Source organism: Vigna umbellata, chromosome 3 (assembly GCF_029865625.1).
Source record: "Vigna umbellata cultivar VRB3 chromosome 3, Vumbellata_1.0, whole genome shotgun sequence".
NCBI classification, from domain to species: domain Eukaryota; kingdom Viridiplantae; phylum Streptophyta; class Magnoliopsida; order Fabales; family Fabaceae; genus Vigna; species Vigna umbellata.
In genome coordinates this window covers 21,211,949-21,280,216 of record NC_142167.1, presented here as the reverse complement: position 1 = coordinate 21,280,216, position 68,268 = coordinate 21,211,949, and the positions used below count along the sequence as shown (strand labels likewise).

Genomic DNA, 68,268 nt, shown 5'->3' with positions numbered 1-68,268 from the left:
AACAGTTGGAAAAGACAACAAATGTTTATTTAAAGACACGTGGATTTTCATTTTAGATGTTTCACGGGATGCAAGGGGCGAGTGAAGAAAAAGAAAGAAGTGGCTAACTTTTTTATGTTTGAATATATTTTCTGCAGGTAAAAGGTTAGGGAAAGTTGCAGCATTATTCCCAGTGATGTATCTTTCAGGAGGCACATGCGTCATGCTTATCATCACCGGTGGTGGGACCCTGAAACTGTTATTCAAGACACTTTGCGAGAATGATAATGGAAACACTTGCAATGCCCACGCGCTTACCGGAGCAGAGTGGTTCTTGGTCTTTACCTGTGCCGCCATTCTCATTGCACAGTTGCCAAACCTCAACTCCATGGCCATGGTTTCTCTCGTCGGAGCCGTTACCGCCATCTCTTATTGCACCCTCTTCTGGGTTCTCTCCGTTAAGAAGGGTAGGCCGAACAACGTATCTTATACCTCGACCCTGTCGGAAGAATCCACTGCGGTGGCTAAGATCAGCGACGTTCTCAATGCTATTGGAATCATCTTGCTAGCCTACAGAGGTCATAATGTTTTGCTCGAGATACAGGCAAGTTTTCCAATTTCTCAAAACACTTCAATAAGAATGCATGCCATGCACAGCATAAGCTATAACAGCGGTGTTTTGGATTTTGGTTCTGCAGGGGACGCTGCCTTCAGATTTCGATAGAACATCCAAAGAACCAATGCGCAGAGGAGTGAGCATGTCATATGTTCTGATCTCCATGTGCGTCTTTCCTCTTGCAATTGCCGGATTCTGGGCCTATGGAAGCCAGGCAAGACTACCAGAAACCGACCAATATTTCCAGATTACGCAGGTTGTTTTATTCGACTGATTAACTGATCAATTAACTTCCATGTTTCAGATAAACGACGGTGGATTGTTGTATTCGTTCCCGCAACTTCACAGGAAGCAGATAACGAAATTCTCTATGGGAGCAATATACGTTCTGGTGATAATACATTGTTTGAGCAGCTACCAAATCTATGCGATGCCGGTTTTCGACAACCTTGAGATAAGATTGACGAGCATAACGAATGAGAAATGTTCGGGATTGGCGAGAACATGCATACGATTATTTTTCGGGGGATTGACGTTTTTCATATCTGTCGCGTTCCCATTCCTTCCATCCCTATCAGTACTGCTTGGAAGCATGACCCTGGTGCCGATCACGTATTCATACCCCTGTTTCATGTTTCTATCACTGAAGAAGCCTCGACCAAGAGGTTTTGTATGGTGCTTCAACGCTGCGCTCGGGTGCTTGGGTTTGCTTCTGAGTGCTCTTCTCTTAGCTGCAGCTGCAAGAACTCTGTCTCACAAAGGCTTGAATGCTAACTTTTTCAGACCATAACAGTACTGTTCTCCATTAGCGACCAGCAGAAGCTAGAAGCTGCTTACCAACTAATTACCATTAATTTATTTTCAACCCTAAATATAATCATAGTTTAGTCCCTCTAATATCTTCTGCTACACGAAAGTGTTATGCTACGTGGATATTTTTGTTATTTTATATAATTATGTATATTATTCTCTTATTTTAAAACTTTATTTATCTTTTTATCTAGAGGAGATGGTAAGTTGTGTAAAAGAAAAAAGAGAGTAAGTCTTCGAAATGTGAATAGTGTATTGTCGAAAATAAAATCAATTAAAAATTTAAAAAAATTGTAACTAATTATCATAAGGAAAGTTAGCGGAAAGCGAAACAATTAGAAAGATTTAATTAATGTATTTAGTCACATTCATGATATAGTAATGAATCTGTTCATGTACAAGGATTCTAAGAAAGAGAAATAGTTGATTTCGATGAAATAAAAAATAAAATAAAAACAAAGAAAAGATAGGTAAGTTAGGAAGTGAGCATATATACGAATATATGTAATAAATTTTTAAATGTATTAAGCTATTTTATTTTATTAGTTAATTTATTAAAATTATTTAATTAAGATAAATTTATAGTTAAAGACATATGATAAATTTTAATTTGATATATAAAAAATGGACTTCAAACTTAATTTTATCTCACAAATAAAAGAGTTATGGTTCTCAAAGTATATACATATTGTTTATGTTTCCTTTCTTTTTTTATTGGAAGAGAAAAAGTGTATATATATATATATATAATACTCTACAATTGAAAGATTAGAGATTTTTTTATCTTCGTTGTTATTCCTAATGATAAATCCATGTACATATTCGAATATCACTCTATAGATATTTGAAATTGTTCATAATACACAAGAGAATTTGATTGTTTATTAATTATTAATTTGTTTTGTGTACATAATCTAATTATGGGTATCATATTATATCTATGACTAAGTTTTGTTTTCAAATTGAAATGATCCTGAATATTCGTTTTTTTTTCCAACTTTTAGAAACCCTAATTATTATATTTAGGGGTTTTTACGTTTTGGAGGCAATTTGAAATTGTATTGAATTGGATGATGTTTTCCCTATATGCAACTGTGAATTGTTTTATCGTTGCAAATTGAAAAGCATTTCCCTCTGTTTCGTGCTTGATTGATCTTTTTCAATTCCAATTGAATTTGGAATTTGGAATTGTTTTGGAATTCAAATTCCAAGAGAATTTGAAATTTGCAAATCCTTTCAAATCTATTTAATCATTTCCTCCAAATTCATCGAACAAAAGGGATAAACTTATATTTGAGATACAATTTTTATAATATTATATTTGATACCTTAAAACACAGTAAAAGGCTCCGTAGGCGCACGAAAGAGATGAGAAACCACCCTTTCCTTTATCTTTTTAGCCTTTTTCATGGGTGTCTGGGAAAATGCATAACCTCCTTTTTTTCTCTCACTTTGATGCTTTTTATAAGTGGTATTTTTTTTTTCTTTTAACCTGAGGTCTCCTTTAATGGTGCATTCTCTGTCTTTTTCTCTTCTTTTTTTTTTTTGTGGGAAGGTTGTTGGGTGTTAGGGGGGCTCCATTACCACGAGTCATTCTAGAAGAGAAAAAGACGAAGACAGAAAACAGCACGTTTTATAGAAAAAATTATGTAAGAGTTTATTTTGAATTACATTACTAATTCAAAATAAAACGGGAAAGAATTCTCAACTCACATTATATTATTATATCACTTTAGATATCGTCCCAAAACATATAAGTATTGAATAAAAGTATGAGAGTTGTTCTTTCCACCACCACCAACCGCTCCCTGCACCACATCATACCTAATTTGTCCTTCTATAAAAGGGATGTCAACATCCGTTAACGTGACATCCGTTTACATATTTTATATTTTAGTTTATTATTTTTATTAAAAGAAAAAACTTCAACAGATGTGACCATCTGTTTAATAGATTTTTAAAAAGTATTTTATTTATTATTTAAATAATAATATATAAATTAAATTAATAATAATTATTTTATTAAATAAAATAAAATTCATTTATAAATATTTAAATAATAATTTTAAAAAAATTGAATAATATTTATATATTAATTTAAAATATAAAAGATTAAAAAATTAAAAACTTAAAAAAAAACTAATTCAACATCGGATATCATCCGTTTAGTAGATATATGACAAAATATTTTAATTATTATTTAAATAATAATACATAAATTAAAATTAATAATAATTACTATCATGAAATAAAATAAAATTAATTTATAAATAATTAAGTAATAATTTTAAAATAATTAAATAATATTTATATATTAATTTAAAATAAAAAAAAAATAAAAAACTAAAAATTAAAAAAAAATTCAACTATGTCGCCACATCCGTTTTAATATATTTATAAAAAATATTTATTTATTATTTAAATAATAATATATAAATTAAATTAATAATAATTATTTTATTAAATAAAATAAAATTAATTTATAAATAATTAAATAATAATTTTAAAAAAATTAAATAAAATTTATATATTAATTCAAAATATAAAAAATTAAAAAACTAAAAAACTAAAAACTAAAAAAAAAAGTCAAAAGATGTTGTCACATCCGTTTTAATATATTTATAAAAAATATTTTAATTATTATTTAAATAATAATACATAAATTAATTAATAATAATTATTTTATTAAATAAAATAAAATTAATTTATAAATAATTAAGTAATAATTTTAAAAAAATTACATAATATTTATATATTAATTTAAAATACAATAAATTAAAAAACTAAAAGTTAAAAAGAAACTCAACGGATCCGTTTTTCTTCAACCAATGCGTTGACATGTTGAAGAAAAGAGGTGGGGTGTAGAATATTTTAAAATATAAAGAATAGTTTTGGAATTTAAAAAAAATGTGGTGGTGCAAGGAGCAAAGTGGAGAGATGTAGGGAGTAACCCTCTAAAAGTATTGAGAGGGTTACTCCCTACACCACCCCGCTTTGCTTCCTGCACCACCACATTTTTTTTAAATTCCACAACTATCCTTTATATTTTAAAATATCCTACACCCCACCCCTTTTCTTCAACGGATGTCAACATCCGTTGAAGAAAAAATTCTTCCACGGACGTGCTACATCCGTTAACGGATGTGGCGACATCCGTTGCCTTTTTTTGTTTTTTAGCTTTTAGTTTTTTATTTTTTTTGTTTTAAATTAATATATAAATATTATTTAATTATTTTAAAATTATTACTTAATTATTTATAAATTAATTTTATTTTATTTAATTAAATAATTATTATTAATTTTGATTTATGTATTATTATTTAAATAATAATTAAAAAATTTATTATAAATATATTAAAACGGATGTGCCACATCCGTTATCGGATGTGGCGACATCCGTTGCTTTTTTTGTTTTCTAGTTTAGTTTTTTTATTTTTTTTGTTTTAAATTAATATATAAATATAATTTAATTATTTTAAAATTATTACTTAATTTTTTATAAATTAATTTTATTTTATTTAATAAAATAATTATTATTACTTTTAATTTATGTATTATTATTTAAATAATAATTAAAAAATTTGTTATAAATATATTAAAACGGATGTGCCACATCCGTCCGTTGCCTTTTTTTATTTTTTAGTTTTTAGTTTTTTAATTTTGGGTTAAATATGTTTTTAGTCCCTAAACTATTGACCGTTTTTGGTTTTCGTCCATCTTCCAAAGTAAGGTACAATTTGGTCCTTAATCTTTAAAAAACGTTCGTTTTAGTCGAAAAAACGAACATTTTGAGGACTAAAACAAGGACTAAAAACAAAATTTTGAGGACTAAAACGAACGTTTTTCTAAAGAATGAGGACCAAATTGTACCTTACTTTGGAAGAGGGACGAAAACCAGAAACGACCAATAGTTTAGGACTAAAAACATATTTAACCCTTTAATTTTTTATATTTTAAATTAATATATAAATATTATTTAAAAATTATTATTTAATTATTTATAAATTAATTTTATTTTATTTAATAAAATAATAATAATTATTTTAATTTATATATTATTATTTAAATAATAAATAAAAAAACTTTTTAAAAATCTTTTTAAATAAAAATAATAAACTAAAATATAAAATATGTAAATTGATGTTACGGATGTCAACATCCGTTGAAGGTAAAACGAATGTTGACATCCGTTTTATAGAAGGGCAAATAAGGTATGGGGAGGTGCAGGGAGCGGTTGGTGGTGGTGGAGGGAGCAACTCTCAAGTATTGAAGAGGTATATATGTTCTTCGTAACATGGACCAAGCTAATTTGTTATGTTGGGCCCAAGGCCCATAGTTTTGTCCTGTTAATATATAAGTTTTTCCCGACGATACTTTTAGAATTGGACATGAAAATAGTTTTACACACTTTCAGTTTTACAATTTTTGTTTTTTTATAATATGCTTTTAGCTATGAACACAAATTATAATTTTGATAAATTATCAGATGTGATGAGCAACCAAAATATGTTTTAGTTGAAGTATCGATCCCTTTTTTTCGACAAATAAAGAAAAGAAGAAAAAGTTGGCAAAGAAAATAATATAATAACTAGTAATATTTGTTTATCTTATCCTCATTATTGAAATGTTTACTTTCACACGTTATTCATCCAATTTCAAGATATTCGAAGTTAACAGATAAAGTCAAATAAGAAAATTAAACTCAAATAATTGCATTGTTGCAAAGAACAATTTAAATAAGAAAATAGACATTGGAATATGCGATTTCGATCATGCTTTACATAATCAAACGAGTTAGATAATCAAATCAACTTAGCTTAAAAATTTCCATCTGTTCTTACTTCCTACAAACCTATCTGATTTCACCGTTGCAATTATTTTTTCTCCAAACATTCTGGACAACCCAAAACTATATGATTTCAAGGAAAATAAAATACAGAACTTGTCGTACATACTGATATCAATAACAACTTTACGTTATCAAATATCATAAGTAAAATGTACTGTTGTGTGTCATGAGGTATTCAATATTTTGTTTCATTTTTTATTGTAGCATATATTTGAAAAAAGAAACCTTAAAATATTAAACTTTTTCAGTGTTACAAAATTCATGGTTGACAAATCAAAGAGTCTATATCATACAGCAAAGGATACGTTTCCTAGCTCAGTCTTATACTCTTTTACATGTATGGTTAAATATGTTTTTGCATTTCAGGTACATGATCTCTAAAAATATTTAAACATATGTTAACAAAAATAATGTAATTTTTTTTTTTACTTTACTCCATCACCTATGGTGTGTATAGAATATTAATTTTATAATAGTTTTGCTTATTTTAAAAAAATAATGTACGAGACAGTAGCTGGATTAAATAGACAAGTTAGGGTTTATGGCAGCTAGAATTGCGCAGGACCAGGAAACGAAAAGTCAGGAAAATGGAGACATTACATTAATATTAATATGGGCGTTCAGATATTTACGGAGAGAAAGGGACAAGTTGGTTCTTCTACAACATGGGTAACACAAAACAAAAAATAAGGAGCCAAAAATGTACGAAGATGAACCTTTAACATATCACTTGTAGACACATGAATCGGTTAAATTCAGAGGTTTTCCAAGTTTGTTGCCATGCAATGTCACAGAACATCTCACTCTTCGATAGAATTTAGACTTCACCAACCTCCCCAATATGAAAGCCCTTGATCTCACCGTAAACGTCAGATTCAGCGGCAATGCAACACTCTCCAAATGCTCCTTAGTGTTTCCCAGAACCGACACGCCGCCATACAGAGGAATCTGGTGTCCAAACACCACCACCGTCAACTTTCGGTCACTCTTTCTAGACTGGTAGAACTTACGCATCTGTTATACCCAATTTACACACAAGTAGAATAAATTATACAGATAATCATGTAGAATTAAAGGTTATTTTATCACGAGTAAAAGAACAACGGCATGTGGTAGAGATTAACGTTGAAGCGTGTCGGGTGGAAATACCCGGGATGAATGTCTGTGGGGATCCGGAAATCTAATTGTGATCCAAAAATGTTGCAATGCAATAATTACTGTGAAGTCACGTGAGAGGTACGGTGACTTCTGGGCATTTGCAAAGAGCAATAAAGCCTCTGTGCGTATTGAATAATAGTCATAAAAAGAATCATCCCTTTTATTACTAAAAAATTCTGTTTTGTGGGTCCCCACAAGTAGGATGATGTGGGAAGCTTAGGGTTATAGCAGCTTTCGTACGCTGCCCTATAAAGACGACCAATCAAATTCAACTTCCCCTGTAAGGCTGTTCCCACAATCACACACCCCCATGCATTTGCAGGCCACCCTTCAACGTAACCATTACCATTTCTCTCTCTCTCTCACATCCTTTTTCTACCCTTAATGCATCAAACTAACTAAAAGGTCAAATCAACGCTAATGCATCACTTTTTGCTTAATTTAAAATTTTAAGCACAGAAAGAGAAACCTGGCCAGAGCCTATTGCGAGTTGGTAATAGCTAAGCTCAAGAGGCGTTGAAGTGACGTGAACACCGAAGAAAGTCGCAGGATTTCTGTACACAATTCTGACCGTTGAGTTCAGCGACAACATATCGGTTGGTACGCCACTTCCGTCGTTCCCCGACTGAACATTCAAATTCTCGAACACCATGCTCTGTTCCACAACACAACGTTTCCTTAGGCTTCGTTCGTTACCCACATAAAACAAATACTACCATCACAGACATAACAAGAAAATAGATCGAGGAATCAAATCAGAAGCAGGCCCCACCGTCGCTACATTCTTAGAAATTAATCATTGCACCGTGCTACCCGATACAGAACAAAGCTACAATATCGTGTTTGAGCGAGTCACGCAGACATACATGGTAATAAATAAAAATTATATCAGTTATTAAATTGTAATGAAACCGAGTCGGGGGAAGACCGACTCGGGCGGTTTCCCGCGAGTGAACTCGCAAAATGTTACCTTGACGATGAGTCTGGGCTTGTAGCTCTTGCTTGCGCCCCAGAGGATGACGGCGAAGAGTGTGAAAAGCATGAGAAAGAGGAGGAAGAAACAGAAGTAGAGGCGAAGGTTGCGGGAGGAGCGGTCGAGGTCGTCGCCGTCATCGGCGTCGTCGTCGGGATCGGCGTCGTGCTGGGGGTGGGGGTGGAGCTTCTTCCAGTTGGATGAAAAGTTGCGAGGGTTTTTGAGGGAGGCGGAGAAGCGAGAAGTGGAGGATTCTCGAGAGTGGTGAATGGGGGAAGAGAGGTAGTAGTGGAAATGGTGGTGTGGGGAACCCATGGGGCTTGAACCGTAGGACATTTTCTCAACATCGTGGTTCGAAGGGCTCTGGACATAGTACAGTGGCCGCCGGGGAGGGGAGCGCGCCGGCGACGATTGCTCCATGCTGTTGCTCGTTATCTCCGAGTCCGATTTCGTGTGCATTCTTCCTCCCATCTTCTTCTCTCTCTCTGCCACTGCAGACGACTACCATCCAAGCTTTTAGTTTTTATACAAGAATAAAATTATTTAATTCATCTGCGGTATTAACTCCGTATTATTAAAATAATAAATTAAATTAATTTAAAATTATTTAAATTTATTTTATATTTTTCATCAAACTCATTACAAAAATTTTACTCTCTTTCGGTCTAAATAATTCAACTTTTTACTTTTTTCAATTTCTTTCTTTTGTTTTTAACTCTTCTTCAATTAAAAAAAACATTTACAGATTTTCTTTTACAACAATGCCAGAGTATAGCATTCATTAACAATACATACATTTTTTAACAAAAAACCAATTGTGTCTTATATTCAGTACTGTAATACGTAGACCGTTGCTACCTCGGTGGTGAGTGTTTTGTTTTCGTCCCGTTGGCTTACTGTTTACGCAAAAATTAGGTTCGTCAGCGACAATGGAAGGATCAAACATGGTTGAAAAGTGAAGAAAGGGTTATTTGAAGTTTGAATAGTTGAGAGATAAGAATGGTTGTGGGGCCATTCTCTTGAATGTTTTGAATTTCATGCATTAAATAACATCACGAAGTCTAACTGCCGGGTTCTGGTTTTTGGCCGGCATTGTGGTGTGTTGGAATTCTGGCACAACTTGGTACCACGCGGTTTCTATCACCTATTTTATTGAAAATTCCAAGCCCTAAATTTTTTAGACAGATGAAAAAACGATCGTGTACAATTAAGCCTTTTATTTACTCAAACTGTTCTTTTTGGTTGTCGTGCTTCTCCTTCACTGACTGAGATAAACCCATTGTTTATTCAGCTCAGAAGCTTTGTCCCAGTTGTTTCTTTTCAAGTGTTATGGGTCTAAGTAAACTCTTCTCTTTGTAACAGTTTTTAAATTTTAAATTTGAGTGGAAAGTTTTTTTTTTTTATTTCACAATTGTTAGTGTTCAGTTAAATTGAAAAGTTACGTGAAGAACTTATTCTGAGTCGACAAGTGTCCGACAATATCAATATTAAAAGTATAATAACCTATCACTATATAATAATAATAATGTATTTACAATTTTAAAATGTATTTTTTTATTAACATTCATTTAATTACAACTTAATCAATAATAATTTAGTTTAAATTTAACATAATTATCTTTAAAGCTAATTCCGGTTTAGTTTAATCATTTCACTTTTTAACCATTTTTCATCAAAACATAAACTAATTAAAGATCTTAAATATGATTGATTGTGCTCTGAATTCAAGTGTGAGTTTAACTTCTATATTGGATAGAAATGAAAAAGTAAAAATTATATAAAGATGAAAGATTCATTAACTCATTATCTTAATGTTTTGAATAGAAGGTGGTGTCAATCTCTTATATGATTGAGCTCAAATCTCAATTAGTATTGTATCTCTTCAGTGAACTCCCTTCCTCTTACCCCGTTAAGATGAAAGATAATATAAAGGACTACTTGTGGTCGTGGTTGGTTGAAAATACTTATTCTGAAGAGGGAATATACCTATATGGAAGGAACTCACCCTTGAGGATAAGTCTAAATAGATCGTTAAAAATTCAAATATAAATCTAACTCCCACATTGGATAGAAATGAAAAATAAAACACGAATTCCTCCCATTTAGACCCAACACAACACAGATTAAACATAAAGTAATCAAAGATCTTAAATGTTTTAAAAATTAATAAAAAAAATACCATGTTTTTACGGAAGTTACCACTAACCATACTTTTACAGAAGTTACCCCAAAACAACGTTTATGATTGGTTTGTATGAAGCATCAAAGTACAAGGGGTATTAGGTGTGAGAAAACGACCATGGCAACCATACTTCCAATTGAGCTTTCAAGCTCTTCGCTGCAGCAAAATATCTCTGCATCCAAAAGGAAATTCAGCTCAAAAACATCACATCACTTTCTCTAAATGCATAACCATCCATTATATACCCTCTTAACTCTTTTCTATCTTCTTCTGCATCCATGTGTAATGATTATTTTAGACTCTTGTTTTGGAATGGCACACTGCTTCTTTTAGCACCTAATGTCTAACTAAAAATATATTTTTTTTATTATTAACCATTGTTTTCAAATAGTAAGCCTTTCTTCCTGTTTATAATTAATATTTACATTGCATAACATTCTCATTTATAATAACAGTAATCACCACGTTTGAAATCTATTTTATCCTCAGTATCATCAACAATCAGAACGGCAACATATTGATAATAAGATTATATCTGTATGGAAAAAATAATAGTATTCTTATAGCATAATAACAATGATAATAAAAATCATATCAGCCGTAATAAAAATATTGACCTACTTATTATTCACTTATTAATAACAATAATATGACAAGTAATTTTTAAGTAAAAATATATTATTATTTTTAAATAATTAATGTATTGGATTTTGTAGTTAAACATTAATTACGTACTGTTATTAATATTTGAAGTGTTAAACTTGTATGGACCGTATACATGAGAACTTTAAAATGATATCTTTTTTTTTACAATGATTTTAAAATAATGATATTTAATTATTTCAATAATAAAATATTATAATATACATAGTTTTGCTACAAATAATATAATTATTTTAAATTGTATATGTTTTTTAGAAATAATTTGTTTAGATCTTTACCTTCTTTCTATTTATATGTTTGAAGATTGAAGAAGACTCTACTTTATTGATAATTTAATTCATTTGTTCAACCAAGTAAGTTTTTCCTTTGTCTATTTTAGAATCAGTTTAAGGTTTGGTATGCATGTAAGGTAATTTGCTTTTTGCATGTAGTTTCTAAAGAACATTTGTCCAAATAACATCATTAAGGCATGATCATATTGTCGATCTGAATAATTCTTGTACAAATTTTGTCCATTTTAGTGTTCGAGGGTGTTTGTCATTGAAGGACCTGTGTTACTCCTAAACACACAAAGAAAACTAGTTTTAAATTTAATTCTTATAAAAAATTCATAAATTGTAATACATTTATGATGAAATTAGCTAATGAATGTGTTTAGAGTGATAATTATACATGTCTGAAAAAATTGATTGAACTTGGTTGAACCGTGATGATGGTCTAAATGAGAAAAGTGAATTGTATATTGAATTTGATATCTGAGTTGTGAAGTTGAGTAATAAATATATGGAATAGTATTCTAGTTTGTAATGAGTCCATTTTGATTTAACTAGCTGAATTAATGAATTTAGTTAAAAATTATATATGTAATTGCAGGATTAATTAATTGTGTTTATAAAATGGCACTGATGAGTGTTAGTCAATTTAGTATTGTATGATTTATTTAAAGATATGTGATTTTGATTTAATTGGTATCAAAGAGCGTTGATATTGTGAAATGTGAGTTTTTTTTTTTTGTTTATAGGATAATTTCATGAGACCATTAATCAACCATATTTGGCACTTCATAAGCTAGGAGTTTGATATATTAAAATATTACGAAGTTTATTAAAAGGAAAATAACTCATGTCAAATTGTTTAATTAAAACTCAATTGGACAATGGTCATCAACTTGGTCGATCCTAGTGATACTTTAGTATTGTTGGGCACAACCAATACACTGAACTCATTGACTTGTTGCCATTGAGCACCACATTTGTACAATTGGTTTACCCTACTTACCGTCCTGAGGAGCTTTCGTAAAATTGAGATTCGCGCTTCCTTAATCGTTAGATTAAGCTGAAATTTTGACAGTTGATCCTACACACATAAATCTTTATTTTGACTATTGGAATATTTTATTAAAGTTAGTTAGAATAACGCTATTTACAGTTATGATGTACTTAATGTAAATATTGCATGTAAAAAGATTTGGCTAATATAATAGAAAATAAATTATAAAATACTACATATGTAGATTGAAATAAACAATAAGTGATTTATCTCACTAGATGAGTTTGAATTGAAATAAATGCCATATGTAATAATGATGTGATGATTTAAAATTTTATGAGAATGTGATGAATGAAATAAGTGTAATAAAATATATTTATAATTAAACATTTAAATGAACAACATGATATATACATCAATATGTTTCTGAGACTAGGTTTATTTGGTGGATCACAGATGGAATCCTTATATATATGTATAACGCTTGATTTGAATTCATAACACTAATTGAGTGGTTACACAAATCTTGACGAGTAACATATAATATTAAGGTTAATATTAATAAAAATACTTTTAATAGAAATTCAATTGGACAAACCAAGAATTAATGTTAATATTAGTAAAAATACATTTAATAGAAATTCGATTATATGAATTAAGAAATTCAATTGGACAAACCAATAATAAAAGATTTTTGAAAAGTGATAACCAATAATAAATAGATTAGTTATCAGGTTTAAGAAAAATGAACTGTGATTAATGTAACTCTAATAAAAAATTAATAGAAAAATTTATAAACAAAAATCTAAATATGATTGTTTAAATAAATATGTTATCGCATTTAATGTTTTTCTGATCTATCAAATACCGATATCAAATATGCAATTATCTTCCAAAGATATTTACATCTATTCAAAATTTAACAACACTCGACCACCATAGCAAAAGAACCATAGCAAAACAGTATTGTTCTACAGCGAGGAAATTTTGTATACAATTTAATTCAGATTTTTCTAGCCGTTCAGTTGAATTGGGCACAAAACAATTATCAACGCAACGCACTCCCCCAAAATGTGTAACAGTGCTGATCATAGTCATAACAAAAAAATAATAATTACGGGCTATCTTGATGCGAAACAACGACAGCAGACCCATTACTACTGGGCTGGGCCTGGTTGTTTGTTTCCTCAAAAGTTTTGACAAGGTCAGGGTCCACATTCTCCTGGGGCTCCCAAGTGGGCTCCTCTAAATCGGCCCATTTAACTAAAAACTCCGGCGTCCCTTCATCAGCGATTCTTTTCGCGAGCACCGCCTCGGCCACGGCGTATTCAAGGCCAGCCTCGTAGTCTCTTACAAGATCCTCCGCCACAAACTTCGCCTTCACCCACTCATTCGCACCACCGTCCTTCCACCGCACAAGGTACTCCAAATTCTCTCCTTTCCCTCTCCGTTCAAGAATCTCCTCCACCTCTGCGTACTCGAACACAGCCCCTTCCAAAACCCTAACCACTCCCTCAAGCCCAATCCTGCGCCCGAACTGCAACGGATTCCCCTTCGGCGTCGCCTTCAGAATCTCCCGCGCCAGATCCAACGCCGTTCTTCCACGGTCATCCGCCACCTCAGGATCCGCGCCCAGATCCAGCAGCACCTTCGCAACACCGGGCCTCACGTACCCCGCCGCCATGTGCAGCGCAGCGAGACCGCCGCTGCGGTCGCGGTGGTCCAGGTTCGCGCCAGCTTCCGCCAGCAGTTTCACGCAAGGTTCCGAGCCAAGTCCCGCTACGAAGAGGAGCGCGGTACGACCTTCGGCGTCCACAGCATCGACATCGCGGCCGTCGCCGGATTCGAGGAGGTTCCTCAGCGCGGGCTCATCGGCCTTCTTCGCGGCGGTCCACCACGGGGTTTCGTACTCGGCGACGACGTCTTTGGCTATAAAGTCTGCGGGAACCCAAGACGGCTCGTGGCCGTCTTTCCACTCGATGAGGTACTCCATTCCGGCGGCGGCGTCGAGGGCTCTGCTGCCGATGATGCCTTTGACTTCACCATAGGACTCGTCTTCGGTGTCTTTGGAAGCTGCTTGTTGTTGGTTTTGGAGTGCGGCGGTGACGAGGCGGAAGCGCGTGGGGTTTTGGCGGATGGGAAGAAATGGTTGTTGTTTAAGGAAGTGTTTGGGGTTTGAAGAGAATTTAGTTTTGAAGTGGGAATGAGAAGCTGGTTTGGGGACGAAAATAGCTTCCATTAATAATCTGGTGTAATGGTTTTGCTATGGTGTGTTTGGAAGGGATGAAGATGAACATGTGGCAGTGGGAGTGACAGTGGCGGAGTGAAATGGGGACTTACTGGATAAGGAACCACATCCATGTTTTGGCTGCCATTGGATTTCAACAAATCATAACTGCCAAACTGGACTATCTTTTCTTTTTCTTTTCCTGCGCAATTTTTTCTTCTAATTTATTTTACACCATTGCTGCCAATAAATTCAAAAAAACTCCAGCCACAAATTTTTGTGGTTCCTCATGTTTCTCCAACGTACTTCAGAAAATTTTGTCTCTTTACTTGGAGCATTTTTTGTGCAATAAATCAAGAAAACTTACTAAGCTTAAATTAAAATAAAAAATCACTTATATAGTATCTAAGAAAATCCACAGAATATTGGACATAGTATTTTTTTTATAATGAAAAAATAAAATAAAAATCAGTGACTTTATAGAATCTTATTTCACATAATTGGAAAAGTGATTTTCTCATTACTTCCTTCGTAAAAGTTGATGTTCCTACAATCAAAACCTCTAAAACATTTTAAGATTACTCTATTTGATAATTTAATTCTAATATTAAACCAGTTTAATCAATCGGTCCTCAAGACACTGAGACACTAACCCCTTTTTTAGCTAATGGCAGCGAATCTTTTAAGCTCGGTTTCAGAATTAATATTTTTAAGATGATTTATAAGTTTCAATGGCGAAATTACATTTCTTTAACATAATTTAATTTCAGAATACAATAAACAAATTAGGATGCTGCTCCCTCCACCACCACCGTATACTTCCTCCACCTCCCCATATTATTTTAAATACAATTATATTCTTTTAAAAAGATTTTTACTTTTATTCTATTTTAAATAATTTAAAACTCTAATTTACTTTCCCAACACCCACCAGCGGATCTCTCTTCTCCTTTTCCATTTTTGTTTCACCTCCCCATCTCCCCATCTCTTCATCTCTTGAGTGCCTCTAAATATACATGTCTGCAATGTGTCAATCAAGATATCAATGCTGCAATTATATTGACAGGCTTGTAATCTTCCTTTTTGAGATAGAGGCCAAACGGTGGATTGTTTTTAATAAATGCAGATTAAATGACTTTGTAATTTTGATATGGTTCCATTCATTTTTACTATCATCTTCTGAAAGTTTTCATATAAAGACAAACATTTAGCTGTCTGCATACTTCTAACACCAAAAAATATGTTAATTCTATAGTTTCATCCAACAATCACAATTCAAACTATCTTTATGGTTGGAGGAATTCTTACTTGAGCCATAATCAGTTTCTCTACAAAAGAGTTCTTTTGTCAATGAAGAAAACCAATACAAACAAACCCTTTAATAATAATGGAACAAAACCAATGCTTCTGGTGTAGTTCAGTATTCTGCGTGTGGACAACTTACTTGAATACATGAATTTCAAATTCCCATATCTCTGATAGGTTAGGCATGGAATCACTGATAGAAAGAGAGAGAGAATAGTATTGTGTGAAAAAATTGTCAAAGTAGTGTAGTAGTGAGTTAGCCAATTTTATAATTTTATTTGTAAAGTACGCTAGGCATAGTTGGACGGATGTGACATCCGTGTATCCTTGATTTTTAAACGGACGGATATCAACATTCGTTTATCCTTCAACGGATGTTGAAATCCGTGCACAAATGTTGATATTCAATTTAAAATTCAACGTATATTCATATCTGTTTAAATATTAGTTAAGGATAAAATGGGAATGGGGAAGTGCAATGAGCAGTGTGTGTGTGGTGGTGGGAGTAACCCCCAACAAATTATATTCCAAAAACGGAAGAATTGGAGGAGATTGTGTGCGGTCAGTATTATTCATCGATAAGAAAATAATGCATAATTTAATTCCCAAATCAGGGCCCATTGTTAAGCCCGCATGGTGCACTGCACTTTTTTTTTCTCAAGTCGGGCTTTGCTCTACTACTGGATTGGGCTTTCATTATTCTTTTTTGCTGGTTCTTCTGAGTACTAAACATCGGACAGAAGAATAAGATACATTAATCTATATATATTATTTGAGTGTGAATGTGTAATTTTTGCATTTGGAAGGTATCAATTACAAGCATAGTTTAAAATTTTCTTAAAATTAAATAATTTGGTTTTTTCTTTCCTTTAATACTAACGTGTTCGTTGAAATTAGACAAAAAGTCATTAAATTTCCAAAAACCGTAAAAGAAAACGATCTCTTAAGCTTTTAATCGAAACTAAAATTTCATACAGATAAAACTAAGAGAACCAAATCTAAATTGAAGTAAATACAAAAACAACAATGGTGGAAATCGAAATATTCGAGAAGCCATCAACATTACGTATACGCACACTTGGCTTTCCTTGCACCAGCTCATACGCTTCAATCAAGGTGGAAAACAAAACTCTCAAATTCATTCATCATTCAAATGTCATGACTCCTAACAATAAACTACGTCAACTGACACGTCGTTTGTCAATGTTGGAGCAATATTTGCATGTGACTAGTTTGAAAACTAACCAAAGATATTACAGAAAACCAGTATGAAATGAAATAAAACCTTAGAATAATCGAATTAAATTGTGTATACGAGTAAATATAATTGTACACCTAATAGTCAAATCCACCAGGGTGTCATGAGGAAGTCAACAATAATGAAAATTTGATCCATACAGATAAAGGAGTGTAGAATACATTATTGTTATAAGAGGATGAATGAAAGAAGCAATACCAAAAACCGAAAACCGAAACATCTAACACAGAATGTCCCAAAAACGACAAAGGTACCATAATTGTTTCCGCGTACAAATATCATTGTTTGGGGAAATTTAATTATGATTAGAATAGCGCGTGTCACGTCAGAATTCGCGGCCGCTTCACTGCAAATGCTAACTCAATGATACTAATATAACCACACGCCTTCACCGCCAAACTTTCTTATTCCCTTTTCCCACCGTTTTCACTCGTGCCAATCCAACAACCATTTCCATTCGCTACTACTTTTTTTTTTTTTAATTTTTTTCTATTACAATGTTAAAATAGTTTAGTTACCTTAACTCCTGTTATTGTCCTCTTATGTTATAAATACAGCACAAGCCCTGTTTCTTGCCACTTCGATCATAACATCAAAACCTCTCTCTACACTTGTCTCTCTTCTCTCTCTCTCTCTCTGTCATAAGCCATTTTCCTAACATGAAGCTCATGAATAAACCATCACAGCTACGTGCTTTATCCTGTTTCTGTTCCATTCTGCTGCTTTTGGAATTCGTTTTCGTTGCTGCGGAAGATCCTTATAGATTCTTCGACTGGACCGTCACCTACGGTGACATTTATCCTCTAGGGATTAAACAGCAGGTTCGTGATTTTTTTTTTAATTTGGTGCATTTTGTTGTATGTTCTCGTTCTTAATGTTTGGTTGGAATGTGTATTGCAGGGTATTTTGATCAATGGCCAATTCCCAGGCCCTGAAATCTATTCTGTTACCAATGACAATTTGATCATTAACGTACGCAATAACTTGACCGAGCCGTTTCTTCTTTCATGGTAACCCCTCTTTTTTTTTTTCATTAAAAAAATATATATTTTGACATATATAAAATTTTTACATTTATTTTTTATTATTCTTTTTATTTTTTTTATGATTATTTCACTCTTATACAAATATGTTAAATGTGAAATGAACGTAAAAATGTATTATCTAATCATTCCTCCTTTCGTTCTCTTAATGGTTTCTCAAAATTTCAATGCACTTTCTTAATAAACATAGAATGTTACAAATGTAGTTCAACAAGAGGTTTTGTTAAAAACAAGGTTATTAAAAAGGCGGCCACTTCTTAAAGCGTAATCCAACTGGCAGAGTGGTGCACTTTTTAACTAAAGCATCGCTTGCTTCGTACAAAACCCTAAAAATGTCTTGTTCTGATTTACCTTGTTTGGAAAAACGCGTTCGTAGCTGTGTTTTTTAAACTCCACTCACTTGTTCGGTTATGGAAGCTAATAATTAAAGTCACACATTTGCGTATATGTGTTTAATTATTACTCAATTTAGTTTCTCATTTTAATTCCAAGAAATTTGTTTGTTTTTTATTACAATTTCGAATGAATTAGGAAAAGAGTTACGCAATCATTTTCTTCTAAATAAACAAAATTTTAAACTAATTTGGTAAAGATTTTTTATTTCACCACTTTTTGAAAGCGAGCAAACTTGTGAAGTGATAGAATTTTAATTACTTTTGTATATTTTAAAGTGAAGTTAGATAGGAATGGGAAGCAAGGAAGCAACTCCATATTTACTTTTGTTGTTGTCATTGATGAAGAGAGTGGAGACTGCGCTCTCTCATCTTTCTCTTCGGTTCACACTGACAGATAGATCTATACAACACAAAAACAAAACACGGACTTAATAAATGTCTCTCTTACCCATCAATTGGGCCCATTAAGTCTTATCACGGACCAGACCCATTCATCCACAAGCCCACATCTGTAATTCACGAGTCAGGCCCTTGAGTCATAATGACCTGCCTCCTACCTTAAGGCCCATCCTTGTTTCGGCCCATTAGTAATGGGCCTCTACCCTTGCCTTGTAACAGAGTCTTTGTTTTTTTTTCTCCACTGAGTGACCTATAATTTGCATAATAATTAGAAAAAGAAGAGCAATATAGTTATTTGTTTGGTGAATTGAACAGGAATGGTGTTCAACAAAGGAGAAATTCTTATCAAGATGGAGTTTATGGAACGACATGCCCCATCCCTCCAGGGCAGAATTTCACCTACACACTTCAAGTCAAAGATCAGATTGGAAGTTTCTTCTATTTCCCATCTCTTGCTTTCCACAAGGCAGCTGGTGGTTTTGGAGCAATCAAAATCCTTAGCAGACCAAGAATCCCTGTCCCATTTCCTGAACCAGCTGCTGATTACAGTCTTCTTATTGGTGATTGGTACCAAATCGATCACAAGGTAATCAACACAATCCAAAAATTCCCCTTAAATTCTTTCTTTTCTTATCCTCATCTATTGACATATGATTTTTATTATCTCAGAAACTTCAAGGTGTTCTAGATTTTGGACATAGACTTCCGTTGCCTCAAGCTGTTCTTATCAACGGTCGTCCAAACGGCACAACATTCACAATCGAACAAGGTATGCCTATTTGTTTTCCCTTACAGATTGTTGTTTTGTTTAAGGTTGTTGAGTTTTGTATGATAATGTTTATTTTTCCATCTCTTATAACAGGGAAGACATACAGGCTTAGAATATCAAATGTTGGACTTGAAAACACTCTCAACTTCAGGATCGAAGGCCACAGCATGAAGTTGGTGGAAGTTGAGGGAACTCACACCATCCAAACCGCGTATTCCTCGTTAGATGTTCATGTGGGACAGTCTTATTCTGTGCTTATCACAGCCGATCAAGCGCCTAAGGACTACTACATTGCAGTGTCCACTCGTTTCACTGACAAAATCATCACGAGCACTGCCATCCTTCACTACAGTAACTCCCAACAATCTGTTTCTGGCACAATCCCTGGTGGCCCAACCGATCAGATCAATTGGTCCATCGAACAAGCTCGTTCGATCAGGTACTTAATTCTCTTCATTACCACATTCACAATGCATACATCCAATTCTCACTCTTCATTTTCTTGGCTCACATTCAACGTTTGCAATTTATAGGACAAACTTGACAGCAAGTGGACCAAGGCCAAATCCTCAAGGCTCTTACCATTACGGTTTGATTAACATCAGTAGGACAATTACATTGTCGAGCTCAGCGGCACAAGTCAATAAGAAACAGAGATATGCAGTGAACAGTGTGTCGTTCGTACCAGCTGACACTCCTTTGAAGCTCGCCGATTACTTCAAGATTGGTGGGGTTTTCAAAGTTGGAAGCATTCCCGATACCCCTTCTCGTAAACCCATGTATCTTGACACCTCAGTCATGGGTGCCGATTTTCGAGCATTCGTTGAGATCGTGTTTCAGAACAACGAGAACATTGTCCAGAGCTGGCACATCGACGGATACTCCTTCTGGGTTGTAGGGTGAGTTCTCACATTCATATCCATCACTCTCAATTTAATAAGTTCACTTCATATCACTGAAATTTTAACGTGGCCTTCATTTTGTTTCAGAATGGATGGTGGTGTGTGGACAGCTAAAAGTCGAAACGAGTACAACCTCAGAGATGCAGTGTCAAGGAGCACGACACAGGTTAGTAACTTGGTACTTAACTGAATTTGGTTGGTCGGTCGGTCTTTTTTCCATTACCATGTTCAGAAAAAAGATAAATTTCTGAAAAAATATGTTACAGGTGTATCCCAAGTCATGGACTGCAATTTACATGGCACTGGATAATGTGGGTATGTGGAATGTGAGGAGTGAATTTTGGGCACGACGATACCTTGGACAGCAATTTTATCTGCGAGTGTATTCGCCAGTTGGATCCGTCAGGGATGAATACCCGATTCCCAAAAATGCTCTTCTTTGTGGCAAAGCAGCAGGAAGAACAAGTAGATGAGAATCAAATCAATCGATCTCAAACACCTATGATGTCTGTCAGTAGCCTAGTTATGCAGGGACTCTCTTGGTTTCATTCTTTGCAAATTTCTTCACCATTTCTTTGTATCGATGCTTTGGCACCATCCTGTATTGTAATAATTGAATTGTTACCATTGATTTATTTTTTAAACAAATAAATTTCTCACATGTATTGGTAAATTTCTTGTTTTAAATGCATAAATCAGTTTAATCTGCATGCACTCTCTGTGAAAATTTGAAGTTTCAGTGATTAGATTGAAGCGTTTTAGGGTTGTTCGCTAAGTATTACACGTTATTGATAACGACAGAGTTCTGCTAAAATTTCAGAATGTTCAAACACATTTTTTCATTAAGTATAATAAGCCCAAGCTCTAATAGAGTTTCACGGGTTGTTTCTCAGTGCACCTAATCTCAAAGGTTACGTTAAAGAAACGAATTTTAAAATAGGTTACTTCAACGAATTCTTCTGAAATTTATTAAAATATTTTTTAGATTTCGAAATATGTTAAATCTTTCGAAAAATCTTTTAATAGTTAAAACCTTTAAAAAAAATTCAACAAATTTCGAATTCCAAATTCCATTAAGAAAAAAAATCTTTTAGTGAATTTTAAAATTCTTTTATGTAACATCTCAAAATATAGCATAACAATATATCATAGATTAATCACATATAATAATAAGATAGAACAGTTCATCAAGAGTTAGTAGAGTATTTAACCTTACAGTTATCCAAAATAACTATAAAACTAAAAACTTTACATAACAACATAAGTCTGATACACAATATAGACATAAACCGAACGGTGATACAACAGTTTGTATAAACCGAACGACTTATAAAAGGTCAACTAAACCTATTGATCGAACTGTCAAATCTAAAACTATACTCAACTGATGACCGAACGGTCTTATCCTAAGCAACAGGATCCTCTCCTTCCAATGCTTGCTCCACCGAACACTCATCACCTTTTGCTCACATCCCAGGATGATCATTGCAAAAGAAAACATAATCGAACATACATAATAAGACAAAACAAGAAAGTAGGGTAAACTATTGTAATTTAATTATAAACACATATATGCATTTCATGCAAGTTCAATCTATATGAAACCGAACGGTACATCATACAACAATGAATACAATTCATCACATACAACCAAAACATCATCATTCATATAAATATATATATATATATATATATATATATATATATATATATATATATATATATATATATATATATATATATATATATATATATATATATATATAACCGAACACTATGACTTGACCATTCGGATTGTATGAATATGTAGTTACAGTCGTCCTTGCACTTGTGGTAGTGTAACAGCTGACACCAATCAAGCTACTGCCCAAGGTTAATCCCATACTACCTACCTCGGCACCCTGAGGCAGTAGGACCTCCTGCCATTCTCACTCATGAGTTACTCCTTTCTACTTGAGAATGAGTAAGTCACAAAATATCAGGATGAACGCCAGTTTAGCATATCCATATTCACGCTTTACAATTCTACAACCATCCATGAGACATTCCTCCTTGGAATTCTCTTCCACAATATTTGAAAGTATAAATCTTAAATTCTTAACATACACAATCATTCATCAATTAAATTTTCACATAATAAAGAGAAAACCTGTGAATGTTGGAGACCGAACACCTTCACACTTCCCAACCGAGAGTAAAATCGAACAGTTTATAAGAGACAAACAGAAGAAATGAACGAACACTATTACTGACCGCCCACTATAGAAAACTAACTATTAGGAACTTAGACCAAACTCGAAGACCTTACATCGAACACTCATAGCTCAAACAGAACTCTTAAAACTTAGACCGAATGTTATCCTAAACTGTGCACTTGGATTATACTGGATACTAGTTTAATATCGAAAACTGTGACTAAACCGAACGACCATGATTAGATAATACTTTCACTAGACCGAACCCAGTTAATGACCGAGTATGGAACACGACCGAACGGTCAACAATAACAGTTCGATTTTATACATGATTTTGTAACGCTTCTATTGAGTGCTGAATGACACTCCCTAAACCAAAACAAGATATTTTTCTGAACTTCTAAAACTCTAAACTTGATTAATAATGTCTATTAAATCTATCCCACTGAACCCATTTAACTCCACTCACATTTCCCATCCTCTCTTATACAACCAAAAAAGACCGAACGATATTCATCAGAAAACTCCAACCCAGTTCACAGGTCTCGGCCAAACACAAAATTTGAATACAAATTTAAATGAAACATATCATCATTCATACATGCAAGCATTCAACCAGAAATTCCAAACACATAAAAGCATAATTAACTTACTAGCTTCCCTTACCTTGAATAAACTAGGAATTTCCTAAGCCTCCACCACTTTGAATAACCAACAATCACTTCTAAAGCAACCCACTACAATTTCGATTGGTGAAAAGGGACCAACCAGAGGATCAAAACAGAAACAAGTTTAGAGAAAGATCAATGAGGAACACATGCAAGCTGAACAGTATTTGCATGTATCAGAAAAACGCAGAACTTTAAAGAATGAGTGATTTTTAACTTACCAACTTCACATAGCAGCTGGATTGATGGAAATAAAACTCTTGCCACCAAGAAAGAGATCAAACACGTCCTAGATGATGATCAGAATAAGAAAAAGGTGAGGATTTTTAGAGAGAAGGAGGAGAATTGTAGAGAGAAGGAGGAGAAACTCAGAAATCTGGAGAGAAGAGGTGCATGCAAAAGTGGCTCAATGTTTGAAAATTTTGCTTATATACTACCGTCAAAACCGATCGGTCAATCCGCTACACCCATCTGTCCTCCACTTTCTTAATTTTCTAAACCCTCACACTAACACCTGGATTCCACTCAGCATGGATTTTAATGGTTCTGACATTTTCAATTCGAAATTCATTAAAACTTTGAAAAATCATTAAATGAATTTTAAAATTTATGGAAGAAATAATCTTTTAACAAATTTTAAAATTCGTTAAAATACAAAAAAAAATGGATGTAGGGTTTTTTGAATTGGAAAAGATAGTTTTAAAATTTTTAAAAAATTTGGAAATCAAGGAGAAATGGTTGAAGGTGCATATAGAAAAAGCAGTTGCAGGAAGAAAATACTCTCCTAAGCCCACGAAACCCAAGCCCAAATTATGATGCAAAAGAAGAGCTTTAGTCATGTAGCCTATAATAATAATAAAAAAAAAAAAGAACAGCCCATTTTATTAGGGTTTACTATTTCCTCGAAAGTGCTTTTTGTATAAAAGACTTCGTGTGTGCGTTTATTGGAATTTGAAGTTTGTGAAACTGAGAAATACACTTTCCAATACTAAAAAACCGAAAAACCAGACCTCGTTGCTATTTGTCAGACATTTTTAGAAAAGTAATTGAATAGTACATTATTTATTTTCAAAAAATTACTTTAAACTGATGGGTATATTTTTAGTAAAAAATAATAAATATTTAAGCGGTAAATTTTCTTTTTTCTAATATGATTTCTGAAGTATTCAAGAACAAAAAAAATCTAAAATTTGAATAATGATACGAATTTCTAGTCAAGTGATTATTTTTAATTAAATTAAATGAGTTTCTTAAAGAGTATAAACAAAAGGATCTTTTAAATAGGGAGTGATAAAACAAAAAAAATTTCTACTCTGTTTGTTTATCATTTTTGCTTCACAAAAAGTATTTATATAAGTTAAGATCAGACGAAAAAGAAAATAGCTAATCTCACAAAACAGCAGTTAATATTTTATAAAATTTTAAAAACAGATAAATAAAAATAACTTTTTCCTTATTTTTTATGACGATCTGGAAATTGGTCTTTGTAATTTACGTGATCCTATTTTGGCTTCCATTCACGAATTTGTGTCCAATATTTGAAAATTATAGCAACTTAATCGAAGTAACACTCACGATTATTCAGTATGGTCCATGGAGTGATAAACTATGTAAAAAAGAAGCTTAAGTGATTTTGGCTTGAAAATACGGAACTATGCGTACACGTTATCTATATAAATTATTGTTTCAAACTGGCCATGTTCAAATTTTATTGAACTTAATCTCTCAAATTCACTTTGTAATAATGCGTAGGCTGTACACAATAATGTCTATGCATTATTTGGGAGTTTTAGAGTACATAAGAATTCAAATTTTAAGTTGTTTAGGACATCTCTTCATATTTCATTTATTTGTTTGATCATTCAACATTGTCCAGATCGACACGTAATGTTTTAGGACAACCTTGACATTGAAATCAGTATACATGTTTCAGATCATAGAATAATAAATCTATATTGAATTATAAATCTAAGAAATGTAATATTTTGAAATTTTGGTCAAATTTAAATAAATATAAAATCTAAAAATTAAAATACGATTGAAATAATATTTATAAACATATTTGAATAACTACAGTTATAGATCTATTAGATTAAAGACTTAATGGTTAATTACATGTGGAAAACTACAATTATTTTTTACTAGATTATCTAATATGAAAATATCTTTGACAGATATACTTTAGTAATACAACTGTGAATATCCGATTTGATAATCCATCCTCAGAGAGTATTTGGTGGTGATCCTAGCAGTTACACTAACTTCATATTATATGATAAACGATATCACATTATTATCTTAAATAATTTATTTAAAAACTGTGGAGAGATTTTCGGACACATACATTTCAAGTACACATGTTTCATGTTATAGAAGGAAGTAGGTTCCACGAGTGTGGGCGTGGACTGAAATCAACGGCTACCAACTGAGTAGGAAGAAAGTAAATGAAAAAGGTAGTCACTCACCACCCTCTGATGATTTCCGTGACGCAAAAGATTTGTTCTGCATCAGGTTACGACGACGCGTGATTGGGTTTCCTCTTCTGCACCAAACACACTACCGCACTGTACAACAGTGGCACCACCCACAAAAAAAAACTATGTTTAATAATGTAACAAAACAAACAAACAAAAGTTAACGTGATCAAAACCGGAATACTTTGGCTACACACTATGTCAGAATTGTCTGCGCCATGCCATGTTTTTACCATGGACCCTTTTTACATCGGGACCCACCATCAAGAGGTTAAAATATTGCGACATGATATGGTTGTTGAATTGAAGATGAGATTGCGCACAGATTAACATTGCCCACACATATCCCGATGCGTAGATAACCGCCGTTTGGTAAGGTTTCGGTTTCCATCGTGGTTTAGATCAACGGTTTCTCGCTCCAACTCGATCCAACCAGAGAACGCCACGTCATGAAGATTTACATGGTGGAATGGAAATATAACGTAGGGAGGTGGGCCCCATGGAAAAGGACCTTGTCGGGTGGTTAACTTAACCGCGGTGTAACGGAAAGACACCCCCTGCAAACGGCGTCTCTTTTTCTTGCTTTTGCCCCCCCATGAAATCATCACTACCACCACCACCACTCACTACTGCACTGTCTCTCGTACAGTGAAGTTGAAAGAGAACGTTGCGAGTTAACCCACCCTGTCCCCCACTGCTTCTTCGCTTTTGTTTTCCGCTTTACCATTTCCTCACTGTTGCCAACACGCTGCACTGTTGTTCTTCCAAACCAATGTGCCTGAGATCTGCGTGAGATTTCCGGGGAACCATGGGGAGCGTTTCGTCTGAAGACGGTTCCGACCAGCAGAGCGACCGCTGCGGCAGCTACAGCCTCAGCGCTGACGTCAGCGAGTCCGAGAGCTGCGGAAGCTTCTCCGCCCGCCGCTTCGACGCCGAGGGAGCTTCCAGCTCGGCCAACCTCTCGCCGCGTCCCGTCGCGTCTCACTTCAACTTCCCGCCTCCGCAGGTAATGCTTCCCGTTATTGGCGGCAAGGACGTCGTCGTTTGGGATCACAAGCGCGACCTCGATCTGTCGGGTAATCCTCCTCTCCCTTCTTCGGGAGTCACTTTATCTTTTGATTGAGAGTGAAGGAAAGCGAGAGTGTGGGTTATTGAGAGCGATTTCTTTCTTTTTTTTTTTTTTTGCAGAAGTGGAAATGATGAAGGAGCGGTTCGCTAAGCTGCTTCTCGGAGAAGACATGTCTGGTGGTGGAAAGGGAGTGTGCACTGCGCTTGCTATCTCCAATGCTATAACTAATCTCTCTGGTTAGTTACTCTGCCTTGTCTTAATTGGTTTGTTTAATGCCTTGGATGAATTTTGAGAAGAAAGTAGTAAGATGTTTTAAATGAATTGAATTAAGCTGAAATTAATTAATGAATTAAGCTTGGGAAGTAGTTTGTCCGGAGTTTATATGAAATCGAAGTGCCCAGTGCTTATGGATAATATTTTTGGAATGGAGCCTAAAAGTGAACACTCAAGGTTTGTGAAATGTGTGTTTTGATGGTAATTGCAGCAACTGTGTTTGGCGAACTGTGGAGGTTGGAGCCGCTGGCACCGCAGAAGAAGGCAATGTGGCGTAGGGAAATGGAGTGGCTGCTGTGTGTTAGTGATTCCATCGTGGAGCTGGTGCCATCTGTGCAGCAGTTTCCTGGGGGTGGAACCTACGAGGTGATGGCGACGCGTCCTCGCTCGGATTTGTACATCAATCTTCCGGCTCTGAAGAAGCTTGATGGGATGCTGCTCGGTATGCTTGACGGGTTTCATGACACGCAATTTTGGTATGTTGACCGGGGCATCATATTGGCTGATTCCAAGGATTGTGATGCCTACGGTAGACCATCGGTTAGGCAGGAGGAGAAATGGTGGCTTCCCTCTCCCAAGTTACCCCCAAATGGCTTGTCCGAGGAAAATAGGAAAAGGTTACAGCAATGCAGGGATTGCACTAATCAGATACTAAAAGCTGCTGTCGCAATTAATACTTCTGTGATTGCTGAAATGGAAATTCCCGGCGCATATGTAGAGTCCTTGCCCAAGGTAAGTAATCATGCCCTATGCTGCTTCCTAATTTCTGTCTAGTTATGACCGTGATGAGTATCATGCTACAAGTAGTTGGTAGCCATCAGTCCTAACAATGCAAATGTGAGTTGCACTAGCTTATGATTTTTTTTTAAATGTATAGTTTTTGAGTGCTAAAATCATGGTTCGAGTAAAAAAAGGGTAGGAGTTCAGTAATGTCTTCATACGTAGTTGATACTCCTGTTACTTTAAAGTAGGCTAAACTTGCTGAAGACTGAAATGCCTGTGTTCTCTTGTGCAACCACAATGCAGAATGGTAAGGCTTGTCTGGGGGATATAATTTATCGATACATAACGGCAGACCAGTTCTCGCCTGAATGTCTCCTTGATTGTTTGGATCTTTCGTCAGAGCATCACACTCTGGATATAGCTAATAGAATTGAGGCTGCCATACATGTATGGAGGCTGAAGGACCATAAGAAACATCTAAGTTCAGCAAAAGCCAGACGGTCTTGGGGTGGAAAGGTGAAGGGACTTGTTGCTGACAGTGAAAAAAACAAGAATCATTTTCTTGCACAACGGGCAGAGACACTTCTAGAAAGCTTGAAACACCGATTTCCAGGGCTCCCTCAGACTGCACTCGATATGGCCAAAATTCAATATAATAAGGTATGCTACTTTTCCCCCTTAATCATTAGTTTGAATCGAACTCACAATTTATTCTGTTCATCTACATGGCGTGGCCACTGACTGGAATATATGTTAAAGCTAAGTTTCTTGTCAACGCATTGGCCACCTGGCATATTTTTATGTGCATCTGATTGAGAACTTCTACTGTCAGAGCCAGTTGGCATTCAAAAATCTAAGCAACCATTCCATGTCCTGACAAAGGTCTAAAGAACTATTAGGGTTTCTATGCTGAAGTAATTAGTGAGTGAATAATGTTAAGGATTTATCGTAGCATTTTATGGTGTATGAACGCCGACAACATTGAATAGAAACCATATGTACAAGTGACCTGTGTTAAGGACTCTGGTGTTACAGATGGTTCATGATTAATGCACAATTACTGAGGATTGTGTTTGTGTTGGGAGAAGGGTGGCTTGGTATGAAACCTAAGTGTGTGTGGATTTGTTTTTTCCATTGCAGGATGTCGGGCAGTCTATTCTTGAAAGTTATTCACGAGTGATGGAGAGCTTGGCCTTTAACATTATGGCCAGGATTGATGATGTCCTTTATGTAGATGATAGTATAAAGCGATGTGCGGCTGCAGATTCTCTCTCATTGTTCAGCAGGGGAGGTTTTGGTGGCATGCCCATCCAGAAGAGATTCTCTCCTAGTCCCTTCTCAATTCAGCACACTCCATATGCCTCCCCATTTGCAACACCGACGTTTTGTTCCTCCTCTCCTGTTACTGGGAGCCCGTGTAGTCCTGCAAGGATACATGATATGAAGAGAAATGCTCCTAAGGAGGGTGCAGATTCGAAGACAGACAAGTTGGCCAAATCTGAGTTTGAGAGAGTTTGGTCATATGCCGGAAACCTCAGTGCAAGAAGAGCTTCCGGTGATGCTCCAGAAAGAGACTGAGTTCTTCAATTAGTATGACTTGCATCCATAGGTGGTCATCAATTATCTTGTCTTAATGTGGATCTGGCTAATGTCCTCGGTCCTGCTCCCTGTACATGAGGGTCTAATTTTTGTATATTCTTAGGCAGTATGAGAAGGCTTATGTTAAAAAATCATGCCAATGGATTATTAGTTCAAAATGTTTCCTCCCAAGTAAATTTCTAGTGGTAGGCTTCTATAATTTCCAAATTCTAAGTAGTGTTCAGGACTGCATAACCCATTCCAGATTCAGCATCATACATATGTGTATGTACCCTTGCTCTCCCACCTCCCATAACATTAAATAAAAATTTAGTCAGGTCGAAACAGCACCAAACATCGCCTTGTCTCAAAATACCCTTTTAAGTTGAAAACAAATATATAAATTAATAGCTACTAACAAGTACTATATTCAATTACCCCAAATTATTGCACACATTAAGAATAACAACACGTATATTTGTATTTTGAAATAGTTTTATTAAACAATTTTCGTTTTTATATATACAAAAACACTAATAAGAAAATAAAAATGTGATTTGAGGACATATAAAAACAATTAATACTTAACACATGAAATTGTAAAATGTTTTTCTTCAATGAGTATTATTCTCCCAGTATATTGTTGTTCACGTAAACCGTATTTGGTTTTGCATCCCGTGAATGCTAGTTTGTATGACTGGGTTTAATGTATACTGATTAGCTAATAACTCTATCATTAAGACTAGTTTGTATGACTGAGTTTTTATTCAATGAGTATTATAGACTTACATCTTAATTTTCATCTCCAAAATTATAAACTCTATCATTAAGACATTTATTTTTTATAATTATCTAATAACTACTACATTAAACTACTGATCCTTAAACTCTAAAACTGACAACTTTTAAAAAAATAAATAATTCAATTTGACTCTTAAACTCTAACTGACAAAACATTTAAACAAATAAAGAATCCGATTAAATCATTGACATTTAAGTTTACCTTAAAGACTCCTAATATGGTTTCTCATAATGTTTGACGAATGAAAGTTAACGTTTCTAAGCAGAGATTAATTACTAATTGTCCAGGAGGACCGTCCTTGAAGAAAACAATACAAGAAAAGCATATTTGAATTACATATTGAGATCAGAAATGGTTATCTAAACATATGAATGTTATCATGGATTTGATCTATAAAGTCAACTATTGGGCCCGTGATTCTTGAAGAGTTTATGCTTACAAAATACCATTTTTAGATATGAATTACTGCTTGTATAAGAAGCAGATAGAGCAAATTGTCTGACTCTCTTAGTAGTCCTCTGAAAGTGAAGTAATAATGTAATATCTCCTCCTTTCAAATCTTAGCTTTTTTTGGACCACTTTGGGTTCCCTTTGTATAGATGTGTGGTGGAAAGTCATAAAGTGTACAAAAAGAATTAGGATCCAAAGTCAAATTTATTGTTATTTACCTATATATATATATATATATATATATATATATATATATATATATATATATATATATATATAAAATCAATTATATATAGACATATTAAGTATGTTTTTAAGCTTATATAATTAAAGATAAATTATATATAATTGATTATCAGTATCATTACATTAATAACATCAGTAAGTTTTCAAGTAATCAAATTCTAAGATGTCTAGACAAAGATATTTTAAGCTTTGTTTCGTGTTAGGATGTCTTTATTCTCACTTCCATAATCTTTATCTCTTTCCAAAGTGCGAGACTGAGTAGCGTGGTTCACATAATTTTTCCTTTCATTTATGTACACATTGATAAAAACAAAAACGAATTAAATCATGGGAAATTCACTTCCTTTCATCTTCATATATAGTAAAACTTAGAAAGCAAATATAGTATTTGGACTAGGGAAAAAATAATAAGAAAAGAGTTTAATGCAATTTATTGCACTTTTTATTTTAGGAAACACCTAATAAATAAACTTTGAAAGGAAGCTATGTATATATATGTAATGGAATAGGAGGCTAAGCTAGCCCCAAATGTAGTGCTTCTTTTGACCAACCTCACCGTCCAACAATTACAATAGAAACATCTTTTTATAGCGCCTTCTATTTGATATTTTATATCACACTTTTGCCTTTTTTTATTAGTTTCTTCTCATATTCCTAACCAAGTATCCTTTGTTGGGCTAAGTATAACATATACATTGACACATGTTAAATATAAGTAATAGTCTTTTAATTCGTATAAAGTTGTATCGTACTTTTAGTTTAGTAAATTACATGTTCAATTCACTTTATATATTAGGGAAATGATATAATAATACGAATGGTTAATTTTACATTATCAATATATATATATATATATATATATATATATATATATATATATATATATATATTAAGTATTAGTAATAATAATATTAAATATATTTGATTTAATAGATATATTAGAGAGTACAACCTAATAAAATAAATTAAGTTTCTTTATTTTAATTAGTCTAATTTTATTATAATAATATATTATTTTGTTATTATAATAAATACTATTATATCTTTTATATATTTGAGATAAATATTATTTTAATTGAAATATAGATTATGGTGCATGTTGATCTTATCTATTGTTTAATTTAATAATTATTCACACTTATCATATTCATATTATAAACTTTTTTATTATTTGATTTATAAGATCTTTTGCAAAAGAATCTTCTCAAAAATAAGTATTCAAATTAGTTTATGTTAGAATCTTGCCATGTAAATTCAATTGAATTTGAAGGATCAAATATATATTAATATACTTGCACATAAATATAGATATGACATATGGTGCATTTGAAGTTTAGTTGGAAGAAGAAAAGAATAAGGTTGATAAGACGAGAACAATCCATAACTACAAAGCCACCAAACCTTACCTCCAATGGTTAGATTATGTTTGGACATTAGTGGTTCGGTGGCACTTGAGGAAGCCCAACCGCCCCACGTGACCCTCCTCCCATTCCAAAATTTCATCATTACCCAATTTCACTTTCTTCTTTTTTTTTTTTTTCTCATCACAACTTTATCAAATCACTCAAGTCAAATGGGGATTTCAATATTCATAGGGATTTTGTGAGATCGAGACACTAATCTTTATCTTGTGTTTTGTTTGTATATTTTTAGTCTACCATTTGGTTGTCACTTGTTTCGATCGACAATGCTTTTAACCTCGGTTGTCCCTTTGGACTAGAGGGAGAAGTATCTGTAAAAGACACTCCGACGCTCAAGTTAGTAATGGTTTAATGAATGGTATATCATAGTTGTATATTTGTGTTTTGATAGGACGTAAGAAAGGTGTAGTGAAGTATGAGTTGATCGTGCTTTTACTTTAAATCTAAACTTTTATTTATAAAGTTAAAGGAATCTGATAAATTAATTTACCTTTTAATAATCATTAATGCAAATTTTAATTGTCTAATGATAATTGTTATTACATTTATTATACCTTAATTCTGCTCAACAGTTTTCGAAATGAACCGCTGAGAAGCTTGATCGATAGTTAAGACCGTAGCCCGTGAGCTCTAAGACTAATAAGTAGTTTGTGAAGCCATAGTAACACGTTCAAATAATATCATTGCTTAAATTATTTTTTTAACAAAGATGCTATTGTTACCACGTGTTTAATAATCTGAATGATAATTTATCCAGAATAATTAGTATAATTAAAACGAATTTTAAAAATAGTAAATAAGAAAAAAAAACAAAAAGAAATTAACACCCTCCGACCAATCATGAAATCCTTGTATAGGGCATGTGTATATTCACACAGAGAAACACGTGTCTATCTTCATATTTCACACAGATATGCATGATTCTACATCATCATCTCATCATTATTATATATTTTATTAATAAAATTATCCAATTAATTATTTCAATGTATAATTTTAGTTCACAAGTTAATTCAATTTCTAATATTGAAAAAAATATTATGATGTTAGAGTGATAAATATAAAATAAAATAATTTAGGTGAGAAGAGTGAATAAATAGAAGATGGTTGAGATAGAGAGGAAGTAGGGAAGAGCATAGAGAGAAAGAGAGAAAGATAGAAAAGGAAAAGAGTGATCTGAAGAGAAGTTGCTTTTAGCGGTGTGGGAGTCACGAGAGCAGCGAGGAAGTCACAAGAGTCACAAGAAAAGGGAGAAGCGTTGAAGGGAGAAAGAATGGAGACAGATAGTGGGAGGCTGAGCAGGAAGAAAAGTGGTGGAAACGGACAGGTTCTAGACGGTTCCAATATTATGGAGTTGGTTGGAAACGACCAGGTTTTCACCACCTTCGTCGACAATAAGTTCCACGAGTTAGACACAGACAGAGATGGCAAACTCTCTGTGAAAGAGCTCCAACCTGCTGTTGCTGACATAGGTGCTGCTCTCGGCCTTCCTCCTCACGGCACCAATCCTGATTCTGATCACATCTATTCCGAGGTTTCTCTTTCTCCTTTTCTTACTCAAACCACCTAGTATTTCTTCTTCTACCAGGTTCTGTGTTCTAACTTTTCTGTCAAAAAAAAAAAAAAACAACCTAGTTACTGTTATATATCTTCCTTTCGTGCTTATGTTCCTGTCTGTTATAACCGCCTTGGAGTTTTGCTAATGCTGTGAGCATGATGCCGTCTTCAACCTAAAATTTATGTCACTGTAGTTTTGCTTCTGTTAAAACCGCCTTGTTATTACTTCTATTTCAGTTTTTAACAGACCAAAACAAAAACTCGGTTTTTGGTAGATTAAGAAAATAACATTCTCGGTGCTGAGAAAACTGTTGCTGAGGAAATAATGTGGCGTTATATGGTTGAAACTTTTTCCGTGGCTTTAGTTTCGGTAGTATCCTGAATTGCCTTATGTGTTGGTGTTTGTAATGAATAATTATTGGTGTCCAAGGGGGAATATATAATTGACTTATGTATCCTCTTTGTGATATCATTGTATCTTCATCTGATTTGTTTGGGTTCCAATGTCTGTTGTTTTAGCCATATTAAAATACTGTTCGTTTGTGGTTTAAGGCTTTAAGCTTTGTTTTTATCCAATGTCTTTGGCGCATTTGCAACATTTTTAATGTGCTTTCAATGCTTCGGACGTTGATGGAGAGGCAGACCTTAATTGATTTTTACAATTAGGTTTTCTGCGATGTTTATTTTATTGTGGAAAATATAACATGTTGCTTGGAATACATATCCTTTTCGGGCAATTATGGAGCAAGTTTTTTGTCAAAATCTTGAATTCTGATTGGTCCCAGAAGCATCCTAATCTGTTTATGACAATTTGGACTTATCCTTCTATATGATAAAATGGTCGGTCCTGTAGGACTAGTTGCCTTTTGATTGCAAACTTTGTGCAATTGATTTCTCTGCTCTACTTAACTTTTTGTGGTCATTTTCTTATCTCCGTGTAAGGAGGAATCTAACGAGGAATGTGGTAGAAAATAGACATAAGCTGGCATTTTGACATTTCAGCTTTAAATAATATGTAATTAAACTTAAAATATACTTGAATTTAAGACTGCTAATAAATAATAGTGGTAGAAAGTTTTGAGTTAGACTTTGTAGTGCAAAAAGTCAAACTGCTGTTATTCTATAGTCAATGATAAATCACAATAGCTGCATCCAGAAACAGAAGCCACTGTTTTCGTGGGGACAGCCAAAGGTTTTCTTTGGGTTAAAGCGTTCTCACCTACCTACTAAATTAGGCCAATCAATAAATTTATAAAGTCACAAGAAGACAAAAAAAAAAAAAAAGTAGCATTTGGTTCTAAAATAACGTGACGTGATGAGGATTAAATGGATTAGTTTTCTCTTTATCATTTCCTTTAAAAGATTAATTATATCTGTGTGACATGACTTTGATTGTCCAATATGTTTGAACCAATCAAGAAGCAAGAATTGACATGGAGAATGACTTGTTCTGTAGGTGTTGAATGAATTCACTCATGGGAAGCAGGAAAAAGTGAGCAAAACTGAGTTCAAAGAGGTTCTCTCTGATATTCTCTTGGGTATGGCTGCTGGACTGAAGCGTGACCCAATTGTGATACTTCGCATTGATGGAGAAGATCTTCTGGAATTTGTTAATGGTTCGGCTTATGAAGCAGAAATGGCGTTTATATTCTCTCATATTGAATCCCCTGACAGATCACTGCATGACCATATAATTGAAGCTCTTGGCAAGCTCACTGTGGAACAAGGAATTCCTCCTACAGCAGATTCTTGGGTAGCCCATTTACACATGTCGTTGACTTTCTTTACAAATGTAACATGTTTTTTTTTTTTTTTTTTACCTTAAACACGATCAGAACAGTTTCTCATTTGATGCTTAGAGGCTCCTTTCAGATATATCTCAAACTTGTTTCATTTCCTTCCTCTCTTGGCTTATCATATTTTTTGCTGGTTTAGGTTTTAAGCAACATTGTAGAACCGGCACTGCTATCTCTAGATAGATCTGGTTTGGACAAGCCTGTTTCTCAGGAGACATTTTTGGAGGAATTTAAGGTAGTGGCATTGGCTGTGGCGAATCGTCTTAAGGAGCAACCAGTCATAGTTGCTCACAGTGAGAACATCTTTGATGGAAGTGGTGTTAAGAGACTACTATCCAACAAGTTTGAATTAGACAAGGTCAAATTTTTGTGTGATTGCTTGTAATATCTTCCATTTTCTCTCTTCTTTTCTTCAACCTCCTTATATGGAACACACCCATATATCATGTGTTGCAGACTTTGAACTCAGCTTTAGAGACTTTGCCTAAAGATCGAAATGGAAAGATGTCAAAAGAGTATCTACGAGTGGCACTGGACGCGCTGGCTCCATCTGCTGGTTTACCTCCCCTTGGTGCCATTGAAGAGGTATATATATATATATATATGGTGTCAACACACTGCCAAATTATACTACCATTAATCATATCTAGTTAATATTATGGTATTTGCTTATGGATATATAGACACAGTGATGAACATTGAGGTGTTTGGTTGTGCAGATGGATAAGGTTATTGATGAAGTGTTTAAGATGGTGAATGCAGATGAAGCGAAGATGGTGAAAGAAGAGGAGTTCAAGAAAGTTTTAACTGAAATACTGGGGAGCATTATGTTGCAGTTGGAGGGAAGTCCCATATCGGTTTCTTCAAATTCAGTAGTGCACGAGCCTCTAGACTCATCTTCTACACTTCTTCAGCCATCCTCTAGTGAAACTGCACCCTAGCTGTACGTACGTGTTTAACATATCACGGCTAAATGAACCATCAAATATATAATAAAATTTTATTCATATGTAAATTATCATTACTCCCATAACTTGTGTTTTTCTGTGGAGCTATTTGTGAATCTGAAAAATATACAAACCATGGAGAACGAAATCTGATTACTCTCAAGTAAGATTATTTTACTATATATAATAATGCATACATTATCAAACATTGCGAATGAAACATTTGTTATAAAGGCAAATGTGAGTTCTATAAGTTGTATTGTATTGTCTAGTTGATATATAGTATCAAAACAAGTAGCAAGTGAACAAGTTTTTCACATAAAAGCTAACACAAATTTGTTGTATCTTTCCTTTATTGGTGAGAGTCATGGAAGATCGTTTAAAACGGAATTGTTAGGGATGGTTCCACAAAAACCCATAGCCAAGTTGAAGATATCGTATTCTCCATCCACCCAATTCAAACCCTTCTTTGGTAGGCTAATGGAGACACTGTAATAGATTATGCAGGCCAAGAAAGGCCCGACCCAGAAAATCCAATGCCCATTCCATAGTGAGCCTCCGTGAAGTAACGCCGAGCCCAAACATCTTGCCGGGTTGAGGCCCGCACCTGCATAACCAGGCCTCCTTGTTACAGTTAACGACAGAAAAACTGCGAGTGCGAGGGATGCTGCTACCACGAAACACACCATTGGAAAGCCCAATTCCTTGCTCCTTTTCTTATCAAATGCCAGCGTGATACCGACAAAGAGTACCAGAAGTGTGCAAGAGAATTCCAACAACAAAACATCCTGCGGGTTTATGGAAGAACCTTGTCCTTTGTCACCAATCGCACAACCTCCCAAAGAATAAGTGTGTGCTAATTTTGGCTCCATCACACTCTTGAGTACAAAGAATCCAATTATTGAGCCAATGCACTGTGCCAGGACGTAAAGGAGAGCACGAGAAAGGGTGACAATACCCTTTAGAGCCGCAACGAATGTGAAAATAGGGTTCATATGACCCCCGGATAGAGGAACTATCACAATTAAAAACAAGAACACTATGATGAACACTGCAAAGGGAATAAGAAGCTTGGGATTGGACTCGTGTGATTCCAAACATGCAACAGTGCAACTCGTTAGGGTGAACATCAGTGCACCAGTTGCAATTAACTCTACCAAAGCTGCTTTCCACGTCTGAGAAAAGGAATTCAAAACATGTTATTGCCGCTCAGTATATATATATTACTGAAAAGTACATAAAAATTATAACTAGATTCAAAAACCTCCACTGTGAAAATTTCATGGGCACCGATAAAGGTAAGAAATTTGGACTCTGAAAACTTGTCGTGAAACTTTGTGTCACCGCCATGAACGGCCATTGAAAGTTGGTCGTTCATTTCAACCACCTGGGAATTTGGTGGATCTGTTATGTGATATCTGCCTTCTATTTAACATTGTGAGTCTGCCAAACGCAATCATTGTGGAATCGCTTTCATGGCATCTTTCACCAAATATTAGAATTAACTTCCACCGATTTTTATTTTTTATTTTTCTTCATTTTAGATTATCGTGAGAGAAAGAAGAGCACATAGTGTGGGTGGGAGATGAAAACTGGAACAAATGAAAACGATGAGGGGAGGTATAAATGCGGTGTGTGTGGATGAAAAGATAAAGGAGCCGAATAAGTCATTTTGAGTGGAATAAGTATTTTAAGAAATGGGCACAAAAGTTACCAGAAGCAATGAAGAACCCAATTATCTATAAATGAATATTTCCAAATAAAGATTTTCTTTCATTGTTTGAGCCAGAATACGGATTGAAATTCAATGGTTGCAGTTATAAATAAGGACACGCAATAGCTGTACCACTAACATTGTCAAACTATTCTTTGATTCTGCGAACGAAACACCTCTGTCACCGGGACTCTGTGTTTTTAACTTTTACTTGGATCAAAAGGTTTATTCCATAACGCCATAAGCTTTTTACTCGTATCTGTGGAGAGTTTTAATATTTTGAAGAACCTTGTCACATTCTCTCATATAAGAAGTTGGAAACTTTTCACATTCAAAGTAAAGGATTAAGAAAAACACCGAAAATACTCTCAAGAAGTATTCTTAACTAAATATTTATCTTAGAAAAGTGGGCGTATAAGAAAGTAAAACACTGTGTAAAGATCAAGTTTTTTTGCAATTTCTTATATGATTGGATTGGATTCATATTTTTGATGTTTTATTTCTTTAGTTATATTTTTGATGTTTTTATTTATCTAGTGAACTTTTTCTTCTAATAGACCCAACAACTACCTTAAAAGTTTTTGTTATGGTTTGAATGTTGGTAGTGTCAAACCAAATTGACCAGCCACAATTCTACACAGAGACTTGCATCAAAACTATACATGATACTGCATATTTTGTTTCAGACTTGGAGTTGGAACCCTGCATTGCATTGTTCTGGCAGATCCTTTGAGAAAGAAGTATTATCATAAACATCATGTTCTCCCTCAAGCCAAATCAAATCCACCTTTGGAAGGTTCATAGACACAATATAATACACCATGCATGCCAAGAAAGGCCCAAGCCAGAAAACCCAGTGGCCATGCCAGAGTGGTCCTCCATGAAGCAATGCCGGGCCTAAGCATCTTGCTGGGTTGAGGCCCACACCAGCATAACCGGCCCGCCCAGTTACAGTTAGGGACACAAACACTGCCAATGCCATGGATCCTGCCACCACCAAACACACCATTGGCAAGCCCAACTCCCTAGACCTTTTCTTGTCAAATGCCAATGTGACTCCCACAAAGAGTACCACAAATGTGCATGTGAATTCCACTAGCAAAGCATTCTGTGGCTTAACCCCAAAACTCACTCCTTGCCCATCAATGGCACAACCTCCCAAGGAATATGTGTAGGCTAATTTAGGGTCTATGACGCACTTTAGTATAAAGAAACCGATTATCGAGCCAATGATTTGTGCTAAGACGTAAATGAGAGCACGGGTGAGAGTGACAACACCCTTCAAAGCACCAATGAATGTGAAAACGGGACTCATGTGGCCCCCAGAGAGAGGAACTGTCACAACTAGGAACAAAAAGGCTATGATGAAAACTGCAAATGGAACAAGAAGCTTAGGATCAGTCTCATGTGAGTCCAAGCATGCAACAATGGAAGTGGTCAAGGTGAACATCAGAGATGCAGTTGCCGTTAATTCTGTTAAAGCCGCTTTCCACATCTGAAACAAGGAAACTAAGTTTTTATTCTTGTTAACAACAAATTACTTTCTGATTCACCTATGTTGTTACTGTGTGTCCATGTAATAATCAACTATACAATTTATAAACTCATTTTCAAAGTAATTTACTGTCTTATCATACTGGCTAAATGTTGGACAGCATTATGCTTCAGCTGTAAGAACCATTTATTCAACTGGTAACAACTCTCAAACGTGTATCATTATAAGCAACAGCAAAATTTAGTAAGGTAACTGTATTTCATAATAGATAAATCAGCATCATAAATGAGTAAAATGTTATCATATTTTGTGATTTTGTTTAATTCTTTTCTTCTGTGTGCCTCTTAAACTGATATTATATATTAACGTATGAGTCATAGACTATGCATGGGAATATGCTATCACGCATAGCACTTCACGGAAAGACACGATAGGACAAGACAACGTTCTATAATTTTCTACAAGAGAGAAACACACAACTTATTAAGATTGGATTAACTTCTACTCACTAGTGTAGAATACAACGCGTCTTTTAATCATGATTATAATGGAATGTTAATCATATGATAGTATGGTGGAAGATTATGATGAAATTGTCAACTTCAACAATTATAAATATAAAACATTATTTGTTAAAATGTAATCAAGATATAGATATTAGATAATGTAATTTACGATTGTCCGGTCAGTCATTAACTAAAAAAAATTATCAATTAGAATATTAACAAAATTAGTTATTAAAAATAATTAGATTAATCTTAAATCAAGTTATGGATACATAGGTCGTATTTAGGTTATCAATCCTAATAAAAAATCTATCACGTAAATCTGTTTGATATTCAGGTAGAGTTAGTAACTTTTACTACATATTTATTATAAAATTATTCAAACAAATCCTGATTTGAACGTCGGAGTGTGTTCTCTGCATGTAGCATCCGAACAGATTAAACGTGATAAGAATATATGAAGAACTAAATTGTGATTAAGTTAATACTAAAGAGACACTTCATACTAGAAAACTTAAAATCCTACAAACCGAAATACATAATTAAACTTTAAATAAGTAACAAAGATATAAGAGGATATGATAAGAAGAACATAAAATTTGCGTTAATTAATTCTACCTCTGGTCGGAAAATCTCATGTGCCCCAGTAAAAGCAAAACACTTTCGCCTTACTGATTTCTTTAACAAGGAACTGACTGGTTTGTTAGTATGATCAGATCTCGAAAGTTGTTCAACAACTACTACATGGGAATTAGCTAAGTCCATGTTTCCAGTGTTTCAAGAAGAAAGGGATGGCTGGATTCTATTTATAGAAACTACTTTTACAAAGCATATTAGCCACCTTATGGTTTGATGGAATAATCTGTCTGCGTAAATGTCTATGACATGGATAGGTTTGAGCTCACTTCTTTCTAGTTCTCCACAACTTCTTCGCTGTGAACAAAGCTAATTTTTGGACCTTTTTATGGAAATTCCAGCAATTTAACTATTCAAAAGTTGACTAGTACGTGTAGAACAACATTACCATAATATCAAGACTCTATTTAAAATGGATATTATAAGAAAACATTAGTACTATTCTTGTAGCTATTCCTGCTTTTTTGTTTGTGTTTTTCTTACGAAGTTATGATCAAAGCTGATGCATTGTATTTAGAGGGCATATTTTAGGTATATACTGAAAAAGATAGGTCTTGACAGGGTCAATTATCCTCTGCAATCACCGAGCTATTATGCATGATTTTTGTACATTACTTGGCAACGAAATGCTTATCCAACTTTCTTTTCTGATTAAATGTGATATATGGTTTATCAAACAACAATACAACTGAAGCAGAACACCATTAAATAAACAAATACTATTCTGATTTATATTTTTCTTTCTTATGTTCTGGAAAATGAGAAGACTGTTACCAAAAAGGATGACAAAGGCATACACTATATGATTGCTTCTGGACTTTTTAGGCAGATGCAACAACGAATTAAGCTAAATTGAAGTTCAAAAACAAAAATCTGATAGCCAAATTTGCAGCCTCATTTTCTTTTTATCAGACTAGAACAAGCATTTTTTATGGTATTTGAAAATTTGAATTTTGAGTTGATTCAATGAGAACCTGTGAACCCAAAGGATCGATCTTCAACAGATAGATAATAAATACATTGAATAGTGTTAAATTTACAAAAGAATGTTTTGAAGCATGCAATAAGACAAGCTGGTTGAGTGATTGATTAGAAGCTGTACATAATTTGAGAGGAAAATTGATTAGAAGAGAAATCAAAGTTAGAAATTGGATTGGTGATGGTGAGTGATTTTCCTGGTATTAACGTCATGAAAGATGAAATTCCTGATAAGTTTATCAGCCTTGGTGATCCCGGTGACACCAACAGCATCAGGGTCTTGGATAATGGGGTGACGCAGAGGATTCAATCCCTCCACACTCGACCTTAGCATCTTTTCCTTCCTCAAAAATTCACTTTTTTTATCGAACCAATCGCCCCAACCTTCTCTTAACGGTGAAATCCTTCTTCCCGTGCCCTTCAACAAAAGGGCATCCTCAACGCCCTTCACCTGCAACACCTTTGACCGCACCTTCTCCTCCACCGCCACGTCATCGGACCCAAACACGGTCTTCCCGCCATCATCCGGGTCCATAAAGGGCCCATCGTCGTCGTCTTCCATGAAGGAGCTCTTGCTGATGGCCCGACGGATCACGCCCTCCACGTGATTGAAGAAGTACCCAGACACGCCGGAGTTCCGATCCAGAGGCTCGTCGTCGTCGGCCTCGGCGTCTATGGCGTCCTCCGGCTCTTCATCCACCACGTCGAGAGCGTCGATGGTGTCCTCGCCGGCGATGAAATCGTCGTTGACGGAGTCGGAGAGGAGGGAGTCGAAATTGACATGGTGGGAAGGGTGGGGGACCGTAGCGCGGCGAACGAGGATGGAGGTGCAGACGATCACCAACAGAAGGAGTCCCAAAACGACGACGCACAGGAACACGCCGTGACGGGGACGACGCCGGGATCGGAGATTTCTCAGCATTTTCTCAAGTTGTTTTCAACGGAAATGCAAGAACGATGTTTCAAGTGGGCCCAATTTGGTGGGCCATTAATTGGTGGTTACCAACATCTTTTCCCTATATATAAAAAAAAAAAAACTTATTTTCCTTATATTATTAAATCTGGTAAAATTTTCCTTGTATAAATTACAATATTTCTCTAATACTTCGAATTCACATCGCGTCAATTTGAATTAAAATCAGGATTAGAGCAACATGAAATGCACATTCCTTGGAAATGTGATTGTGCTATTATTAAGACATGTTTATTGAAATTTAAATACTCCAACACGGATTATACAAGTTACACGAAGTACGATATATAATTAATATTTAGTACAATAAAGAAAATGAAAGAGCTATACACGTAATATATATATATATATATATATATATATATATATATATATATAATATATTATATAATGCAATATTGTTGCTGGGATTTTCTTATCAAGTGTTGACCACCTTAATCACGATAGTTGAAGTACCTTAAGATGGTTCGTGGTTGCTGCAATTTGTGTGGTTGATCTAACTTCAACTGAGAAACAAAACCTCAACATCTTCCCATACAATATGATCTCCATGATCGACTTGCCTCCTAACTAATCCACATTTTATACATATGACAAAAGTTGTGTGCATCATGTCTCACCCGTTACAAACTTGTCACGCCATCATAGACATGCTTGGAAGATTATATATACTGCTTCTGCTTTCCCTAGGTAGAGGAAATTACATGCATCTGATATATATCACTACCTAAGAAGAAATATGGGAGAAGAAGGTATTTGGAAAGATGTTACAAATGTTACAAAGCAAGGGATCAACCCCGGAAAGGCTACCATATTAGCTCTTGGCAAGGCTTTCCCTCCTCAGCTTGTCATGCAAGAGTTTTTAGTTGATGGATATTTCAGGAGCACAAACTGTGACAATCCCGAGCTTAAGCAGAAGCTCACTAGACTTTGTAAGTACACACACAGCCTTTCAAAAATTTACCCTTTTTTATGTATATATAGGGATATTGTGATTGATCATCTCAGGTGATTTGTTCATTCTTTATTTCCACCATCTGTTACCCTTCAAACAGTTGATTCTCGCGTAAGTTTAGATTATAGTTTGCAGATCATGTTTGGATACAGCAAACAATGGCTTAGGCCAAATATGTTATGCATGTTTAGATCAGAAGTTACAAATGTATGTTTATACGCAACCCTGATGTTGCTCTAGCTTGAAAGTTGGTATGCAAAATTACCAAAATGATTTTAAGGAGACAAACCTCGAGGAAGGTGAATGGGACACTGACTTTGGCTTAATATGGTATGAACAGGCAAAACAACTACAGTGAAAACAAGGTACGTGGTTATGTCGGAGGAAATACTGATGAAGTATCCAGAACTCGTTTCTGAAGGGATCCCTACAGTGAAGCAGCGGCTAGAGATATGTAACGAGGCAGTGACAGAAATGGCCATTGAGGCTTCAGAAGCTTGCATGAAGAACTGGGGTGGACCATTATCAGACATAACACACTTGGTTTATGTTTCATCAAGTGAAGCAAGACTACCTGGTGGTGACCTTTACCTGGCGAAAGGATTAGGACTGAGCCCTGATACTCAACGAATCATGCTCTATTTCGCTGGTTGTTCAGGAGGTGTGGCTGGCCTGCGTGTTGCAAAAGACATAGCTGAGAACAACCCTGGAAGTAGGGTGCTGCTTGCTACCTCAGAAACTACAATTATAGGGTTCAAGCCACCAAGTGCAGATAGACCCTATGATCTTGTGGGGGTGGCACTCTTTGGGGATGGTGCTGCTGCCATGATAATTGGCTCAGACCCAATATTGGAGTATGAGAAGCCTCTCTTTGAGCTTCACACTGCAGTTCAGGAGTTTTTGCCACATACTGAGAAGAAAATTGATGGGAGGCTGACAGAAGAGGGGATAAGCTTCAAGCTAGCAAGGGAACTTCCTCAGATAATTGAAGACTCTGTTGAAGGATTCTGTGACAGATTAATGAGTGTTGTTGGGTTCCAGAATAAGGAGTACAACAAGCTATTCTGGGCTGTCCATCCAGGGGGACCAGCCATCTTAAATCGCATTGAGAAAAGACTTAATTTGTTTCCAGAGAAGCTAAGTGCAAGTAGAAGGGCTCTCATGGACTATGGCAATGCTAGCAGTAATACCATTGTGTATGTGCTGGAGTATATGATAGAGGAGGGTCTCAAGACTAGAAAAGATGGCAGAGGAGATCATGAATGGGGTTTGATTCTTGCATTTGGACCTGGAATTACATTCGAGGGAATTCTTGCCAGGAACTTGAGTGCTTTAAATGTCACATAAGTGCTACGTAATGCTTACTGATATAATTATCACAGGTACTTGTGTGAGACATGAGTCAATCAAAGAAAATCCAACACTTTAACGTATTAAAGTGGAAGACTTTAATAATGAATCACATATTTATCAGAACACCTTTACTTTGTATAACTCCAAGAGATTGAAAATATTGGAATGCCACACAATAAGCAAAGGGTCAATTTTCAGAAAAGGAAAGAAATAAGATAATTTGCTGAGAATTACTAGTGAAACTTCGGGTTGAAGCGGGATTGGAATTTCAATCTTTATGATGCATTCAACTAGAAAACTAATACAGAATAAAATAACAAATTTTCAATTTTCACAGACGCCGTTAGAGAAATAGATTAGGTGTTTCTTCCGGAAAAATGGCAAATTTCTGCTAATTTAGTTTAGTTTACACAGATGGTTTCCCTTCTACATAGAAAAGCGTGTGGTTAAAATATTGTAGGAAGAATTTCAGTTGAAGAGCTGTTATGGACTTTAGGACATTCTTCTGTTTATTATCATCGAAGTCAAACTTCTGTTTAAACCATTTTAATCACTCGTATTGCCTTCAGCTGTCATTATGGCCACAACCTTTTTCGTTATATAGAATTCAGACCATGACTTTTGCAGTCTCAATTCAAGCAAAAGCATTACGTACAAATATTTTGTGCTCTGTTTTACTTTCCTTTATGTTTCAGAAACTGAAAGCAACAATTTTCATAGGTAGGAATTCCTCAGGAATTCTATGCACTCAACAATTTGGACTTGTTCTGTGCAATGACACCATAAAACTCGCATTTGATGTAAGACATTTTGTAGAAAGCTTATGTAAGAAGATCCAAATTCCAAGAGTCCAAGCAAACCCATGCTCTGTATCAGGTTCTGTATTTGGTGAACGAAAAACAAATATTTTTTCAAGCACTAAACTTTTCGTAGACTCGATTTCCGAAAATTGATTTTTATGGTGCATTGTGGAACCACACATAGGATAAATACCGTAGTACCTTGACCTTTTGTAAAGCACTTCCAACTATAAATGACTTTGTGTAAAGCACTTCCAACTATAAATAGACTGTGTAAAGCACTTCCAACTATAAATAACCGTAGTACCTTAAAATAAATATACTTGGTTTTCTTTCATCCCCAACTTTACACTCCACCAAAGAACCGAACAAGTGAGCCAACACAAAATGTACTCTAACAAGGGTAACCGACCATAATGCCTGATTATGTTAAAAATAGTGTGACAGACAGCTCACACCAAAGCATATCTTCAATCACACCACTCCAGAGGGAAGACGTAGAACAAGCTGTCCCCCGAAAACACTGCAATTAAATAAAAATAAAAATCATGAGGTGAAATATACAAGAGAAGCGCTGGAGTGATCCTGAAAAACTCTGAGCAAAAAGCATTATAGAATGCCTGGGAGACAAAGAATTACATCAGAAACTAAACCAACCTTTTGACATAATAGTAACAGAAATCTGCCAGGATGAAGGTCTGGACAATTTCTGAGATAAGAACCATTGATGGCCATAAACCATACCCCAAGGCTACCAACAAATGCCCACGGCTATCTAATACCTGTGAAAGAAACGGTAAGTTAGTAGGAGACCAACAGTTAGAAAATTCAGTAAGATATACCACTAAAGAGACAAACCAATAACAGCATCAATCAAGTAACTGTTAAGTATCAAATTGGTTTAAACTTAATTGAGAAACTCAGAACACGTCCATTCAAATGGAAAATTAGAAACGGGTAGAACCCATGACCTGGTTAAAATTCTGGTAGAGGAAACATGTCTTAGTTAATACAACTTAAAATGAAAGAGGAACTAAAACTTATAAAGGAATGCTCAAATTTCAGACCTTTCAACAAGATAGACATTCAAAAAAGAAATACTGTCCTAGGGACTCTGATAACCAGCATGTGTCAAAAAACAACTGAGCATCAAATTTACAAATGAATTTTGAAGTTATCATGATCAAACCTGAAGAACCCAATGTGCACAGCTCAAGAATCTTGCGACACCCAGTGCAAATACGTAATGGGCTGTGAATGGCTCAACAATCTGAAAGTGTAAAATGAAATTGAAAGATAGAATCAGATACCATACACAAAATGTTGAAGATGGATTGTTAAGTTAAGAAATAACACCTTGGTGTTCTGCATGACCCGCAGCTGGGGCAGGACTGAAACAGCTTCCAGATATACGCAGAATGCCCAGGAAATCCTGTTTATTAAATGATGAGAAGTTGATGGATGAATAAGCAATGCTAACACAGCACAGGGAACCACCTGCATTCAATTCAAAGTAAAGAACATCAAACTGACTCTTGGTAAACTTATAAGCTACAAGCAATGTAAGACAAAATAACAAACATATGAAAAGGAATAGGTTGTTAAATCTCTCAATCTATCAAAGTAGACACATAAGCGGAGGAACGGAAGAAGGAGGGAGTAAAAGGAAAGCCACATTAAATATATGGCCAGCAGTTTTATTTGATGCAATGGCACTTCGCTCTGTCAAAATAAGAGCAAGTAGTAAGTCCTACTTTGTGACTGCCATTAGAAATTAGTGATAATAAGTCCACTTCACATGCATCATGTCACGGTAAACAATTCTCCCATGTGACTTTACAGATCCAGACTTTCTCGTCTTATTCATCCAGAAGGATGTTTGCATTGGTATCATATCGTCAATACAACTATTTCAATGATTGGAAAATAATTATACTGAAAGAATAATTTTCAGTACCAGCAATGTCTACTGCCACCCCCCAGGTAATATCTTAATAAATTGTGATTATGAAATGGCTAGCATCTTAAGACACTGTATGAAACTCTAACACTAATAATATGGTCAAGTTCCCAATTCCAGCAGAAAGAAAAAGAAAAAAATGCTTCACCTACAAGAACTAATAAAATGTCACTATCTTTTGAAAGGACATAATAGACGGTGGTGAGCTTCTAATCTTACGATGAAACAATAGGTAGTGGAGGCATTGGAGCTTACCACATAGTATATTGCAAAGTTATCCTTCTCCTCCATGTAACTAGCCTTCAGCTTAAAACGAATCATATATATAACCCACAGTGTTGTTATGAAAGTAGCCAAATCAAGTATGGTGTGGATATCATATTCCATGACAAAACTGCAGTAAAGCCTAACAGCTAAAAATATAGCTGTTAATTCCTGGGATTTGAGTGATAACCCTGTTCATAATTCATAACCGTTAGAAATATATACCTCTAACATGTTCAACAACAAAAGACAACACATAGAATTGATTAAGCCAAAATACACACACAAATCAAATCAACCAAACAATGCCGACCGGATTGTCAAAATAAATTGAAAATTGCAAAGCATAAAAGAAAACAACAATCCTTACAAAAAAATGGTAAAGGAAATCTAGATGGGTTAAATTAAAATCAGAAGAAACCGGTCCCAAAAAATTGACATTTCTAATTTTATTTTCTGAGCATTCCATTTGATATTTGAAATAAGTTAAAAGGAGAACTCTTAACCTACCCTATCCAATTAACGAATTGAAATAGAAGATACAAGTTCAAAGATCAAGAGAAAAAAAAAATAACTGAGTGTTACCAGCACAAGTCTTCTCCTTCGTGAGCTTATAGATGAGGACGGAAATTCCCAGAGAGTGGACAGCCTCAGCAGCAACAAAGAGATTGTCGTGATCGTGGACGATGAAGCGGAGGAGGACGAGAGCCGCCATGCCGGAAACGACGGCGAGAAAAGCCTTTACCTTTGGGGGTTGTCGCCTCACCCATGACGTGACGGCGTAGATCGACGTTCTCTGAGGTCTCATGGGGTCGCTGATTCAACTTTTTGGACACCCAACACACGCACGCACGCCTAAACTACAACCAACGTTGGATTGAAACAAACAGAGTAAACAATAGCCCAATGCCACAACGGAGACTCAGACAAAACAAATCGATCGATATTTCTTTCTCTTTGTTTTCTTTTCTCTCTCCAAAAGTTTCCACTCAAAACAATTTCATAAGAAACACCCACCAACAAGTGCCCTAAACCCTAAGGATATAATATTTTAAAAATAAATAAGATAAAATATTGATTATATACAAAATATATCATCTATAATAAATCCGAATAATTGTCTCAAAATTATCTTTTAATCATTTTTTTTAAACTATTTTTGTTCTTAGATATTTGTAAACTGTTTTTAATTATTAGTATATAGGAAATGACTTTTTATGCTTCAATAAGTAAAAAAGTATACATACTCTTAGTGTATAAAGTTCAATTTAGGCATTAATTTGATTAATATTTGATATATGATAATGAGATGATGATATTTTTGTTCTTACATATTTGTAAACTGTTTTTAATTATTACTATATGGGAAATAAGTTTTTATGTTTAAATAAGTAAATAAAGTATACATATTATTAGTGTATAAAGTTAGTCATTAATTCGGTTAATATTTGATATGCGATAATAAGATAATGATATAATAATAATATAATAGAAAGATGATAAATAATTAATTATATTAATTAAATTTGGGTCAGGAAAAAGGTTATCCAAACTTTATGTTATGAAGTAAAAGTGTTTTTACTTTTAAAGACAGATGACAGAATGGATCGTATAAATATATAAAATTCAATTCATTCATTAACTCAGCTAACATTGGATATATGATAATAAGATGATAATATAATAATAATATAACAAAAAGATAATAATAACTAATTATATTAATCGAACTTAAGTTGGATTAAATTCATTCAAACTTTATGTTAAAAATAATCCATCACTCCAAACATAGACAACTTAAATTTTTTATTGAAAATGACGATTTAAGTTGAGTTAATGTCACAACTCTTGAAAAGAAATTTAAAAGTAACTTATCAACAAATATCAAAAAACATATTAGCACAACTTATTATAGTTAACCTTTTCAAAGGTTTTACAAGAACATGTTCTACTTATGGTATTATTATTAAGAATTAATGTTGAATATTATATTTCACTTATAACATTTTTAGTTCAATTATAATATATTTTTTATTACTAATTTTTTTTATAATAGCATGCATAATCGTTTTTAAATAATGTAAACAGGTAATAAAAATATTATGTTGAACCAATTCAAATTATAAAAAGTATAGTTTGTGACACATAAAAGTATATCAATTGATTGATGAACATGGGTCATTACTTGAATTAGTTTCTATTATTGATTATGATGTATCTAACATAAAGAAGATTTTAAGCCTTTAATGCACATTATGTTTCTTTAGTTTGTTTATGACATAAATTAAGTGGAAAAATGGAAGATTTTTGTGTCTCATCTATGTGACACGTGTGAATTAAAAAGACCAACAAATAAATAAATCATTATTAAATGATAAAACAATAATTAAGCTTATCAAAAGCAGTTTCCGTAATAATTGTTATTTGTCGATTCTAGAAGGATAATAAATAAATTTTATTAAACAATGCATTTATATTTTAAAAGTTATCATTTATATTCTGGAATTTATTCTGAAAAACCTATTTTAACATATATTTGGTGTATTTTAGAAAATTTGTTCCTAAATGTATTATATATATATATTGTTCTAGAAATCCTGTTCTGAAATTCATATTTCAAAAATAATTTTTAAAATAGATAATCTGAAATCTCTTATGATTATTCTAAAAATTATATAGGTGCACTTTGAAATTATACGGGTACAGGAAGAAAAAGCCACGACACACTTTCACATGTGGTAGATCTCATGAATTAAAAGCTAAAGAATTTTATTATCTAAAGTCAACCAACTAACATCGTATTTAATATTGTATACAATTATTTATATATCTAATCTTTACCGTACATGCACAATTCAAAATATTCTAAAAAATCAAAAGCAACAATATTTAAAAAAACCAATTATCAGAAGCAATAACATTTATTAATTTAAATAACCAATTAAATTTCGTTAGAGAAGAAAAAATTGTCTGTTATTAATGTTTTCTAAATATTTAGACAAAAAACAATATTTTAACACCTAAACTTTTTACATTCGATTTTATTTTTTTACGTTTTATTTTTTTTTTTGAAAAAATACACGAAATATTTTTTTATGATTATTTTTTTTTTATATTATGTTTCAAATAAATTTAAAAGTATGTTACTATATCGTTACAGACAATTAGACAATTAATTGGAAATGATCGAAAATGAAAAAATTGGAGATGAAAAAATAACTTTTTTCTTACCAGAATGGTTTGAAAAAAGTTACAGGAACGAAAGCAAAAATCTTAAGAGACATATGAACATACAGAAATCAGATTTGATCTATTTGGTTGAACTGAATCTGATATAAAGAGCTACTCTTTCGTTTCAAACGGAATTGTTTGTGAGAAATTGAAAATCATGAATAGGTGGTAGTAGATGACCCCACTATTTGGTCTGTGATGATAATATCGTCATTCTTACGGAATTTGACAGCCTCATAGATATTATTAAAACACTAAATACGTACCAAATTGTGTGTGGATGACAAATAATACCAACTACAATATTTTCCTTCTTCATGTTCCTTTTGACTTTATCATTCTGAATCTCTTCCTCCATAAAAAACCTTCATTTCTGTGTTATTTTCTCAGGGATTCAATGGGTTACTACTACGTTCATAAACCAAGACCTTGTGATGATGCTCGTACTCCCAATGTTGTTCTGATCTTGGTCCTGGCCTTGATTCTTCTGTCTGCACCGAAGCTCTTTTCAGGTGAACCAGAAGAAGAAGAAACCAACTATAGCTCACCTTTTGTCGCACTAATACTCCTCGTACTCATTCTGCTTCTGTTGTCCTTGTTTGGAACTTCAAGAAGAAAGGTTTCTTTCAGACCACCATACTGTCAGTGTACGTATGCCTGCTACTGTTACAGATAGTGTTTTTCTCAGTCACATCTTCCATCTTCAAGTCTCTGCATAAGAAAAAAACACGAAACACTCTTAAACCGATGAGATCGGATGAATGGTGTTGTGTTTTATGTTAATTTTACTTCTGTTGATGTTTATGTAACAATTTATGGTATGTGTGTTTTAGCAGAGTAATTGTAATGTTTCTGTATAGCATTACATTCTTATCTGTAATGTCACTATAATTTGAACATGTTATATCCTGTGATTGAATAATCTTCAAGCATTTCTGAAGTGGCCATTCTGTGTAAGTGAAAAAGGAATCAGTTTGCATAGCTTTTTTAATCTAACTCTCAAACACAAAAAGCCAACTTTTTGAACTTTTGTACAAAAGAAAAATCCAACCCAAAAGACCAGAAATTAGGTGTCAACATGTCAGCTCAAGGAACACTTCAAAGAGTTGATTTTACTAAAAAATTTATTGGAGAAAGAGAAAGGGTCATGGGTAGAAATGGAAAAAGCAGGAAATGACTTATTCCATTGTTCATTTCTTAATAAAAAATAATATATTGACACACAATTTTTTTAAATTTATTTAATTTTTTTATTTTAAAATTTTAACCTATGTATGATTATTTTATTTTTTGTATTAAATAAATGTAAATGTGTAAGCTATTATGTCACTCTTTACCTAATATGTTCCATCACTAGCTGCATTATTTTTTTATGACAAGTATATCTGGTCCAATCTAATGTGGTATCAGTATCAGCATTCAAATGGACCATGCAAAAGTGGTTAAAAATGCCAAAAAAGTACTGTTGCAAATTATAAAACTTTGCCGAAATATGATTTATTTACATACTCAACAGTAGTACTAAAGTGTTTACATTTCACATCAAGATCTGTTAATAATAAAATAAAAAAAACTAAAACTAACCGGAATGATACTTTTTAATATAAGAACTGAGGTAAACTATAACAAATTGACTAAAATGACCAATGCATATAATATGAGGAACTAAAGTAAAGGTTTATTATAAGAATAATTAAAAGATGCACCTACACCCATGTAATATATTTAACAGTAATTATTATGAATGACATATTTATTAAATGTTTGTATAATTATCTTAAAATCATAAAAAGATAGTTTATCAAATAGCATTAGAAAAAGCAACTCTGTTAAGCTCTTATATATTAATGTAAATGTTATGCCATTTTATGATAGAAAGTCTTCTGGTTTTCCTTCTCAAAAAGGTGACAGAAAGGCCATTATATTACGAGACATTAATTTTTGTAAAGAATTACTATGTATAAATAAACACCAGTTTTTTTAAAAAAAAAAATAGTTTGAATATATATTTTTAGTATAACTTATTCGATTAAAATTTCCTTAGTGAGATCCTGGTTGACACTAACTGAAAGGCATCTTCCTTTATCATGCAAAATGGGATAAGGGTCATCATAATGGCCATTTACAATCCAACCAATCAGGTCAAAATCAATTAATTGAAACACTGAAAAAATAGCATATATTTGTCATGGTATGTTGGAGCATGCCAATAGCATAAACCTTCTTCATTAAGGAAATTCTATCACTTTTTTGCTCAACTGTTCAGCATGTTGTTGTACCTGCAGCTGACACTACCTCCCTTGTCTTAACTTTATTCATCTTATTTATCAATCACTTCCAAAAATCAAACTATTACAACTTCACCAATCACACACACACACACCATTCTTTCATTTTGCTGTAAGAAAAATAGTCCTTTAAGCTTCTCACTTCTGAATTCCAATACCCAAAAGACCATCAATTTCAATGGCTTATGGCAGAAGCAGAACCTCTTCTGTTTTGGATGGGTTCACTCTGAATCCCCTGCCATATCCCGTTCTGTTAATCTTATCACTCATCTTCCTCTTCTTTGCCATTTCATGGTACTTTTCCTATGAAGAAGTTGTTGAAACTGCTGAAGAACAATTTGGCTGGGTACTATTTGCTACCCCAGTGGTGCTAATACTCATAGTTCGTTGGTTATCTTCTATGGAGAATTCAGAGTGGTTCTCTGCTTCGTTACCGTGGGAGAGTAGCAGGAGAACCCACCAAGGCCCTTCAGAAGGAAGCTCTCCATGGGGTGTGGCTGCTTTGATCCTGGTGTTGCTTATAATGGCTCAATACCAATCCAATTTTCTTAATAGCTGGTTTGCATGATTTGAAAATTTTCTCTATATGTTTTTTTTTTCTTTTCTGTGTCTTTTTATCTTTGCTCTTAACTTAAAGTTAGTGTAAAAATCCCGAGTTTTGTAATTCTTAAATATGTAGATACAGATGTGACGATGCCTGTGTAAATCTATGAAAGTGTTCAAGGTGATTTACACATTTTTATGTGCTACTAATTTAACTTGTACTTTCATAAATCTCACGAACACAAGCACAAGAAAAAGATAGCAAAAACAAACCGTTGAATTGCTGCATGGAGATTAAATTCCACTTTTTTCACAAGTGAGAGGACTTCAAATTAATTTACATACAGAATATCAGCAAATAATTCAGTGATGTTAACAGCGTATGTGTGTATATGACTTGAAACGAACAAAGAACATAAAATTTGTGACAAAAGCTTCCTTATACTTGTGTTGTGCGGTAATACCATATGGAATTTCTGTCTCCTTCTCTGAGAGATCCTAAAATCGACTTAGAATAAAATAAAGATCAGTAACAAAGTGATAACAGTGGCGGTAGTAGCTGCAAGATTCCAGGGAGACACCGCAGCTCGTTGGAGTGACTTGTGCATCGAAGGCATGAAGCAAAAGTTTAGCCTTCCACAGGTGGAATATGAGAGCAAGAAGAGTATCAATAGGATTGGCGAAAGAGACAAGAATAACTGAACGTAAAGGGCTATGTGATTCTGCTGAGCTTTGTAGGTGGTGTAATGGGAGAGCCACAACAAGCCAAGGACAATGCCAAATATCACAAATAAATGAAGATTTAGAGAAAGAGAAGCAATCTCCATGGTCTGCTCTGTCAATGAGCGTTCCTTCCATTCTGCACTTTTCTTAGGGTAGAACCATCCCATTCTTCTCTCTTTTATTCTCAATCAATGCAATTTGCAGAGAATAACTAAACTATATCATAAGCACACTAGGTGGTCTTCTAGGATTTATATAAGCATATTTAGCTTCTGATATCAGACTGGCTTTGGTATATATTCTTTGAGTGCAACTTCTGCTCAACCACTGTTTCTTTCTGTGTAGTAGCAGTGCTTATAAATTAAGTTTTTTTTAACAATCATGCTATTAATTTTATTTTAGTTCTTATCGTAACACAAACAAAATGAAGTGAAAAATACGCTTTATAATAATCAAATAACTAATATTCTTATCGTAATCATTTGGATAATGTTTTATAACAGATGGTATTCAGAAAATATTTACATTAGCATCACAGTACAAAAATCGTACATTGAACTAGATTGATGGAACAGAATATAATAACATTCTGGAAGCGCAATATTGTTCTTATATTGGCAACGATGATGTATTCTCTAGTAATAAGTTTTTAAATTTGTTCAGCCATCCTTTTATTTTCAAAAGACCGAAAGACCAAATTCGAATTTCATATATCAGAAGCAACACTATATATTATACTTGTGTCTGCTAGCAGTGGGTACACTTTTATTATTCTCTGCATTTGATCAGGCTAATCTTCTCATTTTCAGCCAGACTGCTCGATAAATTTTCTATTTACCTAAGAAAGGCCAATAATAGCATTTACTTCTAGTCTTGTACAAAAAACCACAACCCATCAAATAGATTTTAATACTGTGCAAACACTTGAATTTGACTCAATGATCAAAAAGAGAAAACTTGCAGAAAGTGTGTTTCTGCGTGCTGGCATTAGTTCTATTGTTTATAACCATTTCAAGATTCAGTCAAGAATCCAATGACAACTCTGAAAGATAGTAAGTTAGCTCATCAGCTGCTCTCCCCTCACAATGTTGCTTTTCTTTCTTTATGCATCATGGTATTACTTAACCACGGGTCACTCAACAGCTATTCGACTAAATTTATTTATTTCCCTTAAACACCTCGATATCTTCGGGGTGGGGATGGGGGCCACTCTCTTACTGCCACGTGGTCTAACTAATGCATAGCACCACCACCCACGGTCTAGTTTATGGTGTTATACTATTTAAATAGTGTTTCTACAATATTTTTATTGTATTACTTTGAATTGTTATCTCTCTCATCATATCAACAATATTATCTCACCATTTTTATAATTTTTCCACATCTCAACAAGCTTGCATTATTAATTAGTCAGAATGATCACTTATTTATAGTTGCACTGAGTTGTACATGACATGTATTTATTTTTAAAATTTAATAGAGAAAAATTAATAATATCTCATTAAATGTCATGTGAAAATTAACAAGAATCAAAGGCATTTTTGGACAGACTTTTCCATGAGCTCCTTCTAAGAGAGAAAATCAAAGGAAAAACTAAAATTGGTTTTTTCCATAATCGAACTTATAGAAGTCCTCTCATATAAATTCTCTATTTTTTTTATTTTGATTTCTTATATAAGTTGATTTTAGCTTATTGAGAAGTTCATTTCCTTTTTTCTTATTTCCTCTTCTAAAATGACTTATAAAGAAACTTGTCCAAACATCCTTATGTAGTTTATAACCGACTAATAGTTTTTGTGAACAACATACTGCTTCCAAGTTCCAATCCAAAACACCTTTCTTATTGATCCAGGTTAATTTACAAATTACAATATTATAAGAGGTTCATTGCATAAGTATTAACACAATTTTAAGCTTTTTTAACAAATTTCATTCAACAATAGAGTATATTAGAAAGAGTGTATAACGAGCATTTCTCGTAATATAAATACAATTTCCGGTCATAGGTCAATAGGTGAAGTGATTTGCATACCCTACACATTAGCCACATCAATCAAGTTGGGAGGTTTTTCCGCTGCAATTTTACTTTTTTACAAGAAATGGGTGTATAAACCAGATTTGTCAAGCTTTTACACGAAAGGAAAAGCTTATTTATATGGGAGAGATATCACAGGTGATTTTTTTAAGGAAAAAAAAAAGGGACTTGTACCTCCAGATAGTAGTAGTAGCTAAACACTGGAGAAACTCCATAATGACTTCAATTCAAAAGAGATAAGCACTTGACTGACATTGTTCCCTTTCTCATTCATTATCCTTTGTGCTCGTGAACTACACTACTTGATGAACTCTCCTGAATGCTCCTAGGTGATGAGCACCTATCTAACGAAATCACTTCAGTGCAACTGCTTTGCTTCCTTGACAATTCGCTAGATTTTATTTGCCCAGATGACAAATCCTGCAAAACGCAAAACACAAACACCAGTTGAATCCATACCTCTTTTATCACAGCTATAGCCTATAGGTTACTAGATTTCTTTAAAAGCAAAGCAACACTAACCTGGTCTGCAGAAAACCCGGAAGTCCGGTTTGCAGTGACATCATTTGAATCCTCACGTTTCTCAACCATGCTCTCCTTGCATTTGTTTCTGGACTCTTGTTTACCCGACATGTGGGACTGGAAACCTGGATGAAGAGGTGGGGCTATGTGCTGGATGGATTGCTGTTCAACAAGGGTATTAGGGACTAAATAAGGAACATATGTTGAACAAGGGTTAGGGATAATAGCAGAATGTTGATTAGCATAGAAGGGGTATGGCTGCATAGCAATTGGAGAAGGAGGTATTGGCATTGGCACTGGATATGGATATGATGGTGGAACTACCATTACTGAATGATCCATTGCAGTCCATGGAGACACAGTCCTGAGCTGTTGCTGATACTGACAATTCAACTTCTCAATATCTGATTTAAGAGAAGCCTTTTCTTCTCTAAGATCATTTTTCTCGCGAGCCAACTGAAAAGTAATAAAATGTCATTACTTCCTTGATTATTTAATGTCCCAAAGCATCATGGTGATTTATCAAAGAGAGAAGAGAAAATATTACCTCACAAGATTCTTCATGTAGTGCAGCATATTCATCTTTAAGTTTACTAACTTGAGAAGTAAGGTCCTGTAGCAATTGAATGGTATCATCTATAACGGTTGCTTTGTCATTTTTGGGCCTATCAGGATCTGCACTTCAGAGTCGCCACAGGCAGAGTAATTTAATAGAAGTACTGATTTAACAGTTCTCATCAAGTGACAAACACACGGATAAATATTAAGGAATATCTGAGGAACAACTTGTTAGATCCAAACTATCACCATATGTATAACCTAAAGTAATCACTGAGACGTGTGGTTGAAAATAATTAAACTCCAATCAGGTCAATTCCCAAACTAAAGACATTAACAATATCCAAACCAATGCTAACACTTGCCATAACAAATACAATCTGGGTACTGTTAGTTACAACGGTTTAGTTATTATCAATTGGTCATTCAACAAAAGTGAACCTGGCAGTTGGATACCTTTAGTAAGTCAGGAATAGCAACAAACATAAAAATTCATGACAATTTTTTCACGGAAGATTGTGAAATTTGATTTACCTAAAATGTTGACCAGCGCTATAAATTGTTCATTGAGTCGATCCCTCCTCAGCTTTTCTCGGTCAGCCTTTTGTGTCCTTCTTGCAGCTGTACAATCCATTGGTTCAACTTCAAACCTTTGGCAGAGGTACATAAGTTTAAGAAATTTAGTTTAATCAAAGTTTCTATCATTGATTTCAGCTTTGCAGAATAACAAAAACCAAAATTATCAAACATAATACACGCATTTCAGTTTTCAACACATTGTTTAGATATAGGTACTAATTTTATATAAGTATGATCTAAATTCTCAGTAACTAATACTCCTGCAGAGTCATTCCAGTTCAACAACTCTCGGGAGCTTTTATTTTTCTTCACTTAATTCAATACTAGCGTTATTCAGTTACTGCTTAAGGAAGAATAGGATCTAGGAACAAGCAAAATTGTCGACATGCATTACTGCTACCAGCTAAAAAATTATCTAATGACAATATGCATTGAAACTATTATCAAACAGTACAATGATAATTGACAAACTGAACTTAATTTTTCTTATAAGACAAAGCACAACAACAGAGTCACTTTGGGCCTTTAAACAATATCTCACAATGTACAATCAATTTACTGCATAGTGTTGCAACAGGAGTACAGAACAAAATCCTATGGAAACAACAAAGTGAGATAAAAATGATGTACCCGTAATTGGGTTGGAAACAAGAACGGGGTAGCTCAAATTCGTGGAAGGAATTCAGAAAAAGGATATGTGTAGAACGTTAGATAATAAAAAAAAAAAAAAAACATAGCTAGATAGAGAAGCTATGATCAGAGATTTTACCTCGTTATCTATGTTCGATGATCTATAATTTTGCTAAATCGACGGGTAAAATCTACTGTTCTTCACTTTCCCTTGCTGTCTCTTCTTGACAAAAAAAGAAAAATTGGAATCGGTTCCTAATCAGAAATGCAAGTGACTGGCATTGTTTTTAGTGTAAAGGTCGCTTGCATTCTACTATTCCTAATGGGTTGTGTTAGAGAGGAGATACCTACATAAGCATATTCTTTAGGGTTGATGTATTTCGCAATTCTGCTTTTGGTTACAGAATTTTGCAGGGATCGCAATGCATACATGCCCCTCCTGATTTTAACCTTTCAAATATAAGTGAGATCGTCCATATAAAATTCACATAACAAACAAAATTTATATTCAACAAAATACATAATAAATATATATATATATATATATATATATATATATATATATATATATATATATATATATATATATATATGTATGTATATAATTTTTTATTATATGTCTTAATCATTATTATTACACTTCTATATATTAACCGGACAATTTGGACATATTTGCATTATCACAATGTAACAAATTTCAAACACTAAGTAATCATTTATATATTAACTTTTGAGGAAATACTCACCATATTTTTTAACATTCACATATTCCATAATTTTTCTATTTTTTTTATTGATTTGAGTATTGAAAAATCTTCTTAAAAATATATATGTTATCGATTTTCATAAGCAATTTGAAAATTAATTTTGTAAAATATAAATTCTTTCTTGTGAATTTTTTTTAATCCTTTAATAGAATCACTCTTATTTCAAATAAAAATATTTGACATAGTTGTATAAAAAATCTTTACATTGTCACAAGTTTCATAATACTTACTAAAAACATAATTGTTGTATCATCGTCGTTTATCCTAAAATGGGTGCATCGATTGTCATAATCCTAAAGACACATATGAAAACTTTCCTTTAAAAGAATAAGAAGAATCTCCAAATTGCAATAAGTAGCATACATAACAAAATCGACAAATACCTAAAACTCTTCCCTTGCAAAACTAGCATCTCATTGAGTTAAATTAGTATTAAGTCAAATTGAAGGCTTTCCACAAGCAACTCATCATACTCAACCAAAATCGAACAACACATCAATTTAGCCAAATGTGTAGGCTAGAACTTAGTGCACTAAGCATGTCACTCAATATCATCTAACCACAATAGCAAAACCTATTAAAATGGGCTACAGCCAACATGCAATACTTGGTAGCAAAGAGGGGCAACTGAGAAACGAACATGACAACTTCAACCTAATAATCAATCCTAAGATGTTGACCAAAACCAACAATGTAACGTAGTCTATTTTAAGAGATTCAGCTGACACTTTCTTTTGCAAGATTCAACAATATTTCACTCGATTTGCTAAAGTGTATGTCCATATCACAACATATAGTCAGTGATGGCTATATATGCGCATGTTACAGTAGGACTTTGTCTAGAAAATTCATTAGTGTAGTGTATGTTTACCCACCTACCAACATGAAAAAGCTCTTCACATAAGTGGTATATCAACATAGAGGAACGCTCAAATGTAAGAAAAATAGTGACTAACGTTTCTTCCTCTTCATCTACCACGAATGTCACAATCCTTTACAAGAAGGCATACCAATAAGTATGAAAATTACACCCTGTGATTGTTAGTCGAGACGTCGTCATCAAGGGTTCAATAATTTCAAACCAGTATGACTTCAACAACCTATATCACCTCGTATTTTTGTTTATTCAACCAAAAGGTGTATATATAATCAAAATTAAGGTCACACTACAAAAGAGTGTCATAGAGTATACCTTGTCTAGTCAAGATCATGTGATGTTTCATGAAAAAATGGTTAAGTCAAATTAGGAGGATAACGTTATGGTCAAATAGGAGGAAGAGGACGAGACAATGATTATGTGATAGATTTCAAGATTAAAAATAGAGAAATCATCAAAAAGATCAACCAATACCTCGACCTAAACCTAAACAAAGAGAACAACCTTAACATAAACACAAAAGAAGGAAACAACCTCGACAAAATTCAAATGACGTAAAAGGAACTATGAACACTATGTTGGGAAAAACGTGACCCACATAAATAATAATACTCTTCAATTCACTGAGGTTATTTTTTCATTGAACCTTGGCAACCTTTAAATAGGTACAAATAGAGCATTGGGCCAAGTACAAATAATAAAAACTAACAATAGAATATCAACTAACTTAAAATAAAAATCTACCTAATCTATCTCTATCTTATAAAATAAAATACTACTCTCCTAAATAAAAGGAAAATCAAAACTACCTATATATTTTATCTCTATCAAAATCAAATATTAATAAACTCAAAACTAATAAAATAAGATTTTAATAAATCCTTAAAATTTAAGTTTATCCCAACACACTGTTGTTAGAAAAATTTCTAATGAAAGTTTACGGAAGTAATATGAGTATGCAATAAATAAATATATATATATATATATATATATATATATATATATATATATATATATATATATATATATATATATATATATATATATATATATATATATATAAAAGCATAAATTCACCGAGTTTGTTATCACCTCGGTCTTTTTCATTCATCACATTTACAAATGAATACTTTTGCATCAATTCCTAATTGTTGTCTCTGCCATCCTAACTAATTTGTGGGTAAAAAAGATATTAATTGATAAGAAACCTAAATCGACGTACTTTATCGGTCGAAAAAAATCTAATACTATCGAGACTTATTAAGATTAGGTAAAGAATGAATGCATACCAAACGGTGTGTCAATCTACTTGCAATGTTTGAAAAAATTAAATATATGAAATATTAATAGTTTGATATATTATAATAGAGGTCAACATTTTATACAACATCCCAATTAACCAAAGAACACCCACTCAGCTTGAAACCATTGTTTCAAAATGGTATATGATGATAAAAGTTTTATAAAAAAAATGAAATAATTATTACGTTAAAAGATTATCTATAATTCTTACCAAAAGATGAAATAATTATTATGTTAAGAAATTACCTAAAACAGTTAGAAAATATAATGTGACGATAACTTATAATTGACAACAAAAAAATTAAAACATCTAAATATGTGTATTAGAAGAACATACTAAATATCTTTCGAACTTTTTTTAATTTAAAAATAGTTATTCAATATTTGTTTTTGGAAATAATAACATTTCCCATTTTGATTTAGAAATAATTACTAATTATTTTTTTAATGAAATAATAATAATTTCCTTTTACTAGACGTTCATATAAAACTAAGATGATATTTATATTACTTTTAATAGAATGATATTTATCTTTTTTTTCAAAAATAAGTTGTCATTAAAACTTAAATAAAAATTTATGAAAAAGATGTAAAAATATTTGTCTTTGTAAAAATTATTTTATTTAATCATTATATATTACCAATGTCTAAAAATATTATATTATTGTCTTATAAAAATTATACATTTGAAAAAAATTATCTTAATATACAAATAAATATTTATAAAAGATGTGATTGAGTTTATTAACTTATTATTGTATTTAAATAATATTTAATACAAATATGAATATGTTGAGAGAAAATACATGTATAAATATAAATAAGAAAATGATTGTTTTATTTATAATATAGGAGACGTGAATATATATTTTGTATGAAAGGATATGATATGTTAACAATTATTTTTAACAATTTTTTGACAATAGATTATGTGTACTAATAGATTATGTGTACTATGTTATTGATTGATATATTTAAAATGAATCAATCACAAAGTTGTAAAAAATTGTTAAAAAAACTTTTCCTTTAAAAAAATATATATAAGTATAATTCAAAAAAACTAACAATCCCTTTGTTATTTTTAAAAGACAGAAACTAAAAATCTATTATCAATCACATCTCACCCAAAGGTTATTTCAGTGTTGTTAATGTACTACTTTAACAAATGGACTTTTAAATAGCAAAAGAAATATTAGATAATAAATATATGTATTTTAATTATCTTTAAGTGACTCTTTATCTATTATATATTGTTGATAGTTTTTATTTGGATTTTTTAAAAATAAAATTTAAATAAACAGCCAGAGAAAGATCGACTCTTTACCCATTATCTTTTAAGTGGTTTATATTTATCATTTATTTGAATTTAGTTTTTTAGAAATAATAAATTTATTAGTACTTTATTATTTGGTTTTCTTTAAATCATAGTTAATGGTACAAATGTTTTTTTATTAATTAATATACATTGTAGCAACTTTTTCTAAACAATAATTTATAATATAATAGCTTTTAAAATTTGTTTATATCTCAATTTTAAAATTATAAACAACTTAGAAATCTAATTGAACGATGAAAAATTGCTTTTAGAAAATTATAATAAAATCAACAATAATTTTTATAAAGATAAACGAACCTAAATTACTATTATTTTAAAAATTTCAAAAAACAACTGCTAATTTTTTATTTATTTCAACGAATAAAAGAATGAATAACGTGATATTATACTACAGTAATCATTAGCCATATATCTTAAAATAAATCATTGAAAGAAGATGAATTATCTTATGATGCAGTTGTTACTATAGACAAGAAAATTAGTGAGTCAGCATGTGCCACGTGAAACAACCAATGAAAAACAGTATTTAAGACATATAAGCTAATAGAGTATGACCCACATGTAAACGACATCGTTGTTGGAAATCTCCTTCTCCAACATTACAAATTACAAATCTGTGTTTCAGGGTTGAAATTTCACACGTTGAAATTTGGTACCAACTCCAGCCCTACACCACCATGGCCTCCATCCACAAATTTTTGCTTTTCTCTCTCGCCCTTCTCCTCTTCGCTTCTCCTTTTCTCCAAGGTCTGCACCCTTGCTTCTAGATCTAGATCTGTTTCACCTTCTATCAATGCTTCCTTGCATGTTACAATTATCGTGATTTATGATTGGATTGATGTGAAAAGATCCTATTTTTATTTTTTGTGCCGACCCAATCACTCCCTTTTCAGCTCTACTTTTCAACTCTGATCTGCTTTTGGATTGTTAAATTTTGAATCTTTTGGGTTCTGATCTTTCTTGGAACCATGCGTTTTATTCTTCTTTGATTGCTTGCTCTCAATTCTTGCTGTGATGTTAGAGATAATGAAAATATTACTTTTTTAGTGGCGGGCAATTTACAATCAGGCACTTGACATTTACATTTTTTAATGATTGAGCCAATTATCGAAAATATGCGTTCTTTCAGTAGATTTGAATCTAAATACATAAGCTAGGTTAAGGGACGGTGTAATGCTATGTTTATCTGGAATCTGGTTCTGTTCTATGCACTTTAAGTTTTGATGCTTATGATACTTGGATGTTAAAATTGGTATCTTTTTTGCTGGCAGAACGATGTATACACTCTGCTATTCATTGTTTTATTTTACACACTGGATCTCTCAAATAGTATCGTATCCATGTTTTCACGCCTTTTGTGCACGGCCATGATTCGATGTTTTTTTTTAGTTGCTAGGTGTCAGTCAGACTCCGATGATGCTGTGGATAACGTTGAAGAATCAAGCGATATTGGCATTGTTGGGGATGATGCCCAAGACTTTGGTGATGGGACCTTGTCTTCCGCTCCAGGAATTGATACAATAAGTGTATTTCCAAAAAACAGCGCACGATGTAAGAACCATACTGTCTAGTGCACCAAAATATTGTTCACAAATCATTCTCTCTGTTTGATAGGGGATTGAATTTCTTTGTTCTTGTGATATGTTGCAGTGATAACAGCTGGAGAAGAGTCAGAGCTGCTTGTTGGTGTTAAAAATGATGGTAATTCAATCAAATTTGACACTCAATGTTGTATTTTAACCTGTAATGATGCTCAACATTCTTAACTCGTGTTTGTCACTGGTCGGTAGTTAAGCCGTTCATTTTTAACTCTTCATTTTTTTGTGATTCTGTTACATCATTTCCTCACTGATGTATTGTGATTCTGTTACGTTATTTGTTCATTAGCAGATTATAGCTTATTTTTGTTTGTGTGGAATGAAACAGGGGATTCAAGCTTGAATGTTATTGCAATCAGGGCTAGTATTCACCTTCCTTTTGATCACAAGCTGCTGGTTCAAAATCTTACTACCCAGGTAATAAGTTGCTGACTATCCAAAGAAAACGTAGTTATTTATCTGTGATCAAGGATTACACTGCGTGTGTTACTGTAAAGGATTAGTTATGCTGGATAAAAATTTATGAATATTCCATAGAATTGGAACCAACAATAGAAATATGTTATTTATTATTTGTTCGAGGAAGAGAATTTCAAATGTTCATGAAAATAGTCTGGGTAGTAAAATATAAAGTATGCATTGTTTGCCTGCCAAGAATTTGAAGATAAATCTTTGAAAAGTTAGGTTTTAGAATGCTAGAATTGTTAATCTTCACATGAGAAGGATTGCTTTATTTGTGTATGAATATTGGATGCATATATCTGATAACTCCATCCTTGTATTCTGAAAGGGAGCATTGGATGTATTTGTGATATTTTCATTTCCTTTTATTTTGGTTCCTGTTCTTCCCCATAAAACATTAGTTCATGTGTATGATTTTGTCAGTTTAGATCACAGGCAACCATCTAAAGTAGTTCTGCAAGTCTATTTGGGAACAGTGAATTATCATGAATCAATTACGTGGAACTTATGGTTAATAGTTCATTGCTCATGTTTTTACCACGTGAAGGAAATGGTTATATATGATATTACATCAGTATCACTCCAATCTATTATGATTCAGCAAATGGTATTGCATAATTATTTTAAATTCAATCTTTTGTTTTAATTTCAGGGTTTCAATAATGGTTCTGTACCAGCCTCAGCACAGGCTACTTTCCCATATCTATTTGCAGTCAGTAAGTTCATGCAGGTATCTTTATTGCTTCAAGGGCCAATGCTTATAGTTTCTCAATGAGTAAGCATCACCGGAGACTATTATACTAATTATGGCTATTACTTTTTCTGTTATGCAGCCTGGAAATTTTGATCTTGTGGGCACTATTATTTATGAGATAGATGATCATCCATTCCAAAGCGTCTTCTTTAATGGCACTGTTGAAGTTGCTGAAGCTGGTGGTTTTCTTAGCATGGAGTCTGTTTTTCTTGTTACCTTGGGGGCTGCTCTCCTTGTCCTCCTGGGGCTATGGATTCATGGTCAAATACAACACCTTTCTAAGGTACTAACACCATTATTTTTTCAAATAACGTGCTTTCAAGGATGCATTGTTATTTGCTAATGGTACTCATAAAATCGTCAACTCTATTTTGTTTTGATTTATACTGAGACTTTGTACTTGTTTGATTTGCTAACTACAAAATGTGTCGTGATATCACAATTCATATTAATCTGTAACATAGTAGGAGAAGTCATATATTCCCATGGCTTTAAGCTATAATGAACTGATAAGGGTATTGCAAGTTTTTGGGTTCTAAGTTATCTAAAACAAGAGAATCCATTCATTCCTGGAGCATGAAAGAATTCCACTCTTAGTTTGAGTTTTTTGGGGACCCCTCGAATCACATATCTGCTGCCTTGTTCTGATAATTTGATTCATGTTTGTTCAGAAAACAAAGAGGGCTCCAAAAGTTGAAGTGGGAACAAGGTCTACAGATGCTTCAACTGATGAATGGCTACAGGTTTGTTCTTATGCCTTGTACTATACTTGTTGGATTTCATGTTTGATGCCTTAACCTTTGATGTAACACTGATGGGTTTATGCTTCACTTTGTCTGCCCTTTATTTTGACACCTAGGGAACTGCATTTACCCAATCTCTGTCGAGCAAGTCAAAGAAGAAGAAGTAGATAAGCAAATTCTCACGTTCAGCCACACAAGACTGTGCCATGGAATACAGAATCATGTTACTGACTAGGTTTGAGTTTAAGAGAGCACGACCAAGTAGCTGTGAAATTTTGGCTGAAAGATCTAGCTTTCTGTTGTAGCTTAAGACTTTTTACGTTTCTCCATTCGAATGAAGTTGAGTTTTTTTTTTGTTCTAAACTAACAAGGATTTGAATTAGGAATGATACAACTTTTGCGATATGGCAGAGTTTTCATTAGATAATGTTCATTTTGTTTTACGTACATTTTTGTGTTTACTGTCATCTTAAGATGCTCTTTGGAACCGTATAACATAGTAAAGAAGAACACTCCTTCCAAAGTTGGCATCTTGATTTTAATTCAACATAAAAACGACATTTTGGATGATGCGAAATTTTGGAAATACAAGAAAGGTGAAATATTTGTTGGTTTCGAAATGAATTCAATACAATGTCGAAGAAACAAGAAGAAACAAAAATATCGTTTAGGAGTTCATTTTTATTTTAT

General features: G+C 33.5%; 13 protein-coding genes and 2 pseudogenes across 14 annotated transcripts in view; 8 read left to right on the top strand and 7 right to left on the bottom strand.

Annotated features, from left to right (window-relative positions):
- The window catches only part of LOC124829549 (lysine histidine transporter-like 8), a 3,519-nt gene extending 1,950 nt beyond the window's left edge, over positions 1-1,569 (top strand). Inside the window, exons 3-5 of the mRNA XM_047303081.2 lie at positions 138-583; positions 678-809; positions 900-1,569. Of these exons, the coding sequence (XP_047159037.1) occupies positions 138-583; positions 678-809; positions 900-1,385 (1,064 nt within the window). The 3' untranslated portion in view covers positions 1,386-1,569. The remainder of the gene's footprint in view (positions 1-137; positions 584-677; positions 810-899) is intronic.
- Positions 1,570-6,833: 5,264 nt separating this feature from the next.
- On the bottom strand, positions 6,834-8,900 carry LOC124829550 (late embryogenesis abundant protein). The gene is made up of 3 exons (XM_047303082.2): positions 8,383-8,900; positions 7,882-8,067; positions 6,834-7,268 (listed from the first exon to the last, which is right to left on the bottom strand). Exons 1-3 carry the CDS (start codon positions 8,854-8,856, stop codon positions 6,981-6,983), a joined length of 948 nt encoding a protein of 315 aa, XP_047159038.1. The 5' UTR covers positions 8,857-8,900; the 3' UTR covers positions 6,834-6,980.
- Positions 8,901-13,452: 4,552 nt separating this feature from the next.
- On the bottom strand, positions 13,453-14,891 carry LOC124829552 (signal recognition particle 43 kDa protein, chloroplastic pseudogene; annotated as a pseudogene).
- A 2,965-nt stretch (positions 14,892-17,856) lies between these two features.
- Positions 17,857-21,456, top strand: LOC124829554 (L-ascorbate oxidase homolog). The gene is made up of 8 exons (XM_088109731.1): positions 17,857-18,110; positions 18,190-18,299; positions 19,442-19,712; positions 19,796-19,895; positions 19,989-20,334; positions 20,429-20,794; positions 20,885-20,963; positions 21,064-21,456. The coding sequence occupies exons 1-8, from the start codon at positions 17,949-17,951 to the stop codon at positions 21,268-21,270; spliced, it is 1,641 nt and encodes a 546-aa protein (XP_087965857.1). The 5' UTR covers positions 17,857-17,948; the 3' UTR covers positions 21,271-21,456.
- Positions 21,457-26,709: 5,253 nt separating this feature from the next.
- ROPGEF1 (rho guanyl-nucleotide exchange factor 1) lies at positions 26,710-29,997 on the top strand. Its single transcript, XM_047303084.2, has 5 exons — positions 26,710-27,210; positions 27,323-27,439; positions 27,688-28,208; positions 28,503-28,859; positions 29,340-29,997. Exons 1-5 carry the CDS (start codon positions 26,943-26,945, stop codon positions 29,775-29,777), a joined length of 1,701 nt encoding a protein of 566 aa, XP_047159040.1. The 5' UTR covers positions 26,710-26,942; the 3' UTR covers positions 29,778-29,997.
- Positions 29,998-33,774: 3,777 nt separating this feature from the next.
- Positions 33,775-37,073, top strand: LOC124829558 (uncharacterized). 2 transcript variants are annotated; one of them, XM_088109248.1, is made up of 5 exons: positions 33,775-34,230; positions 35,710-36,045; positions 36,189-36,407; positions 36,506-36,634; positions 36,769-37,073. In XM_088109248.1, exons 1-5 carry the CDS (start codon positions 33,970-33,972, stop codon positions 36,988-36,990), a joined length of 1,167 nt encoding a protein of 388 aa, XP_087965374.1. In that variant the 5' UTR covers positions 33,775-33,969; the 3' UTR covers positions 36,991-37,073. The 2 variants fall into 2 exon arrangements, with proteins under 2 accessions (XP_087965374.1, XP_047159048.1); XM_047303092.2 differs by having other exon boundaries at positions 33,777-34,230; positions 35,710-36,006.
- A 63-nt stretch (positions 37,074-37,136) lies between these two features.
- Positions 37,137-38,517, bottom strand: LOC124829560 (aquaporin TIP1-2-like). The gene is made up of 2 exons (XM_047303097.2): positions 38,261-38,517; positions 37,137-38,171 (listed from the first exon to the last, which is right to left on the bottom strand). Exons 1-2 carry the CDS (start codon positions 38,372-38,374, stop codon positions 37,362-37,364), a joined length of 924 nt encoding a protein of 307 aa, XP_047159053.2. The 5' UTR covers positions 38,375-38,517; the 3' UTR covers positions 37,137-37,361.
- A 280-nt stretch (positions 38,518-38,797) lies between these two features.
- Positions 38,798-40,473, bottom strand: LOC124829563 (putative aquaporin TIP1-2). Its single transcript, XM_047303101.2, has one exon. The coding sequence runs from the start codon at positions 40,203-40,205 to the stop codon at positions 39,393-39,395; it is 813 nt and encodes a 270-aa protein (XP_047159057.2). The 5' UTR covers positions 40,206-40,473; the 3' UTR covers positions 38,798-39,392.
- Positions 40,474-42,298: 1,825 nt separating this feature from the next.
- Positions 42,299-43,454, bottom strand: LOC124829564 (uncharacterized protein At4g19900 pseudogene; annotated as a pseudogene).
- A 258-nt stretch (positions 43,455-43,712) lies between these two features.
- On the top strand, positions 43,713-45,766 carry LAP5 (Chalcone and stilbene synthase family protein). Its single transcript, XM_047303091.2, has 2 exons — positions 43,713-44,230; positions 44,594-45,766. Exons 1-2 carry the CDS (start codon positions 44,038-44,040, stop codon positions 45,598-45,600), a joined length of 1,200 nt encoding a protein of 399 aa, XP_047159047.1. The 5' UTR covers positions 43,713-44,037; the 3' UTR covers positions 45,601-45,766.
- A 929-nt stretch (positions 45,767-46,695) lies between these two features.
- LOC124829561 (uncharacterized) lies at positions 46,696-49,646 on the bottom strand. Its single transcript, XM_047303098.2, has 6 exons — positions 49,216-49,646; positions 48,622-48,821; positions 47,763-47,903; positions 47,596-47,676; positions 47,064-47,188; positions 46,696-46,929 (listed from the first exon to the last, which is right to left on the bottom strand). The coding sequence occupies exons 1-6, from the start codon at positions 49,436-49,438 to the stop codon at positions 46,881-46,883; spliced, it is 819 nt and encodes a 272-aa protein (XP_047159054.1). The 5' UTR covers positions 49,439-49,646; the 3' UTR covers positions 46,696-46,880.
- A 2,471-nt stretch (positions 49,647-52,117) lies between these two features.
- On the top strand, positions 52,118-52,808 carry LOC148201898 (uncharacterized). Its single transcript, XM_088108266.1, has one exon. The coding sequence runs from the start codon at positions 52,142-52,144 to the stop codon at positions 52,535-52,537; it is 396 nt and encodes a 131-aa protein (XP_087964392.1). The 5' UTR covers positions 52,118-52,141; the 3' UTR covers positions 52,538-52,808.
- A 1,252-nt stretch (positions 52,809-54,060) lies between these two features.
- LOC124829567 (uncharacterized) lies at positions 54,061-54,885 on the top strand. The gene has a single exon (XM_047303105.2). The coding sequence runs from the start codon at positions 54,328-54,330 to the stop codon at positions 54,715-54,717; it is 390 nt and encodes a 129-aa protein (XP_047159061.2). The 5' UTR covers positions 54,061-54,327; the 3' UTR covers positions 54,718-54,885.
- Positions 54,886-57,342: 2,457 nt separating this feature from the next.
- Positions 57,343-60,193, bottom strand: LOC124829565 (transcription factor bHLH121-like). Its single transcript, XM_047303103.2, has 5 exons — positions 59,879-60,193; positions 59,065-59,180; positions 58,520-58,647; positions 57,973-58,428; positions 57,343-57,870 (listed from the first exon to the last, which is right to left on the bottom strand). The coding sequence occupies exons 2-5, from the start codon at positions 59,162-59,164 to the stop codon at positions 57,724-57,726; spliced, it is 831 nt and encodes a 276-aa protein (XP_047159059.1). The 5' UTR covers positions 59,165-59,180; positions 59,879-60,193; the 3' UTR covers positions 57,343-57,723.
- Positions 60,194-64,607: 4,414 nt separating this feature from the next.
- Positions 64,608-67,983, top strand: LOC124829566 (translocon-associated protein subunit alpha-like). Its single transcript, XM_047303104.2, has 8 exons — positions 64,608-64,768; positions 65,411-65,572; positions 65,672-65,722; positions 65,948-66,036; positions 66,734-66,811; positions 66,915-67,118; positions 67,507-67,578; positions 67,695-67,983. Exons 1-8 carry the CDS (start codon positions 64,699-64,701, stop codon positions 67,743-67,745), a joined length of 777 nt encoding a protein of 258 aa, XP_047159060.1. The 5' UTR covers positions 64,608-64,698; the 3' UTR covers positions 67,746-67,983.
- Positions 67,984-68,268: the final 285 nt, after the last annotated feature.

What these genes read in the sequence shown, in the direction of transcription:
- LOC124829560 (XM_047303097.2), bottom strand. Translation starts at nt 38,374, where the DNA reads ATGAACGACCAACTTTCAATGGCCGTTCATGGCGGTGACACAAAGTTT. An exon ending in ATGAAATTTTCACAGTGGAG is followed by an intron (nt 38,172 to 38,260) that starts GTTTTTGAATCT and finishes TCCTTTTCTCAG; the next exon opens with ACGTGGAAAGCAGCTTTGGT.
- LOC124829554 (XM_088109731.1), top strand. Translation starts at nt 17,949, where the DNA reads ATGAAGCTCATGAATAAACCATCACAGCTACGTGCTTTATCCTGTTTC. An exon ending in CTCTAGGGATTAAACAGCAG is followed by an intron (nt 18,111 to 18,189) that starts GTTCGTGATTTT and finishes TGTGTATTGCAG; the next exon opens with GGTATTTTGATCAATGGCCA. An exon ending in GGTACCAAATCGATCACAAG is followed by an intron (nt 19,713 to 19,795) that starts GTAATCAACACA and finishes TTATTATCTCAG; the next exon opens with AAACTTCAAGGTGTTCTAGA.
- LOC124829561 (XM_047303098.2), bottom strand. Translation starts at nt 49,438, where the DNA reads ATGAGACCTCAGAGAACGTCGATCTACGCCGTCACGTCATGGGTGAGG. An exon ending in GTGCACATTGGGTTCTTCAG is followed by an intron (nt 47,189 to 47,595) that starts GTTTGATCATGA and finishes TTTCTTTCACAG; the next exon opens with GTATTAGATAGCCGTGGGCA. An exon ending in TGTTACTATTATGTCAAAAG is followed by an intron (nt 46,930 to 47,063) that starts GTTGGTTTAGTT and finishes ATTTAATTGCAG; the next exon opens with TGTTTTCGGGGGACAGCTTG.
- LAP5 (XM_047303091.2), top strand. Translation starts at nt 44,038, where the DNA reads ATGGGAGAAGAAGGTATTTGGAAAGATGTTACAAATGTTACAAAGCAA. An exon ending in GCAGAAGCTCACTAGACTTT is followed by an intron (nt 44,231 to 44,593) that starts GTAAGTACACAC and finishes TGGTATGAACAG; the next exon opens with GCAAAACAACTACAGTGAAA.
- LOC124829550 (XM_047303082.2), bottom strand. Translation starts at nt 8,856, where the DNA reads ATGGGAGGAAGAATGCACACGAAATCGGACTCGGAGATAACGAGCAAC. An exon ending in AGCCCAGACTCATCGTCAAG is followed by an intron (nt 8,068 to 8,382) that starts GTAACATTTTGC and finishes GTTGTGGAACAG; the next exon opens with AGCATGGTGTTCGAGAATTT. An exon ending in TCGCAATAGGCTCTGGCCAG is followed by an intron (nt 7,269 to 7,881) that starts GTTTCTCTTTCT and finishes TGGGTATAACAG; the next exon opens with ATGCGTAAGTTCTACCAGTC.
- LOC124829567 (XM_047303105.2), top strand. Translation starts at nt 54,328, where the DNA reads ATGGCTTATGGCAGAAGCAGAACCTCTTCTGTTTTGGATGGGTTCACT.
- LOC148201898 (XM_088108266.1), top strand. Translation starts at nt 52,142, where the DNA reads ATGACAAATAATACCAACTACAATATTTTCCTTCTTCATGTTCCTTTT.
- LOC124829565 (XM_047303103.2), bottom strand. Translation starts at nt 59,164, where the DNA reads ATGGATTGTACAGCTGCAAGAAGGACACAAAAGGCTGACCGAGAAAAG. An exon ending in AGCGCTGGTCAACATTTTAG is followed by an intron (nt 58,648 to 59,064) that starts GTAAATCAAATT and finishes TCTGAAGTGCAG; the next exon opens with ATCCTGATAGGCCCAAAAAT. An exon ending in CCGGGTTTTCTGCAGACCAG is followed by an intron (nt 57,871 to 57,972) that starts GTTAGTGTTGCT and finishes TGCGTTTTGCAG; the next exon opens with GATTTGTCATCTGGGCAAAT.
- LOC124829566 (XM_047303104.2), top strand. Translation starts at nt 64,699, where the DNA reads ATGGCCTCCATCCACAAATTTTTGCTTTTCTCTCTCGCCCTTCTCCTC. An exon ending in TGTTGGTGTTAAAAATGATG is followed by an intron (nt 65,723 to 65,947) that starts GTAATTCAATCA and finishes GGAATGAAACAG; the next exon opens with GGGATTCAAGCTTGAATGTT. An exon ending in AAATACAACACCTTTCTAAG is followed by an intron (nt 67,119 to 67,506) that starts GTACTAACACCA and finishes ATGTTTGTTCAG; the next exon opens with AAAACAAAGAGGGCTCCAAA.
- LOC124829563 (XM_047303101.2), bottom strand. Translation starts at nt 40,205, where the DNA reads ATGTGGAAAGCGGCTTTAACAGAATTAACGGCAACTGCATCTCTGATG.
- ROPGEF1 (XM_047303084.2), top strand. Translation starts at nt 26,943, where the DNA reads ATGGGGAGCGTTTCGTCTGAAGACGGTTCCGACCAGCAGAGCGACCGC. An exon ending in TGCTATAACTAATCTCTCTG is followed by an intron (nt 27,440 to 27,687) that starts GTTAGTTACTCT and finishes TGGTAATTGCAG; the next exon opens with CAACTGTGTTTGGCGAACTG. An exon ending in ATGTAGAGTCCTTGCCCAAG is followed by an intron (nt 28,209 to 28,502) that starts GTAAGTAATCAT and finishes ACCACAATGCAG; the next exon opens with AATGGTAAGGCTTGTCTGGG.
- LOC124829558 (XM_088109248.1), top strand. Translation starts at nt 33,970, where the DNA reads ATGGAGACAGATAGTGGGAGGCTGAGCAGGAAGAAAAGTGGTGGAAAC. An exon ending in CTGATCACATCTATTCCGAG is followed by an intron (nt 34,231 to 35,709) that starts GTTTCTCTTTCT and finishes CTTGTTCTGTAG; the next exon opens with GTGTTGAATGAATTCACTCA. An exon ending in CCCTTGGTGCCATTGAAGAG is followed by an intron (nt 36,635 to 36,768) that starts GTATATATATAT and finishes TTGGTTGTGCAG; the next exon opens with ATGGATAAGGTTATTGATGA.